This window comes from Poromitra crassiceps, assembly GCF_964638095.1.
Source record: "Poromitra crassiceps genome assembly, chromosome: 13".
Lineage (NCBI taxonomy): Eukaryota > Metazoa > Chordata > Actinopteri > Beryciformes > Melamphaidae > Poromitra > Poromitra crassiceps.
Window position 1 is genome coordinate 9,473,677 of NC_139644.1, and position 72,089 is coordinate 9,545,765.

The 72,089-nt window shown below is 42.5% G+C and overlaps 2 protein-coding genes and 1 pseudogene across 3 annotated transcripts in view; all 3 read right to left on the bottom strand.

Moving 5' to 3' along the window:
* Positions 1 to 237, bottom strand: part of LOC310787921 (heat shock 70 kDa protein 1 pseudogene) — a 1,599-nt pseudogene extending 1,362 nt beyond the window's left edge. Inside the window, exon 1 of the transcript in view lies at positions 1 to 237. This exon is cut by the window's left edge and continues 1,362 nt beyond it. The product of the transcript in view is annotated as a heat shock 70 kDa protein 1 pseudogene (transcript).
* Positions 238 to 25,509: 25,272 nt separating this feature from the next.
* LOC310788015 (caspase-3-like) lies at positions 25,510 to 35,089 on the bottom strand. The gene is made up of 7 exons (XM_083649480.1): positions 35,055 to 35,089; positions 32,192 to 32,492; positions 30,288 to 30,335; positions 29,849 to 29,898; positions 29,619 to 29,733; positions 28,966 to 29,455; positions 25,510 to 27,681 (listed from the first exon to the last, which is right to left on the bottom strand). Exons 2-7 carry the CDS (start codon positions 32,481 to 32,483, stop codon positions 27,504 to 27,506), a joined length of 1,173 nt encoding a protein of 390 aa, XP_083505606.1. The 5' UTR covers positions 32,484 to 32,492; positions 35,055 to 35,089; the 3' UTR covers positions 25,510 to 27,503.
* A 27,075-nt stretch (positions 35,090 to 62,164) lies between these two features.
* caskin2 (CASK interacting protein 2) overlaps positions 62,165 to 72,089 on the bottom strand; it is a 122,188-nt gene continuing 112,263 nt past the window's right edge. Inside the window, exons 16-21 of the mRNA XM_083648707.1 lie at positions 70,750 to 70,860; positions 69,347 to 69,448; positions 69,092 to 69,230; positions 67,025 to 68,725; positions 64,293 to 64,944; positions 62,165 to 63,913 (exon numbers count right to left, since the gene is read on the bottom strand). Coding sequence (XP_083504833.1) covers positions 63,817 to 63,913; positions 64,293 to 64,944; positions 67,025 to 68,725; positions 69,092 to 69,230; positions 69,347 to 69,448; positions 70,750 to 70,860 — 2,802 coding nt within the window. The 3' untranslated portion in view covers positions 62,165 to 63,816. The remainder of the gene's footprint in view (positions 63,914 to 64,292; positions 64,945 to 67,024; positions 68,726 to 69,091; positions 69,231 to 69,346; positions 69,449 to 70,749; positions 70,861 to 72,089) is intronic.

Below are 72,089 nucleotides of genomic sequence, written 5' to 3' on the forward strand. Positions count from 1 at the left end.
CTTTCTTCCGATCAGTCGCTTGGCGTCAAACACGGTGTTGCTGGGGTTCACGTTCACCTGGTTCTTGGCTGCGTCTCCAATGAGTCTCTCTGTGTCTGTGAAGGCCACATAGCTGGGGGTGGTCCTGTTGCCCTGGTCATTGGCAACTATCTCTACTTTTCCATGCTGGAAAACCCCCACACAGGAGTAGGTGGTGCCCAGGTCGATGCCAATCACTACACCTTTAGCTGCACACATCTTTCTGGAGACGGCTGCCTGTGAAAACAGGGAAGAACATTTTAACAACTGAACTAAAACAACAAAATATTACATTACCATGCTACAACAAATGAACACCTACTCACAGTACACATTTCACAGGCTACAGTGTTAGCTATAGCATTTGTTTAAATAGTTTATTTTCATCACAACTAGGCACAAAGTACACTATAGCCTATGTCTCATATCCATGATTAGACTAAATTTGTATAGGCTACATATCTCTTCCAAATTCAGGCTGTAGGCTTAGTTGTGCCTAGTTTCACAACTATAGGCACACAAAGTACACTATATGTCTCATGTGCACAATAGGCAATTTTTTTATATACGGTATATATATTCTCTTCCAAATTATATGCTTAATTCATGGCCATACACTATGATGCGATTTAAATATTCATCTTAAAATTAAAGTATTAACTTCCAAACAGTCTACTGCCCCACAAAAAAGCTCCTAAATCAAAATGCAGCCTGTACTTACTTTGCTCTGTTAGAGGCGTCTGTCCTGTAAACTGGAAGGTTTGTTTTCTTCTTCTCTTGATCTTCTGCGCTGTGAGATCTACTTGCCTTTGATCTCTGACAAGCTGCTTTTATAGCCTACCTCTGTCCATAGGCGGATTATGACATGATGGGCCCCTGGGCCTGGATGCAGGCCCCCCTCACAGCGCACATACGCACGATTAAGGCCAGAATAACATACATTCACCTGCATCTCAACAGGATTTACAGCAGCACAGCCACCTGAACACGAACACTCAAAAGCCAACAGCACAATAACAAGAAATAATATTGATCTGTATCTCAATACAGACTCCAAAATGAACTTTTTTGTCCACCAGCCAAATGGCTAGTCAATGTTCACATTTTACCAGCCACTCAATAGATTACCATTGTTTTTTTCTTGTTGTTTTTTGTTTTGTTTTTTTGCTGGTGAGTGAATCAAGTCAATTAAAGCCAAAAGCACAATAACCCTCCAATTGACCATAAACGTATTGAACATTTTGTAAAAAATAAAGAGTTGGGGGCCTAATGGATCATTTGGTCCCAGGCCTGGGCAAGATATGCATAGAGACAGTTGGCACGTGTGGGAACGCCCACAAAATGTTAAACGGCTGGCACGCGAGTGGGGTAAAACCGCTGATATATCTCATGGGCTGACTCACCAAAAGAAGGTGCTGTGGCTCTAAACTACAGGTTTGGGGTTCTAGAGCAGAACACAACACAAGACATCTGCTCAGATGTGCGTTTACTGTGGTGGTTAAATCCCTGATCGTGTCTGCCTGGGCTGGGCTATCAGCTAAATTCTAACTTTGCTGAATGGATAGAACGGGGGATTTACCCCACCCTGACCACGCCCCCAGCCAGGCTGAGCCAGCTAACCCAGCGTCTATTGTGGGCGTTCCCAGAGCCTGTGTGGGCGTTCCCAGACATGCCGACTGTCTCTATTGGCCCTGTGAAGATGCTGTGGGTTATGGGCCCCCTGAGCTACTGGGCCCCTGGGCCTGGTAATACATCCCTGCCTCATTCTGGATGGTTTCCGGCTTCGCTGTCAAGTCAGCGTCAATAAAAGGTATAACTTCCGTTGTTACTTTCAAAATAAAACCATTACTGACGAACACATACTGCAAGTAGATAGGTGTACATTAACCATTTTATTTTGAAAGCAGACCATTCTTACTTCCAATGTAAATGACGCAGCTGATTCAGCACAGCATTGCTCCCGGTCTGATGACGTAACAGCAATGTTTCAGATCTGGAGGAGCAAAAACCGGAGGCAGAAACCTTTCTGTTTCTATGGTGATTCATTATTACGTAATAATGAGTACAGTACTGTATTCATCCAGAGGCTGTATATGCCCTGCGTTAGTCTGCAGCTTCACAGCAGCTCAGTGTTGATCTGGCTGGCGGAACACAGCATGCTAGTGGTCAAGTTAGAGAAGTGCCAAAGTCACGCCCTCTCCCGTGTTCAGCATACGAAACGATGCGAACCAGTTTTATTTTTTTGTTTTGGTACGAGTGGAACGTTATATGGTAGGCTATCTCCTGATTGTATGCTAAATCGCTTGGTTTGAATGGCGGATGAAATTAAATCCATTGCTTCGTATCAATGGTTCGTATGCTGAGCGCGGACGAGGGTGTGACTTTGGCGCGAGAAACGAGTGACGTGATGACGTTTCCTTCTCACCGGAAGCGGAATACACGCTCGACGTCAATCGCGCGCCAAGGCTAGTTGCTACTGGTTTAGCTGCGAAGCAAGGTGGTAGAGACTTCTATCCTTATTTCCTTTAAAATGTCTAAAGTCCAGATGCTGAGAGCGGTGGTTGACCAGCGACTGACTGCAGCGGTTGAAGAGATATTTGGGCTGATTGAAAAAACGATCGCAGAGTACGAGGAGGAAGTTTCTCGTTCAAAAGAGCAGAACCTCCAACAGCAAAAGCTACTGGACGCTGTGCACAGAGCAGGTTGGTGCATAATGAATCCATACACAGTTCACAACATTCTCAACCCTACAAGCTCCGTCAAGGTGCGACAGTTAACCAGAAATATGCTCTCTTTTCACAGCAACCTTTTACCTTTTGTAAAGCAGGTGTAACCAATAACATGAATGAGGGCCATATCACTGAAACACGTAAGCTGAATGGAATCATAATTAATAGCATTGGTTACACCTGCTTTACTTACTGCTTTTACCACCTCTAAACGGTTGCTGTGAAATGGGAGCTTAGGACCCAAAGATGTTGCCTCCAAAATAAAGTCACTAAAGTATTAAGGTGTCCAGGCAGATAGTAACGATATCAAAATACTCAGTCTAGTCATCTGTCTAGTAGTAGTGAATGACTATAAAAGTAACCTGCTGCACTGCAGCTTATGTGTGTTTTTCATGTCTGTCAACGTGTGAATGTAAATTCAGTCTTAATGCAATGTTTCCAAATAGCTTCAATTTTTAGTCCGCGTAAGTATTGGGAAGAATATAAATCAAAGGTATGTTACAACAATATAAGAGCAGTTTTGTGTTTTAAATTCAAATTCTTTAGTTGTGTCTCGTCTTCACCTCAAAAACTGCTATTCCTATAGTAATCTCCTTGGCATGGTCTCACCAGGCCAGTTCAGCATACTGTAGTCAGTCACTGCTGGACTCCACAGAACCAAATCATAACAATCTGGATCTTCTGCGCGTCTTCTCTGAGGCTCTCAGAGCTGAGTGCTTAGGTCAGCCTGCTCTGTTCTGCTTGGTTGCAGACCATATTGATCATTTTTGCTCTGTGATTGATTGTTGATCTGATAGATCTAGGGAGGCTCGTACTATACACATATATATATATATATATATATATATATATATATATATATACATATATACATACATGTGTATGTATATATATATATGTGTGTATGTAGGTACATATATTTATTTATTTATTTGTAAGTATAAATGCACAATGCAAAAATACAGTAACAGATAAATGATAATCATACACAAGTATGACATAGTAGAAAGTGCGCTATATGAATCGTGCTGTTTATGCAAGATATGCTTTTAACTACATTTTTCAATGTCGACCACATCAGTGATATTTTTGCAGAAAGCAATTCTCCACTCCATGAAAAAACCTTTCAACGCATTACTCTGAGGATAGGGTTAGAAAACGTGGGCTAAATCTCACAATAAAGGTTGTCAAACGTATCTAAGTATCGATACCAAAAATTTGAAACTGATACAATACTCGTTTGCAACAGGTAGGCCTATCGTATCGATAGTATCAAATCAATACAAAAAATTTGAAACGGATACAATACTCGTGCAACGGTACAGTATCAAATAAACCCCGGCATCTGAGTAATGTCTGGATTCTGGAATATCTTCGGGAGTTCAATGCATGTCTGAAAAGGGCTTAATGACACTGGAACAGCTTCAATGTGTCTGTACACTGATACGATATAATCAAGGCTTGTGAATTCAAAAGACAGTCAAAATCACAGTCTGCAAACAGCTGAAGGTGTGTGCCACATAACCACAACTTCCTGTGTTTGAATCCCCTTCTCTCTTACCCTTTCCTTTCCCTCTCCACTCTACTGTCCAATAAAGCAGAAATACCATAAAAAATAAAGTAGAAACAGCCTTCAGTTAACTGGTTCTATTATTTTCTTGTCCGTCCTGTTAGATGTTCCACAGCTGCTGGTGGAGGACTGGAGCCCCAGTCGGGACCAGGAGGCCCCAGAGCCCCCACATATTAAAAAGGACAAGGAGGCCCCAGAGCCCCCACATATTAAAAAGGAACAGGAGGACCCAGAGCCCCTACAGATTAAAATCAGTGAGGTCACGTCACACAATCCTCACTGTGTGGAACATCCAGATCAGGGCCAGACTGCGTCTTCGCTCCTGCGCCAAACCCAGAATAGGGAGGGAAACCCATCTGTGGGCGGCACTTCAGCCCAGCAGAAGAAACCAGGAGCCATTGGAGAGGACTTGGATCCAGCTGGTGATTTACAACCAACTAGTGATGGCAAGACTTCATACTCTCCGGAACCTGAGCCTGATGACGGCGATGACGATTGGACGGAGACTAGGGAACCTCAGTCAGATTTCAACACACAAGTCCTTCAGAGTCGTAAAGGCTCTCGTACCGAGGACAAACAGTTAAGTAGCTTACGTTGTGATGACACATTTCATAAGAAAATTAGAAAAATGTTCAGTGTTCCAAGGACTGCTATTCTTCTGGCAAAGTTTTCTCATGGATTTGTTATCATATTTGGAACTGAATGGAAGGGCCAAATCTTGCAAGAGAAACATAAGACTCTCGGCCGTTAATATTCCAGAATTCCAGCCATATAGAACAACTAGCGGATATATATGCCAGACATAGACATATAATAACCTACATGTAAACAGCAATAAAACAAAAAGCACAAATGTCCCTTTGCATCCTAGCTCATCAAATTAAATATCTTGAAAATATGAGCTAAATGAAGAAGCAGTTCGATCTAAAAAAAAATCCATAGACAAAACAAAACAGCTATAACCGTCCCGTCCAACGCAGGGATACTCAACTTGCTTTGCCCGGAGGCCACTTTTGCAAAATGAGAGGAGGCCAGGAGCCAGTTAATAAACAAACATTAATAATATAAATTTTTACTGTAGCGGATTGTAGGTATTTGGGGTGTCAACCGGAGTTTAGTGCTCAGTGGCCTTGTGGTCTGAGTGTCCGCCCTGAGACTGGGAGATCGTGAGTTCGATCCCCGGCCGAGTCATACCAAAGACTATAAAAATGGGACCCATTTGCCTCCCTGCTTGGCACTCAGCATCAAAGGGTTGGAATTGGGGGGTTAAATCACCATGTGATTCCCGAGCGCGGCGCACGCTGCCGCTCACCGCTCCCCCGGGGGATGGGTCAAATGCGGAGAACAAATTTCACACATTGTGTGACAATCAGTGGGACTTTACCTTTACTTTACCTTTAGTCTGACAATTTTGTGCACACAGGATAGGTTAAGTGAAGTTAGTTTGTACATAAGTACCTGGGTGGTGGAACAGGTGGCGATATTTGAGAATTTAGCTGGAGCTCAGTCAAACTTAATAGTTTTCATTGTCAATTAGAAAATGGCCAGGGGGCCACTTGGCACCCTATCACGGGCTGCATCTGGCCCCGGGGCCGCAAGTTGAGTATCACTGCTATATTCTCTCAAGTTCAAAGCTTTAGAAAGTGCCGCTCTCACTCACGGCTCCGGTGTGAAAAGGCAGTGAAATATGTTAATATTTTGTCAGGATATCCACCAGATGTGCTTCATGGCCTGTTTGAGGGAATAGTGCATCTGGAGTTGCCTTTGTGCCTTAATGTTCTTCTGATAAAGGAAAACATTTCACTTTATTTCAACTTCATGACCTAATCAGACAGTTCCCCTCTTCTAGTGGAATGATCAAGCTGAAGGCCCACCGCCTGTCCCACTGAACCTTGGCAGTTGGCACCCAGAAGAGCGTAGGTGGAAACGCTCATGAAAATTGGTGCTTATTGCGTCTGCTCCTGCTTATCATTGGGTTCAAAGTGCCAGAGAATGAACCAGCATGGCATCTTCTAATGAGCTTAAGACGTTGTTGAACTAGTGGTTTCTCCATTTCACTCAGACGACAATGAGTCCTAAAACCTGGAAATGCGTTTTTTTTCTTTTTTTTTTCTTTTTTGTTAGATGCCTGAAATAAGGTCTGTGGTTAAAAGTGAGATGTTTGTGTTCAGGAAGATCATCTCCACAAATGGCCATCGCCTTGATGATTTTTCAAGTGTTTTCTGGCAAACGCATTTACGCTTCAAAAATCATACAAGTGGTGTTCATTTGATCTCCTCTGTAATATATAATTTGATTCTTTGCATGCCTAAATTCAACATAACCAATGTCCTTTCTTTCCTACTACAGAATCATCAACACATCTGCCACGCTGCGAGTCATGCTGCTAGAAGAAACACAAATTCACAAGCTTCCCTTGCCCTCAGGAATCCCTCAGACCGTGGACCAATTGAAGCGTATTATACAAAAGACATTTGCCATTGAACACGATATTAGTGTGCAGTTCCAGGACCAAGATTTTGATGGTGACTTTTTTACTCTCCATGACACGAACAACATAAAGGACAAAGACACCATCAAGGTGGTTCTTGTTGAACCAGAGGTCGTATCACTACAAGTCATACTGCGAGAAGAAACCGAAAAACACAAGCTTCCCTTGCCCAAAGGAATCCCACAGACCGTGGCGGAATTGAAGCGTATTATACGAGAGACATTTGCAATTGAACAAAATATTAGTGTGCGGTTCCAGGACCAAGATTTTGATGGAGACTTCTTTAGTCTCCATGACACTAGCGACATAAAGGACAGAGACACCATCAAGGTGGATCTGGTTAAATCAGAGGTCATATCACTGCGAGTCATCGTGCTAGAAGAAACGCAAATACACAAGCTTCCCTTGCCCTCAGGAATCCCACAGACCGTGGACCAATTGAAGCGTATTATACAAGAGACATTTGCCATTGAACACGATATTACTGTGCAGTTCCAGGACCAAGATTTTGATGGTGACTTTTTTACTCTCCATGAAACGAACAAGATAAAGAACAGAGACACCATCAAGGCGGTTCTTGTTGAACCAGAGGTCGTATCGACTGAGGATTCTTTGACTGCTGAAGGACTCCAAGAGTTCATTGATCGCAGTTGCGCTGTTGAGTTGTTGGATGACGTTGGTTCCAGTCCCACCACAGCTGCATCTGCCGAGGAACTCCGAGAGTTCATTGATCGCAGTTGTGCTGCCGAGTTGTCGGACGATGTTGGTTCCGGTCCCACCGCTGCATCCAGTGATGCCCCACATCGCTCATCAGGAAGCAGCTCCTTCCTTCGTTCGGTGCCTTGGCCAGCTCAGTTTGAGATACCTACCTTCTCCTTTGAGACTGAGCATATTCTAAACGCTGCAAATCAAGCTTACACAAAGAATGGAACCCTGCTAAGCAATCCTGCAATAAGACATAACATTCTGGACATTCTAGCGGCGAACATCTTTGGCTTCACTGCCTACCCTTCACAAGCACAAAGGGAGCAGGTTACTGAGGCCCTGCTCGCGAAGCACCCGTGTTTGAGGGACCCGGTACCCATGAATGGTTTGTATGGTTGGACTTGGCACAACAGCCTGAAGAACAAGATAAACAATTACAGAACAAAGATGAAACACCTTGGGCTACCAGAGTTAAATGTCAACACTCTGAAGAGAAAAGCCGTTGCAGATAGAACCCCAGCAAAGAACCTGAAAAAGGCGAAGAAATCTGAGGTGAACTACCTCCCACCCCATCCTCATGGTGAAACCGATGCGACCCTTGACAAGTGCAGAGTGGAGCTTCTCTCTGAGCACAAGAAGAGAGACAACCACAAGATCATCAGTGAGAAGATGGCAAAAACCTTCTCACTGCGTCGTACTGATGTAGTCCTCAAGGAAACAACTGTGATTCACTTCAAAACCCGATGGCCTGCCCTATTTGAGCGTTCCCAGGTATGTTGAACATTTTAAGCATGTCTTCTCCGATACAGGGTGTTATTGGCAAAGTTTCAGATTGAATTCCTCTACTTTTAATTCATCATTATTGCCATGTCACTGCTGTAACCTATGCGACACAGGAGGGGGGGGGGGGGGCACACCAAACTGGCTATTTGGGTAGACGGGCCATTACGGCCACACTCTGGGGCATCCATGACTACTCTGGAAATTTGAAAGTTCAAAGTAACAAAGTCTTGAGTGGATTCTGACGGACAAAGAAATTGTATCGCATTCACATAATAGTCTTCCTACATTTCCCAGATCAAAGGAAAAGGCACACGTCTTTAGGTAAAAGTGTTTGTGAGTAAATGTACTTTCTGTCAGAGTGACACCTCTTGCACCTGCACTCTCTGTTCCGGTCTGTCACTTCAATTCCTATGGCAAAGAGCTGTCACTAGGATGAGAGACATGACACTTTTGGTCCGCCTGCAGCTGTCTTGATCAAAGAGGGACTTTCCTGATCAGAGGGGAAACTCCAGCTTGAATTTATTAGCCATATGGTTTTAGCAGTGGACAGTTTAAGCGGTCATACATTTGGCTAGTGTCACTTTAAGTTGTATACTGTATGGCAGATGACATCAGGGAGCACCTACTACTAAGCAATTTGCGAACAACTAATCAATAAGTAATTACTATAAACATGATAAATGCTATGAATTCCTACCACAAATTCATATATCGTGTATCGCCATTCAACCTCAAAATGCGGAGATATAATTTTTGTCCATATCACCCAGCCCTATTATGAAGCCGTGATAAAGTAAATACTATACTCACCCGAGTACCTGTCGCAAAAAAATAGCCGTTTTCTTACCTGCCGATGAAAAAAGCGAATCTGATATCTGTGGAATGTGTTACACTGAATCACTATTCAGCATGGCATATGCAGTGGCTAACTAAACTAAGTGCAAACCATGCGCTTGACTGAAGCGATGCATCCCGTGCAGCATCCTTTAGGAAACGCTGGAGCCAGTGTAGGAAATTTAAAAAAGAAATTTGGGGGCAACTTTTGCCCCCACTCTCTAAAATCTGGGGGCATTTACAAAATTTGGGAGGCATTTAAAAAAATAAAGTAATTAGTGCAATGCTTCTGGCAACCAGCTTGCAGGTGCTGAGTGTGTTAGAGATGGAAATTAAATGGATTGAATGAAAATAAAACAATCAAAAATATTGGGGGCAATTTTTGCCCCATGATCATGGTTTTTAGGGGCATTCTGAGATATCTTGGGGGCATTTTTGCCCTTGCCCCTGGCTAAATTCCTACACTGGCTGGAGCATTTGGATGTCGCTTTCAGTGTAGTTTCAGGGTTAATTTGTCGACCTCTTGACTTGCTCTGTTTCTCTTGCCCGATGTCTCTGATCATTTTCTTTCTGTATCTTGTGACGTTTCTCCATCTCTCTGTTGGTACCTCTCTCAGATCGAGGAGGAGTTCCAGAGGATCACACTGAAGCCACTACAGTCCACATTCCTGGAGAAGTTGGACCACTACACGCCCAAACTGTTGAGCCTGTACAGGAGGAAGGGAGGAGTTGTTGGGAGAAAACTTGATGAGACCCTGGACATGTTAAAGATGGCAAGTACTTACAACAGAGTTGCAGTTACTTGTAGTCAGGGCCCGAAATTGGCAAGCGCCAAGCGCCAATGGGTTTGGCGTGTGCCGCTCAGGTGTCTACCTGCCACCATGTGATGCTCAGGTGTCTACCTGCCACCACGTGGCGGGTCCCAAAATAGTCATCATGTCAAATTAAAACTGTGTTTTTGTGCGCAGCACTAACAATAGTGCTTCCTGAGGCTGTTTCATTCTGGCTCTCCCGTATAGGCTACCAAACGTGACTCTGGCATGAAATGCAGTCGTTTACCTCCGCTAAATTGGCTGACACTGTCGAAGTTATGGTAAATGGACTGCATTTATATAGCGCTTTTATCCAAAGCGCTTTACAATGTGCCTACATTCACCCATTCACACACCAAAGGCGACCAGCTGCCACAGCCATCGGGAGCAATTTGGGTGCCACTTGGAGAGAGCGATGACGATGGTAAAAAGTAGCCTATTTTTTGTATCGCGTTTGAGATGAAATGATCACACACACAACATTCGAGTATAATTGTCACGCATTGTTTATAACTTATGCCGCCGGCATGACTCGCTTCACGTTTCCTCTTGCCAGCTCTCCCTCTCAAGGGAGAGCTCTGTCACACTCAAGGGAGGGGGAATCACATGGATACGTCAAATGCGTCAAACCGCGTCACACACCCGTCCCCAGCAACCAAGGCGAAACATGTGTCACATAAACATTTCAAAGTTTACAGCACTAACGTAGCTATTGTGTGATCTTCTGTGCTAACGTTAGTTATGAGAGGTAACGTGACAGCAGGTAACGTTACAGCACTCGTTATTCCTGTGTGTGTGTGTGTGTGTGTGTGTGTGTGTGAGAGAGAGAGAGAGAGAGAGAGTGTGTGAGTGTGACCACATAAGGGTTCGTTCCATTTGTTTATGCTTTTATCAAGCTAAGCTAAAAATCCACATGGCAACTGTAAAAGTAAATTATTTATTTGATTTTGTGCACATATTTATCATACTTTGATAAATACTGCGGCCAAGCCTCATCTGTCAAGAAACCCCAGGGGCCAGACTCTCTCTCTCTCTCTCTCTGTAGCCGCTCACTGGGCGGGATGGACCGACACAGCTCCCTCAAATACATTCTCTTATTTTTTATTTTTTATTTATTTATTTGGGAAAACAAATACTGTATAATGTGTCTGATGTGTCACTGAGGCAAAAAATAAAAGGCTCAAAAGAGAGTTCTGCTTGAAACGGTGTCCTTCACTAAAAACCTCTTTTTCTCCTATTTCTGTTACAAAGGAGGGCATTTTTAGTGAAAACAAGCTAACTTCCACTGCTTGTAACTAAACAAGGAAACATGGTCGAGTTTCAGTTTTTTACAAGGGGTAAGAAGAGAGTCTCTGCTTTATTGTGAGATATGTTGTGTACGGTAATTTTATTCCTAGCACAGAATATTCTGTGGGTCCTGGAAGATCAGGAAATATGCTCAAAATCCTGGCACTGGGAGCACACAGACCGAAATGACCCTGGCAGAGAATGAGTTAATGACAACACTGGAATAAAGATCGACTATAGAAGATATAAGGAATAGACTATAGAGAAATAAATTGATTCTTTAAACAATTATTTTATAACGTCCTTTGTTTTATAGTAGCCGGTAAATATTTGGGAACGTTACCAGCTGCATTGGCAGTCTGAAAAAATGCCTAGCGGAATCCCTGATGTATATGTGACAAAAATGCGATATATTATTTTGTCCGTTAGAAAATATGCCTGGCGGGGGGATTTTTTCCATCTACCCGCCACCTGGCCGGTAAGTCCAAAGGTTTATTTCGGGCCCTGCTTGTAGTAGCATTCTGATGTCTGTACTTAACATAATCTCATATTGCATATTTTTGCAGGACGACACCATTGAATCCCGAAGAGAAGCTGTGATCAGAGGCCTCACTCTCTACCTTGGTGAAAAGACGGACGATTTCATCAAAGACTACCAGGTAAAGAAAAGAGCCCTCTGCCGTTCGTCTGATTCAAAGCCCTGCCTGTATGAGACACGGTTGTGCAATCTGGGTTAGCTGATGGCTTAAGGCCACTGTTTGCTTTAGTGGTATCATATACATGTTTTTTACATGTATTTACAAAGGTGCTGTAAGCGGTATTCAAATAAAATACAAAATAAAGTGTTAAATAGTAGGGCTGTGCCACAGTGCCGATTCACTTATCTCCCGATTCGATACTATCACGATACTTGGGTGCTGATTCGATATATATTGCGATTCTTAAGTATTGTAATTCTATGATTATTGCGATTTGATATTACGATTTTATTGCGATTTCTGTTTCTTTTTTTTTCTTTTTCTTTTTTTACAGTTTGTTTGCTTTTTACACTAGAACATGGGAAAAGTTGAATCATACACTTCTAGAGACTGTACTGTATATATCATGAGTAGGGCTGGGCGATATAGTTAAAAAGTATATCGATATAACATCTTTCATATCAGTCGATATCGATAATTATTGATAATTTTAATTACCTGTTTTTATTCATTAAAAACATGAGAAGAAAAAGGTTGCATTTAGCCACTTTATTTTGAACCACCTTATTCTCAAGGCACACAGGTAGGCCTAATTTGTCACACACACACACACATACATGCTCTGAGTGCAACTGCAAGCAGTAATTTAGGATGTTTCACACCTATCTCGTTTGGAGGAGTTGTTCCGAAACAGAGAGCATTTTCCCCCTTGGTGCGGTTCGTTTGGGGGAGTGTGAACACAGCAATCGCACTCGGATACGGGACAAAACAAGTGGACCGAGATCGCCAAGAAAGGGTGGTCTCGGTCCGCTTTAAATGAACTCTGGTGCGGTTCGTTTGTGGTGAGAACGTGATCCGACCTCGATCCGCCACAACTGCAGGAAACAGTGCACATTTTTGGATAAACCAGCTGCCGTAGTCAGCTGCGCTGTGCGTAATGGCCTGAAGAACAAGCATTTCTATCGTTTAAAAACATCTTCATTCAGATCCTGTTTTGGCGACTTGTGACTTGCATGGATACACTTTTTTTTTTTTTTGGATCATCACATCAGCAGTTTGAACTCAATCTGGTCTCCATTCAATAAATGAAAACAAGTCGTGCTAATCAGAGCCAGCCTTCTTTGTGACAAGATTGTCTGGTTCAATCAGACAATCAGACTGATTGCATGTCTTCCTCGAAATGTCCGTAGGCTCTTATTAAATTATTTATTAATATTTTATTCCTGACAGGACAAATGTTCATATAGCCTATGTCTCGGCTAATCCTCTGAAGTCTCTGTGATAGTAATAGCAGAAGTTGCGAGGGTCTTTGATCTTCTATCTCCAAATTCCCGATAGCCTAAATAGGCTAAATAAATACATAGGCTTACATAGGCTATATAGCCTACATAAATAAATAAATAAATAACTTCCTCTCTCTCTCTCTCTCTCTCCCGATCCCTCCCTCTTTCTCTCTCTCTCTCTCTCTCTCTCTCCTTGCACGGCGCACACCCGACATAGCCTACAATGTAGGTCTAACAAAACGCATTCTTATAATCATATAGGAAAATCTCTGGGAATTATTTTTTCCATCCCGAGAGGCTATTAGCCTACCAGAGTGTCTCCTTGCCAATCCAGGAGGCTTGGCAATACTATTTGGACCGTTTGATTTGTGGCTGTGTGAACACAAACGAACCAAGGCACAAATGCAACAATTGTATCAATTAAGTACCTGAATCGGAACAAAGCAAACGACCTACAGGTATGAATACACCCTTATTCTCTGTTTTTGGTGTACTTTGTGGCAGCGTTACAGCGCCACTTACCGGCCTGGCATATATACTACAGCGGTTTCAGTGGTTTCATGTGGATACACACATTTCTTGAAACGATTCCTTGTTTATGGAAAACTTTTCTTAAACGAAAAAAAAAAAGATCGGTCCCGTCATCGTGTGGACATGGCCTTAGTGTGTAGATCCGATGAGTTTTGTTGTTGTTTTTTACGGAGCGACCCTATATGTTTAGGGAGGGCACTCATAGTCCGCTTGCTTTGGTCCAAATGATTTAAAAAAAAAGATGATTTCCCCAACAAGAGGTCTTCATTTGACTTAAAAATGGCCATAAATAAACACCACTCAAAAGTAACAAAGCAAGCGCATAATAGCAATCTGATCTTGCGTGCAGAGTGAGCATAGATTCTATAGATATATGAGATACGCATCCTTCACACAACTATACAAGAAGTAGCTTTTATTCTCTGTTGTGTTTCACAGATCTTTGATAACAGTGAAGATGCTGCGGCCGTTAAAAGGGGCCTTCCTACGTTTGACCTCAACATCTTTGTGGTGGGCAGAGTGAGGGATGGAGGTCTCGACAGGCAAGCTGGAATAGCCATCGATGGAGCAGAGGTCCTTTTTGGTATTCCCGATGTGGCACATGCTTGTGCCTACCTGATGGGCCTTGTATATGCCTTGGAACAAAGCTACACTAAGAAACTGAAATACACCTTTGAGGTTTTTCAGAAGATCTTCCTAGAGCTGGAGGATACGAACAAGAAAATGTCCCCCAAGGTCCATGAGCTCAAGATCCGTTTACAAAAAAGCTAAAAGCCATGCAGATGCCATTGAAGGTAGAGTTGTTGGTTTTACACTGCAATTTCTCAGCTTACACTACTCCATTTAATGTTTTTGTGTTGGTCTATGCCTTATTTCGTTATGTTGTTAAAAAAAAAAGTGAAGTAAACGTAATTTTACTCTCCGGAGGCCGGGAGTCAACCGAGTGCAGTTGGGTGGTTGAGCGAGATCAATAATGAGAAAGCGAGTGGCGCAAAACTGTGTCAAACACTCAAAAGTTATTTTTAGATTATTTTTATTTATTATTTTTCTCTCACAGTGGTTATGTTTCAAAAGCACAACTGGAAAAACTCCCACACATCCAAACACCTCGCACAACCCTCTTGTCAGGTCTGCTCGAGTCTGCCCTGCTCTAAACTTACTGGGCCTCTCTCTCCATGTCATGTTTGTGTGTCAAAACGCACACACACCGGGCTAGCAGCACACAGCTAGCCTGGGTAAACCCAGCCTCCACGTGAGCATCAGTTACAGGCATAGTCTGTGATGTCACGTTGAAGGCTGGGTTCACCCAGGCTAGCCTAGCACACTACCTCTCTCTGCATAGCAGAGGAGAGAGAGGGATCGAGAACTGAGTCACATAAAAAAAACACACACACACAGCGATCGTTCTATAAGACGCAGCGACCTTTGAACAAGAGAACAGACTGCGCACTCTGCACGCTTATTGGCTGGAGGCTCCACACTCTGCACGCTTATTGGCTAGAGGCTCCACACCCCCATGTGGATCCACTGCTCAAAAGTTGCAGCCCAGAAACGTCCCGGACTCCAAAACGTGAAAACATGAAAATACAGCCAGAAGGCAGTGTCTCTGCAGATAAACACACAATTTCAGTGGGTCATAAGCATAGATTGTATAATAGAACGTCATAAGTCATGATTAAGGGGCATAACTTTTGTATGAGTGTGTCTTTTTTTCTTTCATGAAAATACAGGGAAACGTTGCATAGTATACCTTTAAGTTGACTTTACTTGCAGCATTAATTTGTTTATGTACAATATTTTTTAGTAGATTTAGTTTACCGTAGGTATACGTCTTGTTTGATCTACATAATAATCTGATCCTAAAAGTTGCCTTAAATTGTTTAAATTGGAGGACTTTGCCACGTTTCAACCAGTTTTGTATGGTTAAAATATTGATAGTATTTTTATGCAGATGAAGAGTGTTTACCTTCTCCCCTTTTCCTGCGCTGAGAAATCCCTGTTCGTCTGCTTGCAGAAACTCCCCACCCCCCGCCAGCTGATAAGGGTCATTAACGCATGTTAAGGCTCTCAGTGTGAAGTGCCTGGAATGAACAGCAGAGCTCTCGGTGCAGTAGATCAAGCAGGATTTTACGAAGTCATTTATAAATTTGCTGATTTAACCATGCAATAGCAGCAGAAAGGCTAAATAACAATATAAGGCTACTAGCTGGTTCAAAACGGACAGGCACACACACACACCTGCCAACATTAGGCTGTGAAAAAGAGGACCCCTTTGAAAATGTTTTTTTCCCTTGCCCAAATTCGGCCTAACTTTGGAGTGTTATTTAGCTACCTTCCTGACAAACTAGCATGACATGGTTGGTACAAATCGATTCCTTAGGTCTTCTAGTTTCATATGATACCAGAAACCTCACTCTGGCTATAAAACTGAGCCTGTTGGAGCCTCTGAAAGTAAATGTTCCAAATTGTGATATTTCCCAAATATCGCGATATTTCCGAAAATGTGTAAAAAAAAAAAAAACGATTCTCTGGCAGACCACAGTTTGGGAACCAAAAACCTTTGTCGCAGAAGCTAAATGTGCTTTTTGCGTATGTTAGTCACCCTGAGAGTGTTGCTCATTTGTTTTGGAAATGCCAAAATGTACAAAACATGGACAATAATAATTTGTTTATTGTTGAGTTACTAATTAGATTTTATTCATAAATTTAAACTGACTGTAATCTGTTTAATTTGTTTTCCCCCAATAAAGGTTATCAACAATGCTATCTAAAATCATGTGCAGCCTGTTTAGTTTAATTTCTGTAAAGATTTGTCAGTTCTACTGTACAGTCGGTACTGCAGGGGTTCTCAACCTTTTTTTGGCTTGTGACCCAACTTTGAAGTCACAAAAATCTAGGGACCTGAGACATTCAAATTCTGGTACACCATCGATAATATCATCAGTGACATCGTCAGTGATGTCACATGTAACAGTATTCTTCTTTTTTCCCTCAGAATTCTGACTTTAATCTCAAAATTCAAACTTTTTTCCTCAAAATTCTGACAGTAACTCGGAATTCTGACTTTAATCTCAGAATTCTGACTTCATTTTCAGAATTCTGACTTTATTCTCAGAATCCTGTTTTAAAGTTATAATCTCAAAGGTTTCCATCTAAATAAAAATAAAAGTCACTATATATATATATATTCACATTATATATATATATATACAGTGCATCCGGAAAGTATTCATAGCGCTTCACTTTTCCCACATTTTCTTATGGTACAGCCTTATTCCAAAATGGATTAAATTCATTTTTTATCTCAAAATTCTACACACAATACCCCATAATGACAAAGTAAAAAAAGTTTGTTTTTGTTTTTGTTTTGCAAATTTATGGGGGGAAAAAACAAAAATATAACATGTACATAAATATTCACAGCCTTTGCTCAATACAGAAATTACAGCCTCAAGTCTTCTTGACTATGATGCTACAAGCTTGGCACACCTATTTTTGGGCAGTTTCTCCCATTCTTCTTTGCAGATCCTCTCAAGCTGCATCAGGTTGGATGGGGAGCGTCGGTGCACAGACATTTTCAGATCTCTCCAGAGATGTTCAATCGGGTTCAAGTCTGGGCTCTGGCTGGGCCACTCAAGAACATTCACAGACGAGTCCCGAAGCCACTCCTTTGTTATCTTTGCTGTGTGCTTAGGGTCATTGTCCTGTTGGAAGGTGAACCGTCGCCCCAGTCTGAGGTCCAGAGCGTTCTGGAGCAGGTTTTCATCAAGCATCTCTTTGTACATTGCTGCATTCATCTTTCCCTCGATTCTGCCTCGTCTCCCAGTTCCTGCTGCTGAAAAACATCCCCACAGCATGATGCCACCACCATGCTTCACTGTAGGGATGGTATTGGCCAGGTGATGAGGGGTGCCTGGTTTCCTCCAGACATAACTCTTGGCATTCAGGCCAAAGAGTTCAATCTTGGTTTCATCAGACCAGAGAATTTAGTTTCTCTTGGTCTGAGAGTCCTTTAGGTGCCTTTTGGCAAACTCCGAGCGGGATGTCATGTGCCTTTTACTGAGGAGTGGCTTCCGTCTGGCCAGTCTACCATAAAGGCCTGATTGGTGGAGTGCTGTAGAGATGGTTGTCCTTCTGGAAGGTTCTCCCATCTATAGTTATGGGCGGATCCAGGCCCCTCCCCCTCCAACTAGGGCCAACTTCTTGAAATGCAAATAAGGAATGTGGGGCAGTAAAATAAGATCATCCTTTATTTGTCCCACAAGGGGAAATGACAGTCCGGGCGGAGGGGGGGGGGGGGGGTGTAGGGGTCGGTAGTGAGTTAATAGCAATCACATAACTGCAATTGCTTCAGCTTCAACCATTTACACATTATTATTGTGGTAGGGGGACACTAGGACTGGTGTGGCATCCAGCCACGGGAGCGGTTGGTGCGTCAAATACAGTTTGAGCAGACGGAAAACTAGAGCCTTCTGTTGTTTCGAGCCAGACACCAGGAGGGGCTGACCTTGGCTCCCAATCAAATTCTGTGTCACCTGGACTGTTAAAGCAGCTGGTTGGCCAATGCTCGATTGTAAACCTGGTAATGAATGGGGTTGATGTTCTATTATTGGACACCGGTTCAAATGTTACAACAATAACAGAAAGTTGCTTCTCAGCCAATTTTGACTCTGACAAACACCAAGTAAACGACTGCAAATGGCTCAATCTCACTGCAGCCAATGGACTGTCTATCCCATATCTGGGGTATGTAGAACTGGATGTGACAGTACTTGGAAGGACTTTGCCAGGATGTGGTGTGCTGGTTGTTCAGGACCCACCCAGTTCTAGAGCACTGTCTAAACAAAAGAAGCAGGTGCCTGGGCTGTTGGGGATGAATGTCATACTCCGCCTTTACACTGACCTCTATGGGGAGTATGGTCCTGCGTTGTTCCACATCCCCCAGGTCACACGGGCGGCACCTGGTTGGAGGGAAGCGTTACAACAGTGCCATCTGCTGGAAACTGAGCATAGTGACGGCAACCGTGGCCAACTGCGGGTGCGAGCAGACGGGCCAGTCCACATTCCCGCAGGCACCACAGTGATGGTCCCAGCCACAGGCCCAAAAGGTAACCAACTGAAATTGTCTGAACACAACAAAAACAAATGGCATGCTACATACGTAGGCTATAGGTACAATGTAAATAGCCTTCCCTGTCTAGTCCGCCCTGGCAAATGTGCCTGGGAAAGGAGCAGCTCAAGGGGACAGACAAGAGCCTGCTAGTGAGCAGAGTCACACCTATCTAGAGACAAAGCTTCATTCAGAACCAAACCCAACTGTTATGTGGGCCAGTGTCCAGTAGGCTAGTAGAGATTAAAATGGGGGAAATTGTGGTCCCATTATTGTTGGATACTGGGTCCATGGTCACAACTATCACTGAGAGTTTTTTCAAAGAACATTTTGGTAACCTCACAAATGCTCAGTTACGTGATTGTGCATGGTTAGATCTTAGGGCAGGAAATGGTCTAGAGCTGCCATACTTAGGCTATTTGGAGTTCAACCAGAGACACATTTAGAATGACAGATGATGTATTAGATTATAAGATACATGAGCCTGTAGGCACATAAGATATAATTTATTTTTGGCGATTGGACTCCATAAACGTTACCTCCCACAAACAGTGACGATAGAAGCGGGAAAAGGGTGATTGATATAATTTTATGAATGAGTGGGCGTGAGAATTAGAGGGTTTCTCTTAAGCGGGAAAGAAGTGAATGACTGAAGAGCTGAATGCACTCTCATTCTCATAGGCACACTCATTCACACAAGTTTCCCCATATCTTTATCCAGAATAAGCTGCTCTGCCCTCTGTTTCCACAAAATCAGCTGCAACTGCTTACCCACGTGAGAGTGTACGAGCACACACGCACGCGCGCACACACACACACACACACACACACACACACACACACACACACACACACACACACACACACACACACACACACACACACACACACAAGATAAGCCAAAAGAGGAATTGAGGCAGAACGTGACACCAGAGGAACACCTCAAGGCGGGCTTTCCTTCCTCTTGTGCTGTGTTGAAACCAGGTTAAGACGATGTAACATTTCCTGAAAACTGATGCAACTATAATGTCCCATAAGCCAAAAGCCAGTTTGCTTCTTTCTGGGATGCACAGTGACAATCTTTTTCCAGGGGTAAAAAAAAGCATTTTAGCAAAGCAGGTTGTTCTGTTGTATAATAGGGTACCGCAGGGATCATAGGCCGCGGAACCGCCCGGGCCACACGGGCCTGGGCCCGGGTACATTTCATTTTTAGAAATGAGTTCCCAATTTATTTATTTTTTATTTATTTTTATTATTATTTTTAAGATTTTTTTTTTTTTTTTTTTTACAATTAAACCTAATTTACTTATTACACTCGACTGGTTGTTTTTCAGATGTGATGTGAATCTAAAGTGAACTAAACAAGTCAGATCCACTATAAATGTTTTTCAGTAGATGCTGTGATGTAGCCACAAGAAAGGTGCAATATTAATGTTTTTCAGGAGATGGCGATGTGATGTAGCTTATCAAGAAAGATGCATTATAAATGGTGTTTCAGGAGATGTGTGATGTTGCTAGCTATAGGTTCTAAACAAGAAATATGGTTCAAATGTTTACGGTAGTTTTCCTTTCTTGCTGCACTACAATGTTACAATGCTGTGAGACGGAGCTAAACACAAAATTAGGCAGCGTTTCCACACACGTTTCGCATTTTCCTTTTATCGGTACACGCGACTTTTCCGCCTCCCTCAAGCGTGAAAACTTTTTTGCGATATTTGGAGGTTTTTGCGAATTAGGCAGCGTTTCCACTCAGTTTTTTTATGTGCAAATTGAAATTTTGCATCAAAACAGGTGGATGACTATTGTCTATTCTGTCTTTTGTGGTGTAGGGTTGCCAACCGTCCCTTAAAATACGGAATCGTCCCGTATTTGTAAATGTAGTGTCTGTAGAAAACTGTAGAACAGACATTAGTTTAGTTGGTTAAGCTAGGTTGAGAAAACAGGTTTGGTTGGTAGCAGTCTCAGACAGGCTGAAGGGAATGTGGTCAGGTGAGAGCCATTTGGCATTTGAGTGGAGAGCACAGCCAATATACACACACACACAGGTAAGCAGGGTACTGCACTCAAGAAGAATATGACAGATATGCACCACACAACCATGTGCATTCACATGTGCACTTTTGGTTCAGATCTAGGAAATAGATAGAGACTGGTTCTGTTTGAAGAGGCCAGGTGGCTCTGGCCCTGAATCTTTATGACTGGGCATATGACATAAGCATTTGTAAAGAGGCTAGGAGCTTCACCCTAGAGGACAGTTATTAAAGAACTTGAAGAGGCAAGTATTGTGCCCTCAGGCCTGAGATAAGGGGGAGATGAGAAGGGGGTTAGTTTCTCCAGAGAGAGGTCAACAAAGGATTTGGGCATCTGGGAGAGGAGAGAAGACTAACTGGTTATCGATCCAGTTTCTGCATTTGCTTAAGAAACACACCGTTCCCACAGCTGAACGGAGTGAGATGATTGGTGGAGGAGAATAGGATGTGAGGTCAGAAGGAAGGCAGGGCTTAGTCTGGACAGAGGTTTTATAAGGAACAACAAAGCAAAACTTAGACAGATGCTATCTCGATTTGTGGACCTGCAGGCACAAATGCGGTCCTACTTTTCAGCGTGCTGGTTCAAACAATAAAACCTTATTGCGAGACCTCACCGCTGGCTTTGGCTTTGAAAAGATGCAATATTAATAGTTTTTCATGAGATACTCAGTATTTAATACTAATACTAATACTAATAATAGAAAAGGAGAAGATACTGAATAATGACATCACAACAGTATAATCATAATGTTAATTTAAAATTAAATATTCTTTTAAATATGGATAAAAGTCCAAAAAACATAAAATTTTCTTCAAGATTCATCAAGATTCCATTCCTTACAGCACCCCCTGCTTAATAATAGTTCCAGCGCGGCTGCGAAAATGTGGTGGCGCATTGTGTCAAGTGTACTGGCTGGGGGAACGGTCCGGCCCCCGGTCTGACAATGTGGCCCCCTGAACAATTTAGTTGAATAGCCCTGCTGTAATTTATAGATTCATTATGCTATAACTTATTTGTACTGATACATATGCTTATATTAACCCAGTGGCACTCATATTCTGGTTTATTTCAAGAAAAACATTTTGGCTAGTTGAAATTAATTGGCTCGTAACTTTAAAATCTAGCAGCCATATTGGCTGGTGATAAAAAAAAAAAGTTTAATCTCAAACCCTGCAGGGAGAGCAGGTGGTGACATAGGAGTGAATGAGAAAAGGAGCAAATATATGATTGTTAAGACTGAATACTGACATCACAACCGTCTAATCCTAATGTTAATTTAAAATTAGATATTATATATGAATCTGGCTTCAAACGACCAAAATGTTTATATGATGATAATAATAATGATCAATGATGGTGGTTCACAGACCTGTGTGTGTGTGTGTGTGTGTGTGCGTGTGTGTGGGAAGGGGGGGGGCATCTGAACAGCCCCCCCAAGTTCAGATGCGTTCCGCTGCCTATGGCAGGGATGACGTATTTTTGTAGGATTAACCAGAAATCACTGCCATTTTGGTTTGTCAGTGGAAAAGTCTATGGGGGTTTAGAATGGGGATTTCACTTAAATGCATCAAATAAGGTCTGTGGTTGACACACGTTTATGGGAGCGCAAATTTGGGTTCAGCAGGATAATCTTCACAAACATTAATCACTTGTATGCCTTTTTTTGCCTTTAAAGTCATAAAAGTGATTAAGGTTTGTGAAGATTATCCTTCTGAACCCAAATTGACGCTCCCATAAACTTTTGTTAACCACAGACCTTATTTGATGCATTTAAGTGAAATCCCCGTTCTAAAACCCCATTCACTTTTCCCCTGGCACATCCATGTGTTTGTAGGCTACTTCGGGTACATGACATTGCTGTGTGACTGCGGAAAATAAGTCGGCAGATGCAAAGTGGCATAACTCCAAATGACAGCGATATTCTCCTCTAACCTTCACCTTTCCAGCCTAGCCCTGCTTGTCACTCTCCTCTCCTGTCACTCTGCTCTCCCCAGGGTGATGGAGTACTCGTCGTGGTTTTCCTAGTCACATGCCTCCCCGCTGAAGCATTAGGAAAATATGCCATCTAGCTATTTTCCAGCGAGGACACCCAAGGCAGGCAGGCAGGCACAACTCCCGTAACACGCTGGGACCAGCTCTGACAGGGCCTGGATTCCACTGCCGACCCTTCAGGGTTGTGACCCTCAACAACACCCTTGGGTCAGGTAAAGGCCAATTTAAAAAAAAGCTAATAGGCAACGAGTAATGGAGTATTTGTGGAATAGATCAATGTTTATAAACAGTATGAGTATGTTGTATATGTGTGCTCGCTAAATGTCTACAGGAATCCTTTGGGTTTATATGGAAGAACACTTAATGAAGAATTCTAATCGAAAATGTTTTGTGTCGTTTTGGAAATGAATCAATTAATCATCATTTAGTAGGCTACCTGCAAAAGATAGAGGATCCAGTTTGTCATTCATTCATTTATTTATTTATTTATTTATTTATTTATTTATTTATTTATTTATTTATTTATTTATTTATTTATTTATTTATTTTTGTCAACCAAGGACTTAAACTCAACCAAGGAAATATAAACGGAATCTATGACCTTATAAATATAAATAAAATCTGTGACTGTATAAATATAAACTAAATGTATTGTTTTTGGGGGGGCATTTTGCCTTTATGTGATAGTGGAGAGACAGGAAACATTGGGAAAGAGAGAGAGGGTTGACGTGATAAAGGTCCTGGCTGGTCAGGTCATTGGTCGACTGGTTAGGGATTCTCCTCGAAGCGGGAAACTGCGGGGTGATTAAGAAGTGAGTTTCTCCTAGGAGAGTGAATACATAAAAAGAGAGTAAATGATGATAATAAAGTCTCTCTTAAAGAATTTTCGCTAAGCTATATTTGGACATCACTATACTGGGAAAATGTGTCACACGCAGGGGGGTCCTGGTAGTGAGAGATGCAGATGACCCTCAAATGCAGTATAAGAAAATGCAAACCCCTGGGGTGCTTGGAATAAATGTGATCAAAGGGTTGAGTTGTTTGTGCAGTCTGGTCCCAGTCCTTTTGATGATCCTATAGGCAGGGATACTCAGCTTGCTTTGTCCGAGGGCCACTTTTGCAAAATGACAGGAGGCCAGGGGCCAGTTAATAAACAAACATTAATATATTTTTTTCTGTAGCCGATTGTAGGTGTTTGGTGTGTCAGTTTGAGACTCACCTGAGCAACAACAAGCGTCAGCTTTGATTGGTAAATATCACTCTGTTTGCAAAGGATGAACCTGATTTAGGTTGTACTAATTCCCAAGCAGGGGCATGTCAAACTGCAGCTGGATGTCACGACTGATGATGTCACAATTTTTATGACCTCATTAGTAGATAGATAGATAGATAGATAGATAGATAGATAGATAGATAGATAGATAGATAGATAGATAGATATTTTATTCAAGTGTCATGCACACAGGGTGCCCAGCCCGCATGGGCTTATAAGACACTAAAAACAACAATCTTGCATGGTGTGTAAACAATTCAACACAAACATACAGTATGTATACATATACACACAGTATGTATGCATATACATATACACACTAGATACATATGCACAAACATACACATTATAGAACTCAAATCAAATATACAGCATATTTTTTCTCTTTTCCCAGGCTTTAGAAATAAAATTGGCTGTATGGAATGCTCCTTTTCTAAAACATAATTCAAGTTTTTTGTAATCATCCAAATAAAATAAATCATTATATAACAAGCTCATTTTCTCGAAAAGCACATGTCTAAATTCATCAGAGGACAGAAGAACCTAAAATGAATCTCATTTTTAATCTGTTCTAGATCACAGAACAGGCAAAGTCTCTGTTCCTCAGGTACACCGCTAAACCTACCTGTCTCTATGGCAAGAGGCAAGGTACCTGAGCGTTGCTGGGCACAGAGAGATCTTTGTGTTTTGGATAGATTTTGTTCAACATATTTTTCTACTTCATAAGTATTTTTTATAAGACAATAAGTTCTTAATTTAGGCTTATTCGATATTTCTATAGTCCATTTTTCTTTATGTAATTGGAAGAAAGCTTTTTTAATTTCTTGAATATTGCAATGTAGTCTATTGTTAAATATGAATGACAAATCAGAAATGGAAAATAAGGATTTCACCTCACTGGCCCAGGGAGATAGTTTTGATGTTTCCCAATTGAAAATCTTTCTCGTCAAACTATCAGGCATATTTACCAGTCTGTTCCATAAGTGAAGCATTTCACATTTATGCCTGACATTTGACGGTTCCCAACCCATGTCTCCACAAATGCTGCTATTGGAGAACGTTTATGAACTCTCAAAAAGGAGCCAATTAGCTCTGTATTGTACTGTGTTAGATTTGGTCTGTTCGTTAAAGCCCCAGACCCCAGCTGCATAGTCTGAAACTGGACATACACAGGACCTATACAATTGGGTAAATGACAATTAGTATTGTGGAGAGTCTTGTGTGATGTGGCATCATCCGTCTGTATGAGTTATCATGTTGTCACAACGGCTCTGTGCATAAGTGATTTATGACAGACAATTGTCTGTTTGTCATAGAGATTGTGACATGATCAATAATGATATCATCAGTGATGATGTCAAGTCAAGTCAAGTCAAGTCAAGTTTATTTGTATAGCACATTTCATACACAGAGGCAATTCAAAGTGCTTCACATAAAATGGATGACAGGAAAATAAAAGAATAAAAGAAGAGAATAAAATGGACATTTAAAAGCATCACAACAAAACTTAAAAAAAGAGTATAAAAAGTGCATTAAGCATCAGGCGCAGCAGTTGCAAAAAGAGCTCAAAACTTATAGAGGACTCATTGGGTTTGCATAATAGAATAAATCAATGTATCTATATTGAGTTCCCCGACTGGATGTCACCACCGATGATGTCACAATGTATATTAACTGATGTCACTTATGTCCCAAACGGTTTCTCATGTGGCCACCCGGGAAAAATAATTGCCTACACAACAACGGGAGACTATAATACACAAGAAGCAAGGGGAAACTAAAAACATAATGCACATGATACACAATAGTAAAAACAATATAAAAGGCCTAATGAAAACAGTCAATAAAATAACGTATTAAACCCAGGATCAGCTGCTCCTGATCCAGCTCTTTACAGAAGTAGGCCGGCTGTTCCACAGCACAGCTGCGTGTCATCCAATCAATCGTCAACATTGTCAAAATTGAACAAATCTCCAATTTTCAGAAGTTATTGGTACTACACACACCCACCCCCAAGGTCGGGAGGTCTTCAGGTGGTGTTTTGGAGAGATTTTAACTGATTAACCTTATTATTTTAGTTAAATTAGTCATAGTGTTTATACATATATTGGGATTTTTGGTATATTTACAGTAGCCTACATTTGTGGACAGTGAACAAACCCTCACTTATTGTTTTCACAGCTTCTGAATATTCACTCAAAGGCCATGTAAAACATCTCAGTGAAACATGGTTACTGCTGTTTTTATGTGACAGATGAGCATTGAACACATTCAATCAATTAATCAATCAAGTTTATTATCAGACATAAGGTCCATAGAAAAAACAGGCATAACATTTAAAAGAACACACACAAAAACTCAGTACAACTATAAAAGGCACTTATACCAAAAATTCCACATCTGTGATTGGTATCTCACAGCACTGATACCAGGATTGGTCCGCAGCATGACAATGAAATTGAATGAGTACAGTTGCTTATTGTTTTAAGGACAGTGTAATCACTTATTTAACCACAGAAGATGAAGAGAGAGTTTATTGTGGATGACATTTTGAACGAGGTAAAGACCCTCCAAAAGTAAATGACCACAATAAGAAAAAGAAATAAAGGCAGACTTTATCAGCACATTTTGAAATATTTTGGGGGCACTTGGTATAAATCAAAGTATCAGACCCACTTTGCTCAAGTTTCCTTCCCCCCCCAAGGCCAACGCGTTTGGGCATGTGCCTTCATCAGAGCATCATACAGAATGATGCTTTTTTTTTTTTTTTTGCTGCAGTCAAACCGGCAAGTTGAGTACGCTTCTTATTTTGAGAGAGATTTAGTTAGTACGGACAAATCATTGAGCATCAAAACAGAGGGAGAAGGGGGTACAGTTATAGACAACAGTGTAGAAAGTTATACGAAAAAGCAAACAGTATGAATGGAAACCGTATGAAAGACGCTTGTTGTCTCTGAGCTGCAGATGCATTACGGCAGTGATACTGAACTTGTGGCCTGCATGGGGGCCAGATGCGGCCCGCGATAGGGTGCAGAGTGGCGCCCCCCTGACCATTTTATAATTCACAATGAAAACTAACATGAAATAAAGTTTGACTGAGCTCCAGCTAAATTGTCAAATACTGCCATCTGCTCGCCACTTATGTACTGTATGTACTTAACTAACTTAACCTAACTAACTATCTTGTGTGCACAAAATTGGCAGACTAAACTCCGGCTGACACCCCAAAAACCTACAATCCGCTGCTGCACAGAAAAAATAATATTATTGTTTGTTTGTTTGTCTGTTTATTAACTGGTGCCTGGCCGCCTATCATTATACAAAAGTGGCCCCAGAGCAAGTTGAGTATCCCTGCATTAGTGAATGGTGGGAGGAGGGGAGTTTGGATTTGGAAAAACCACACGCTTCCTTCCTGAAATCTGCGCCTCAGGCATCTGCTTCGTCCATACATATTTGTCATCTCTGAGGATTACGGCTGTCTTCTCAGCGACAGCAGCATGGGCTTTGATCAGGATATCCAGTAGGCGAGCCTCTCTGGTGAAAATGAAACAGTGAGATAATGAGTTGGAAACTATGAATGTAACATGTAATTATTATTAAGACATTATTTTTAATTCATTTAATTTTTTAACTTTACATAAACTTTACATAAGACCCAAAACAAAATGTTTTCATCAACTGTTGTAAATATCTTAGTTTTGATAATAATGTCATCATATAAATTCACAAGGATAGTACAAATTAGATCTCCTCAAGGGCTTTTACTTGATGTATAAATTAGATCTCCAGATATCCAAAATGTTACGCTCTTCTGGCTCCAGCTTTTGATCTTTTTTGTATAGGCCTATATACATCAGATCTGCAATTAGGCCCGCCCCCTTTTAGGGGGAAAACACAAGCCTCTCCCTGTTGACTTCAATGTAAAATAGCACTACCCCAAAAATGTATAGAAAAATAACAATCAATCTCCGGACATGTGCCGCCAGCAGCCGCCTACAAAATGACGCATCTGGTGTATAACAGTGGCGCCGGAACGAGTTTGCAATAAGGGGGATACAATTTTTTTTATTTTACTTTATTTATTTATTTTATTTTTTTTTACTTTTTTTTTTATTACTTTTTTTAAAGGCGCCCAAAGGGCGCCGCTCTTTCGGCGCCCGCAAGGGCGGCGACGAAAAATTTATGTTTTTATGGACGTTTGGATGATTTTTAGCCATATTTAGATGAATATGTCATTTTAAATTAACATTAGGATTATACTGTAGTGATGTAATTATTCAGTATTTTTCCTTTTCTCACTCACTTGGTGACCTGCTCTTTAGGTCATTTTATAATTACACTACAACAGACAGCAACACAGGCAGAAACACTGAACTTATTATTATTATTATTATTATTATTATTATTATTATTATTATTATCACTTTGAAACACAGTGCAAAACTTGTCATCTCAACACAAAAATAATAACAATAACCGTATACGATTATAGCAGCAGCCAATGACAGTGAGTGCAGTACAGAGTCCAGGTCTGTCTGTCTCTCAGGTGTAATAATCCCACAATGATCACGGCTTTAACAAGTGTCACAGGCTGTGTAAACAGTGTAAAGTGGGCTCTAAGCGTCAGGGGCAGTTGCCCCCTCAGATTAAAAAAAAAAAAAAAAAAAAAAAAATTTAGGGGGACCAAATTTTAAGGGGGACAAAATGTCCCCATGTCCCCCTTGTTCCGGCGCCAGTGGTATACTGCGGATATATTTCACGGCAATAACTGAAATGCACATGATCTTGGCATATCCAGATAGATTTCCTTTCACTAACCTGGGCACGAACTCGACCAGTTGTTTGCACAACGACTGGATGAACAAACTGCCTAGCTCCGGGTCTCTCATGGAGATGTCGCCAGCAACAGTGGCCATGCCTATGAAGAAATCTGCAACTCTCGGATTGGAGTCAGCATCAGCCGGGCCATCAGTGCTGAGTGCAGGGCCGCCGGACCCGATGTGGACCATCTGCTGTACGTTGGGGCCCTGGCAGGCCTGGATGAAGAAAAGCTTGGGTTTTCCATCCAGAGTTCCACACTTCTCTCCACTGAAAGGCGCCTTGAGCTCGCTGATCTTGACGGGGAGGCCATCCACACCAAACACACTTCCCTCCTCGCCGTGGCTGAGAACGATGCAGACCACACAGTCCATCTGACTGTGGTCCATCTCGCCAAGCTTCTTCACCACAGACAGCATCTTAGTACTCTCACAATCATTCTTTATCCGCATCTTAAATCCCAGCCAGGTAAACACTTTCACCAGATTTTCTGAAATACACAAAAACACCCCCCCACCCCCCCGACACACACACACACACACACACACACACACAAACACAAACATTATGCACATGTAGATAAGGAATGGAATATTGGCACAGTTTACATTTGAGAAGGAATTATTTCCAGAATTAATAGAAATTAGCCTCACGTTCATCAATCTGGGTTCCTTCACGAGTTTCCATTTTGCCCTTGAAGTCATAGTTGTTTATGATCAAGCACACACCTCTCACTTTTCCTCGTCCCATATGATACTTTTCCAAAATCTACAGTCAGAGATCAACAAGAAAAGAAGACAGATTACACGTTTTGTTCAGAAGTGTTCATAATAAAGCATAATTTCATAATTGTGTTCATAATTTGCATGAAGAAATCAGCCACCTCTTCCTTTGTGCTTGTAGTTTGTACTTGGCCAGAGCTCCCTTGTTTCTCTATTGGACAGATGATCACAGTAAGGGGAGGGCGGGGGGGGGGGGGGGTGCTGATTAGAAATGTAGACATTGATCACATCATAGAAATGAAAACGAGAGACTGCATGATGAGAGACTGCATGATATTTCTTGGATTGTAGACATACTTCTGTTTCCCTCATGTTGCCACAAGGCTAATCACATGTCAGTTCCCTCTAACTGATCAGAAAAATAGGTACAGGGACACCCCACAGTAGCAGGCTGGATTTTATGACAGGTCTAGGCCTATATGTCCATAATTTCCAGGCAGGAATGGTCAAATTATGAATAATTTCAAATTAAAAAACACTGCAACTGCTACAACAATTGATCTGCAGTGTTCAATGTTCACAAAAAAGAAATCCACTCACCGGCGCCGGAATCAGGTGCAGTTAGGCCCAATTCAATGGTCGCTTTGGCTGCAGAAATACAGACAGAGAAATGTTGAATAGCCCTGAAATAATTTGATGACAGACTTCTTATTTCTACACTATAACCTCATCAGGAACATCTACTTCCTTCTCTATCCCAGAGGACTGACCAAGATTTCAAATTCAAATTGGTTCTCATATTGATAGAAGTAGCCTTGAGGACCACAGAAAGAGAAAGAGGGGGTGGGGGGCAGAGAGGGAGTGCAGCGCAGAAAGGGAAGTTGATGGGGTACTACATCACCCAAATATGTCATATTAATCAGATTAGTAATGTTGCATGTGTGCATAGTTTTTTACAATAGTGTTAGCTCAAATGGTAACGTTAAACAGTAAGTGGATGGACAATGCTAACGCCATTAGCACCATGTTGTGGGGTGTACAGTCAAATAAAAACAAAAATTTCGGTGGGCTAACCTAACCTAACCAAAAACGTCCGCCTTGTAAAAAAAAAAAAAAAAAATTATATATATGTGTGTACTGCATGGTATCCACCAAGATACCATCACGTCGGAATGTTTGGAGCGGGGGAGTCTGGTGCAGCGCACAGGTCGTAGACCTGGTGAGACGAGGGAGGAGCCCGGCCGGGTGGCAACCCACAGAGCCCGGTCCCTCTACGTACCAGAGCCCTTCCTCCCCCGGTCCCGGCAGAGTAGTTCCGGAGCAGCGGATTGAGTGGCCCTGACCACGTGACCACCTTCGACCCTTCCTAGAGGGCTGACCGTGGGTAGCTACTGGGACGTAAGTTGGGGCTTGGCCAGCCCCGGCTGGGTCACCTGGGCGAGGGTGTATGATGTTGCGAGACCCGAAACCTCCTATGACCCCAGGGTACATCACTGAGAATACGTCTTAGTTGCATCCATGCGATGTTTTCTCTTTATGTGTATGTATATACTGTGTATATATATATATATAGAGAGAGAGATTTCTTTATTATTATTATACATTTTTTGACCCAGGGGCCACACTGAGTGAGGTCAGGGGCCACAAATATTTGGCCCAAGTAGATCTTAAAGGGATAGTTCGGATTTTTTGATGTGGGGTTGTATGACGTACTTGCGGACAGTCAGTGTACTGGCTGCAACGCTCTGGACCCCCTCGCACTCCAATTTAGGAGAAGTGCAGTCCAGCCGTGTCAGGCACAGAGAGCTGTGTAAGCGCTCTTTGGGGACCATGAGCAAAAAGTGTAATGTCAGGAAAAATAGAGCAGAAATTGTTTTTTTAGTGAAAACTTAGCTAATTAATTTAAAATATATATATATTTTTTTTTTCTCAAGTGAATGCAATAGGCTTCCTTCCGTACACTCGTGACTCCTTCTTTGTCACCTCTTACCACCAGTCAAATGCTGGTTAATCTCAGCTGTGGCTGGTAAAGTACTGAGCACTTTTTCAGGTCAGTAGCTTGTTTTCAACCAATCCATTCTGTTCTGAAACAATAACAATAACAATAATTTTGATGGTCTGAATTTGTGTCATATTTTGGTGGCAGTTGGCTGGTGGTTAAGAGGATGTTCAGCCTCTAACTGGACCCCCCATGCGCTTGTGCCGGAAAACAATTTTCACACATGAAAGGCATAGACCACTTTCTGGTCATTTCCCGGTATAAAGCGCACGTGTGAAAACGGCTCAGATCTACTGAAGTGTCTCACAAAGAGCTTCACAAAAGCTTGCCTGTCTGTTTTCACACATCTATTATCTATGTAGGATAACAACAGAGTACGAGTCAAAATGATACAGCCCACACTTTAAATAAGTTGTTGATGCAAAGTGTTATATTATAACTACATTAATGTGAAGATGTCTCTAAATAATGTGGCAGTTCTATATTTCCACTTCTCATCACTTACCTTTAGCCAACTGGTCCACTAGGTCATTCCTGGGGACCCTGCTTAAAACCTGCTTGGTCACCTCATACCAAGCAGAGTCTTGGATATATTTCTGCACGATCAAATCAACTGTTTCACGCATCTTTGCGTTCTGCAGATCACACCAAGGGATGGGTTGGATGGGGCCTTTGGGCCCTTGGATTGTAGTGATCTTCAGGCGCCACTTGAAGTCACTAAACTGTTCACATCCCAAATTCTTCAGTATTTCCAAGAGGAGTTTTGATACCTCATCTTCATCCACTGCCGCTGCCATTGTTGCTTCCTGATCAAATTAAAGGATATTGTATTATTTTAAGGTTAGGGGGATTATGCAGTTATTAAAGATTCCTCTCTTTGCATTTTATAATGCCACTGTTTTAGATATTTGGGTCTTATCATTAGCTAATCAGCCCAGACAACACAAGGTGGTAAAAAAAAAGTTCTATTGTTTGATCATATGCTACAGCCTACATTTCTTCAGCTAGGTCTTTAATAATGGCCCTCTGCCTCTCCCATCAAATAGACTATTTCTCCCCCATAGGGTTTAGAGACCTTTGCTTCCTCATTTATTTCATGATGTCCCACCCCAACATCCATGTTTCAAGAAGAAATATCAAATTAAGGAAGTAAAGATGCCATTTCTGGGTCTTAAAGGTAAGAAAGTCTCCAAAATGACATAGGGAAAATAGCCAAATGCCCTATCCTTTTATGTCTGTTTGTGTTTTCCCACATCTAGCCTGCACACAAACACACACAAAAACTAAAACAATAATAGTTCCCTAAAATTCACTATAAACAAATTAACCGCGCAGTTTAATGATGTATCTTAAGTTCAGCCCAAGAAAAAGATTGTTTCCAGAATAGGTAGTGAAATTAATATTAGCCAAATATGATTAACTTCTACTTTGTTTTAGAAATGTGTAATAGGTTAGCCTTTTATGCCTGCCATGGGCTAATATTTCCCTGCTGATTCTAAGCGTAGGCTATTATAGCATTATGCATCTATAGGTTAGCATCTCGTGCGCTATGCACGCTCGATTCCTAGAGCCCGCCCTGCAGCTCAGCTGTTTTGCATCTGCTGATAGGATTATGAACTAAATTAGATGACCCACAGACAATTCAATTGCCCCCCGACCTCCAAAGTCATCATCATCAGCGATTGCTCCTCCTCTGTCCCTTTGAAATATGTTCTGAATCTGCACTGCACCACATGTTGCACATAATTTCATTTTTCTCGTTTGAGATGGCTCTGGCAGGCTCGCAGTCGCCTGGAAAGCAGACGAGAGCAGATGTGGAGCAGCCAGTTGAGTGAATGAGCCGACTGCAGTCACTGTGCAGTCAGCCAATCAGAGGCAGAGATGGGCGGGTCATGCCTTCGGCCATCATGGGGGGAAAATATCGCGGAATGGATGCAGACTGGAAGTTATTTCCTCAAAGAGGAGCGCAAAGAACGGTAACGCTTTAGAATACAGCCCACAAATAAGCATGTAGTTATAGTATAACTATGGGGTACCAGGAGTGTAGTTATAGTATATCTACGGGGTACAAGGAGTGAATTTAGACTTTAACTAGAGGGTAACAAGATCTGTAGGCTACTTATAGTATAACTACGGAGTACCACACTGTACTTACAGGGTAACTACGGGTCGCGGTCTGTATTCTGAAGCAGGGGACCAATTCTGTAGGCAGTAGGCTACTTATAGGCTAATTACGGGGTAGCACACTGTAGGGTACCTACGGGGTCGCGGGCTGTATTCTAAAGCAGGGGACCAATTCTGTACTTATAGGCTAGTTACGGGGTACCACACTGTACTTGTTCTCTGTAGCCTGACATGATCCAGAGTCCATGTTTAAAAGGCACTTATAACTATAGCCTACTCCTTGTACCCCGTAGTTATACTATAACTACACTCCTTGTACCCCTTTGTTATGCTATAACTACACTCCTTGTACCCCGTAGTTATACTATAACTACGTGCTTATTTGCGGGCTGTAGTCTAAAAAGCGTTACCCAAAGAACTTACGTTGATAAGAACCGAAGGCTAATCGCTTGTTCCATTGCAACATCAGCGCACAGCAAATCCGCCATTTTGCCCTGAAGACTATGATTGGCTGTCATGGTTCTGTGCTGTTGTCCCATTGGCTCAAGGCGGCGGTTTTTAGGCCAAAATGGCGGCGTCTGTGTTATTTAAAAAGGCAGCAGCCTCCTCCTCTTGTGTTCAATACTCTTTGACGCGAGTAAAATGAAGCGGGCTCCTACCAAGATTGCGACTTTCTCATCTCCATAATAACAACACGCAGCGTCTCTCCCTTAATGTGAGTCAGATAAGAGCGTTTACCGCCCACCCTGAAGTCCCGAGCTGCTGCAAAGTTAACTAATATCCCCCCTTTCTTTTCCTTTTTATTTGTATGGTGCCATCTGACTGAAAGACGCGACTAATCAGCATGCGTCTTTCGCCTTGTGTGAAGTAGCATGTAGTAGGCACTAACTCTCTTTGTTTTTCTGCAACATTAAAGTAGTAGTAGTATTTATTTGTCCTTTCGGAAAGTTGTCAGATAGGCCTACAATACAGTACAGTAGGCTACAACACAATGCGACGACAATACGTCAAACAATAACGGATATGATCACAAAGTGCTTCGCACCAACCCCACCCCAGTGGAAAAAAGTAAATAAATAAATTACAAGAGCTCTGGTCATGTGTTCAGAGCTTATTAAGCAGGCCAATGCTGGATGGTATGAAAGATCTCTGGGCACGGGAGGTCCGCAAAGGCGGTAGGCCTACCCTGTAGGCTACCTCCGTCCCGATTAAAGACTCCGACAGTAATCTTGTATGACACTCACCCTGCCTCAGCCGTTTCCCTTCTGCTCTCTGCCTTCAGTGAATGGAGTATGCATGTCTTTTACTTTCACTTAAGGTCACTGACTTTACTCCGCCTATAGAGAGCCAAAGTGAAGGTCGCTTCCTGCTTCCAAATGCGTATAGCCTACCAGAGATTTTGGAAAATGCTTAAAGTCGAGCTGAACCCAAGAATGACTTTTCTTTTCTTTTAGTTCAAATAGGCCTACTGGGTATGCAGTGCACCTATTTAATAATGTATGCAAAACAAGTCACAACAATCTAATTTCTTTAGTTTTTCACACTTTTTCACATCCAAAGTTCGTTTTTCAAGATTTCATTGATAACAGTAATTTACAGTTTGCTGACGTCACCTAGTACTATCAAATTTCTACCCCATTTCAACCAATCATATCACGACATGCAGCTGTCAATCAAATCTTAATTTCAGGATAATTTTCTCTTCCAAATGAAGGAGAAAATGGCGCCTAGTGCCTGTCATCTGGCAGAGTTTCTAGCCCATAACTAACTTGAGCAATTATGCAAACTAAATCAAACGGTAATGTTTAAGAATGCAAAGAAATGTAACTGGCTCATTAAAACACGCATTCCAGGAATATTATTTACATTTATAACGATAATGGCGCGCGCCTCCGAGCCTGACACCCTCCCTGGCTGTCAGGGGTCGTCTCTCGGAGATTCCAGGCGGGCGGGCAGCACCTATGGATCGGATTGTCCGCTCGCTCCGCACGAAGCAGGTGGCTCCCTGGTATTCTGCGGATTCCACTCGCGTAGCATGACAACAGGCTGAATCCCATTCGATTTGGGGGTGGAACATGCCAGGATTGGCCAATGCGAAAGCCAGTCCTCAGAATTGTAAAATCAAATCATCGACACGTATATGGTCCGCCTCTCAATTCGTTTTCAGTGTCCGATGCTCTGGTGCATTCCGTTCCGGTTCACTTCGACTTTAAAGTCCCTGGAAACCAGAAATATTTTTTTTTATTTTAGCATTTTGAGTTCATCACATCACAGGAACCTATGTTAATAAGCCACCAGCCAAATTTGAACGTTGCAAAGTAGGCTATATAAATTTAGGTTTGACAGTCATGACAAAAGTCATGAGAATAAATTACATTTTAGTCTTTTCTCCCGCTGACTGTGTGGGCGTGTCCCGTGTGTGTGTGTGTGCAGGACTGCAGGTCTCCTCCGAGAGAGAGAGAGAGAGAGAGAGAGAGAGAGAGAGAGAGAGAGAGAGAGAGAGAGAGAGAAAGTGAGAGAGAGAGGGAGGGAAACGGAGAGAGAGAGAGAGGAGAGAGAGAGAGAAGGAAAGAGAGATGGAGTGTGTGTGTGTCTGTGTTCGCTCGTTGCTCGGCGCATACTGACAGAGAGGAAGAGAGACTCTGCCGCTGCGAGTGCACAGCGCTACTGTGTGTGTGTGTGTGTGTGTGCGCACGTGCATGCGTGCGTGTCTGTGTGTGATTCGATTAAATGTTATGACGTGATAAGATCATTCATTTTAGCACCGCGCGCACTGCTCTCTTCAATGAGGAAGTCCAGACCTTGTAGAAAAGTGGCGATTTTGGGGGTTTGGGTTGAAACTAATGTCTCCTACTTTCTGAGGCACACAATTACTCACATACGACCCTACATTTAATAGTTAGAAGGTTTTTGTGGATTTTGGTTTCCAGGGACTTTAATAAAAATAGTTGTAGGCCTAGGCATATTTGTTCAAACCAAACGATTCAGCTATAGAGAGATTCAGCGGTAACGCTTTAGAATACAGCCCGCAAATAAGCATGTAGTTATAGTATAACGACGGGGTTTAGGGCTGTAGTTATAGTCTAACTACGGGGTTTGAGGAGTGAATTATAAGATCTGTACTTATAGTCTAACTACGGGGTTTAAGGAGTGTAGTTATAGTATAACAACGGGGTTTAAGGAGTGTAGTTATGGTATAACAACGGGGTTTAAGGAGTGTAGTTATGGTATAACAACGGGGTTTAAGGAGTGTAGTTAGAGTATAACAACGGGGTTTAAGGAGTGTAGTTATAGTCTAACTACGGGATTTAAGGAGTGTAGTTAGAGTATAACAACAGGGTTTAAGGAGTCTAGTTAGAGTATAACAACAGGGTTTAAGGAGTGTAGTTAGAGTATAACAACGGGGTTTAAGGAGTGTAGTTAGAGTATAACAACGGGGTTAAACCCCGTTGTTATACTCTAACTACACTCCTTAAACCCTGTTGTTATACTCTAACTACACTCCTTAATCCCCGTTGTTATACTCTAACTATACACTCCTTAAACCCCGTTGTTATACTCTAACTACACTCCACCTGTAGTTACCCTGTAAGTACAGTGTGGTACCCCGTAATTAGCCTATAAGTACAAACATTTGTCCCCTGCTTCATAATACAGCCCGCGGCCCCGTAGTTAGACTATAAGTACAGATCTTGTTACCCTCTAGTTAAAGTATTTTTTCACTCCTTAAACCCCGTAGTTAGACTATAACTACACTCCTTAAACCCTGTTGTTATACTCTAACTACACTCCTTAAACCCCGTTGTTATAGTCTAACTACACTCCTTAAACCCCGTTGTTATACTCTAACTACACTCCTTAAACCCCGTTGTTATACTCTAACTACACTCCTTAAACCCCGTTGTTATACTATAACTACACTCCTTAAACCCCGTAGTTAGACTATAAGTACAGATCTTATAATTCACTCCTTAAACCCCGTAGTTAGACTATAACTACAGCCCTAAACCCCGTTGTTATACTATAACTACATGCTTATTTGCGGGCTGTATTCTAAAGCGTTACCGATTCAGCTTTAGACCACAGAACATTTCACTCGGACCAAAACGTAAAAGAATTGCGGATTTAAAGAAAATATTTGTCAAAGAGAAAAAATTAGCTGCTTAGAGTTTAAAGATAAATACATTTAATAAGAAGTAATTTGTACCTGTGTACTTCACAGAGTTAACATAGTGGCCCCTATCGTTGCATCGGCGCAGTTTCTAGGCCGAGCGGCAGGCGCAGATCAAAGCAGTGGGCGTGGAAAGGCGCACTTGATATCGTCGTGCTGGCGCTAGATGCAGCCCAAAGCATTACAACCACGCCTTTTAGGCGTAAAATTATGCACCGTCATGCTCATTGGATAAGTGCAATAAACGAATCGCACGCTTGCCTTTTTAGCTCCAATTCCAGTGATCCCGCAAAACCAGACGAAAGCCAAACGCTCTGCCCCCCCCCCCCCTCCCTTCATCCAGCCTGTCTGTCTGCATTATAGGCTATTATTCCATATTATTATGCTTCTCAAACCAATCTAACTGCAGTTTCAATACTGCAAGCATGTAAATACGCTACACTATAGCAAGATCAAAGTGAAAATAATGTTCTATGCATCAGCTAGAAAAATATAGCCTATTAGATTGGTGAAAGTTTGTCCAGAAAGATATCATTTTCTCTCGCCTGCTGCAGGAAGGATGATGCACATAAATATACCCTACATTATGTCAAGTCATTTCATAAATGTGTTTTTATTGTAAAACTAAATGTGAAATAGGGCCAAGTTATTGGAGGGACATCACAGTATAGCAGATGCCATTAGAAGCGCGTTCCGAAATCACGTTAACTCGACAAGGGGTATATATAGGCCCAGGAGGACATATATGTTTCACATAGGGTGGTGTTTTCATTTCGAGGTTTTATTTGGTCCAATATTGAAATGTTGACAATGGCAGGCTGTGTTACCATTACACATTAATTTAGAACTACCTTTTATATCTATTTTGGCTCATTTGGTGGCTATTTAGTAGCGAAATGAAGAAACACAATGCATGCTGGGAACTCAGAGAGAGAGAGAGAGAAGGGTGACAGAGAAGAAGCAGTGAAGGCACAGAATAGGCCTGCTTTACAAAAGCGCAAAGCGCTAAATGTAGGCCAGGTCCCAAGATATCACTAGGCTGGTATTTAGCGCCGACACGCCCACTTTGGGACTGCGCCACGCCCATTCGGCCTAAAGCGCATTTGGCAGCCTAAAGCCTATTGCTATCTTGCCGAAACAGGCGCAAGGCACGTTTTTTTGCGGTTAAGGCCCGTAATAGCGCCGATGGCCTGTGGGAGAATAGAGCCCACAGTGTACATCTTCACAAGTCATTGATACGGGCAACAACAAGAAAATATTTGTTCAATGTTTTTTTGTTTTTTTTGTCCGAATGAAATGTTCTATGTTCTCTCCGAATTATAAATATAGCTGAATCGCTTGGTTTGAAAGTAAAACTATTTTTATACGCATTTTACGAAAAGTCTATGGAAAATAAAATAGCCGATGAAATCCCTTGGTACACATGCTGAAGCAGGAAGTGACGTTCACTTTGGCTCTCTCCTGTAAAGTTTAGGACTAGGCTACTCCAGGAAGGCAGCATGAGGCGGAGCTCCGCAAAGTGGGAGCACATTCCTTTTCCACTGCTGCTGCCATTGCTTCCTGATCAAATCAAGGGATATTTCATCATTTCAAGGTTAGGGCAATTATGCAATTATTAAAGATCCCTTTCATTGCATTTTATAATGCCACTGTTTTAGATATGTTGGTCTTACACTGGTTCACAGCTGACTCAAGAGGCTGAGACCATTGAGCTATTAAATATGGAGAGATGGTGGCTATCTCCGCCCAGTAGGGTCGAGTGAAGCCGAAATCCTGCCAGATCAGTGAACCAGATTCTGCGCAGTAGCTCCATTGAGTTAGAACCTCTGAGAGCTCCCCGCCCCTCTGAACTTTCTTATAGAGCTGTTATTTCTAGATTTGCGCACAGTGCGTTGTGTAGGCCTATATAGCTACAGTCTAGCTCTGTAAATATTGCACTTTAAGTTGTAATATTTTTTGTCTCGGCAAAAGTAACCAGGAAGATTCCCACTATGAGATCAGTTTATCAAAATGACGCCTGTACGAAAATCTGATTTTCGTTGTCGGAGATTGAGCTCGTATCAGCCAGACAAAGTGGTAACACTTCATAATACTGTAACACAAAAAATGGGTAGTTACTGAGGAACGAGTAAGGAACGAACCATTAGTTCATGAATAGTTAATAATTAGTTAATGAGTAGTTGATAGGTAGTTCCTTAATGGTAGTTACTTAAGAACTGACCATTAGTTACCATGTTAACGAACCAGTAAGTAATGATTACTTCCCTAAAAAAAACTTTTTTTCATTTGTTTTCATTAACTAGTTCATTAATAGTTAATCGGTAGTTCCTTAAAGATCCTTAATGGTAGTTACTTAAGAACTGACCATTAGTTCCCATGGTAGTTACTTAAGAACTGACCATTAGTTACCATGTTAACGAACCAGTAAGTAATGATTACTTCCTTAATTTTTTTTTTATATTTCACTAGTTGTTAAGTAATGGTAAAGTAAGCAGGAAGTAATGGTGTATTCCTTAGTAACTACTCAGTAAGATGTACTGCTTTACTTGAGGGGGCACAAACATGTTAAGTAATGGTAAAGTTTATATAAATTTATATATAGTTTTAATAGTTAATAGTTAATAGTTAATAGTTAATAGTTAATAATAATAATAGTTAATAGTTAATAGTTATAATTTATATATAGTTTATATAGCAGGAAGTAATGGTGCATTCATATAGTATATACCGAGTTGTTAGTAAGGAATGCACCATTCAGTCAGTTTAAGAGCTGACTTTTGGCTGCAGAGGCCTTGGGTTCGAATCCCACTGTCTGTTGCATGTCCTTATAACAGTTTGTCTACTTACTTGAAAGGCCATGCATTGTTTAGTCTATTGATTGATTGATTGATCTATCTATCTATCTTACTAACACCTATTTTTACAGTCCATCCTTTGGCAAGAGATGAAATGTTGGTACTCCAATTAATTCACAACCTAAATATAGGCTACATTTGGAAACCTTTCCCTTTAAATGGGTTGCACATAGAAACGATTTAACTAATGCAAAACACACCAATTACCATCAATGGTCTCTGTGGTGGAGTGGGTTAAGGGCTGACTTCTGGTCCATGTTGCAGATTAGGAAGGCATGAGTTCAAATCCCAATTGTATTGTGTTTTGCATGTCCTTATTATAACAGAGTATGTCTACAGCACTTATAGCCTACTTGTCAAGTCATGATTTTGTTTTTTTGTTGTTTAGTTTGTTTTTCTTTCTTAATTACAAAGACCCGTTTTTACAATCCATCTTTAGACAGTTTTAACTTGACAATTGACATTAAATTGTCCCTAGCTTACTTCAAGTTGCAGTGTTTGCTAATACAATAACTGACAGGAATTAAGCTAGGTTTCAAACTGTTCCCTAGCAACATCGTTCGAAAACTGTCTATATTTAGGGAGATTTGAAGATCTGAGGTAACCTACTGCCTGCCTGTAAATGTAGCAGTTTTTATGTCCAGATGACACCTGGCGGCTAAAATGCGGTACTACGGGAGGCAGGTCTGTCCAACGCGTTTGTTTACAAACGCGCGCATGTACAGGGGGGTTGATTTGCACGTAACAGAGGCTCCTGACAGGCAAGGCAGTGGGCCCTGATGTCCTAAGGCAGGGGTGGGCAATTCTTTGTCATGGGGGGCCACATGAGAAACCCAGATTGTTGCCAGGGGCCGAACAAATATTGTCATGCCGTAACCCATGGATGGGTAACTTTGATGATAGAGAGGGCCACAAAAAATGTATTCGCTACTAGGTTTTGCTGAGGGCCGAACGGGGCCAGCGTGAAAATTTTGGTGCATTTGAAGCCACGTTTAGAGGAATAACTCATTTTAAATTAACAGTTGTGATGTCATTATTCAGTCTTAACCACCAATATTTCATCCTTTTCTCATTCACTCCTATGTCACCACCTGCTCTCAGGGCTTGAAATTAAGTTTTTTGACCACCTGCCAATATGGCTGCTAGATTTTAAAGTTACCAGCCAATTAGAATTTCCACTAGCCAAAATGTTTTTCTTGAAATAAATCAGAATATGAGTGGGTTAATTTAAGCATAAGTATCAGTAAGTGGCCCGGCATAATCAAAGCCTGTGTTGAGGGTCACACGAACAAAAATGCAGTCTTGAAGCTAAATAAATCCAAAACCAATGAGTTAATTATTTAAATTTCTAATTCAATGTAGCCTTTTAGTCATAAAGATTATTGAAAGATATTCCATATTCCAGACTGAAATGCTATAACAGAAGTGGAGTATTGGCCAGAATGACATGAACATTTGGACATTTATTCAGCGGGTATCTTGCATGTTGCGTTCAGGTGCACTGTGTAAAAAAAAAAAAAAAAAAAAAAAAAAAATTTTTTTTTTTTTTTTTTTTGCAATTCCATGGCGGGCCACACAGGTGGCGCCCGCGGGCCGCATCCGGCCCACGGGCCGTAATTTGCCCATGTATGTCCTAAGGGCATGCGCTGATCAGCTGTGCGGAGTTCTCCAGCACATCTTCAACTTGAGCCTGACTGGAAAGAGTTCCAGTGAAGACATCTTGCCTGGTCCCTGTACCAAAGTATGACTACAGGCAGATTGTAGCTCCTTTCACAACAATACAGACACAGGTCGGTTCTTTAGAACGGGCGCTTTTATTTATTTTTGGCATCTCTTGATTGTGTCCACTCCTTTCTCTCTCTTTTATGCCTTTTACGCCATGCGCCTTGCGCCGTACGATAACTATATTTATGAATGAAAAAAATACAGAAATATATCAGCAAACTGCACAGTATACATACAGCATGAAACAATGTCAATTTACATGTAACATAAAATATGTTGGCCGCTTGTAGTGAAACGAGGTCCTGGAATCCTTGAAGTCTTTTGACAGTCTGCTTAGACTTCAGGGATGTCAACTCTACAGAGAACATAATGGTCCGTCAACAAACTCCGTCGTAGCAGCACCAAAACAAAAATTAGTTCCGCCTTGGAAGTGAGAGTAAAACACGAAGGAACATTAGTTCCTGAACAGAAACAAATAGCCTACATTTTAACTCTTTTAACCATACTTCAAATCAATTATTATTTATTTATCTATTGAAACTATTTCTCTATTTATTAAATTAAATTATTATCCACCACTAATTATGCAGCATGAATGTAGGCCTATAGCATCTGACGTTTTCAGCATTTTAATATAGCATTTTTAGCAGCATTTACACAGATGATGGCGTTGACCTCACACATCATGAAGACACTGGAAAGGCTCGTCCTGGCTCACCTCAGAGCACTGGTGGAGGAAGAACTTGATCAGGATCAGGATAAAGTGGGAATGGAAGATGCAATAATATAGGCTACCTGCTGCATAAGGCCTACTCCCATCTGTACAGGGCAGGAAGCATTTTGAGGATCATGTTTTTTAAACCCACTTATTAGTATTATTTACTTGTGTATGCTACTGTGTCTATTACTGTTTGTATTGTATTTATTACATATAACATGTAAATTTGCTACATGAATATGTATATTTGTCAGATACATTTATGGATGTATATTGCATAGTGAGAAATATTTTTTGGGAACACTTTATTTTTCTTTTGAAAGCAGACCAGCTTACTTCCGGTGTCTGATGACGTAACAGCAATGTTCCAGATCTATCTGGCGTAATCTATAGCAAAACCCGGAGAGATCCAGACAAAAACCTTCATTTCTCTGTGTTTCTATGGTGATTCATTGTATCACTCTATTCATTCAGAGGCTGTTATTGATCTGCAGCTTCACAACAGCTTGCTAGCTGACGCAGAGAGCTGTCAAAACCAAGGGGTCCAGGCAGCGTTACTGGTTTTAGCTGCGAAGCTAGGTGGCAGAACTTATGTCCTCATTGCTTTTAAAATGTCTAAAGTCCAGATGCTGAGAGCGGTGGTCGACCAGCGACTGACTGAAGCGGTTGAAGAGATATTTGGGCTGATTGAAAGAACGATCACAGAGTACGAGGAGGAAGTTTCTCGTTCAAAAGAGCGGAATGTCCGACAGCAAAAGCTACTGGACGCAGTTTTACATCCTGCAGTGCGGTTACACCATGGGTTACACAGAGCAGGTTGGTGCAAATGTATACAGGTCACGTCACACAACTGTTCACAAAATTCTCAACCTTACGAGATGCGTCAAGGTGCGACAGTTAGCCGGAACCGGAAGCCGTTACCTTCAAAGTAAAGGCGTAAATGTGTCACTCCTGCTAGAAAAATGATTGTTATGACAAAATACTCAGAGTAGTGGATCGAAACTATCTGTTACATTGACGTTTAAAAAATATATCATATATTCATGACAATGAATCATTCATTGCTATTTTCACAGCATAGGCAACCATTTGAAATCAATATTGAAGAGCTAACCTAAGCTCCAACCTTCATTGACCAGAGCCCTGTACTACGAAGCTAGTTTAATGCCTTATCCGAGTAAGTTTGAGTTTAAACCTGGTTTAGCCGTACTACAAAGCAAGTTAACTTTCAATCACCATGGCAACTGACGCTGCAAAGCTAACCTGGTCGCGACCAGGTTAGCTTCAGAGGATAAGATCAAAATCCATGACAGACCCATATAATCGGCTCTCTGGAGTCACTCACCGTTCATATAAGATCGCCATATGAAAAATAGATTGCAGTCAACTGAGAATATAACAAGAAAAACATTTGTGGCTCTGTAGGCTACATAATTAAATTAAGCCTACTTACCACTTTATGTCTTAACAGCTCAACGATGCGTGGAGAAATATGATCACTATTAATCACCGCGGCGCATATCATGAATGGACCCTCAAATGGAGTGAGGGTGATATTCTCCTACATGCCAGAAAAGCCTATACGTCTCAATTCAGTTCAGCAGTTTTCTCTTTTATAGTAGGCTATTAGGCTTTATACTAGGCTATTTTATATATGAATTATTCGATCAGTGCAACCACACACATGAGTGATAGAGATCATTATTCATTGAGCATGCGTTTCTAAATCTATGGTCTAAATAGGCTTACAGATTGTGGAAATGTATAGACTGAGATTACACATTTAGATTTGTTGCTGCTGCCTGTATCAATGCAGCTGTATCAATCGCTGATCAAAGTAAATCAAATGACTGATGTGAGTACAAGCTGCTGCTTTAGACAGCCCTTCAGCAGACTATCCAACGCGGATTTTCATTCTGACATTAAATCGCGGATACATTAAATATCCGCTAAAACTCTGATCATGCACTGCGCTTCATTGAACGAGGAAATGGGTGTGGAAATGGGTGTGGGCGTGGATAAACTCAGCTGTTCATAATGTGATTGGCTGGCGCACCTCTTTCGCGTGGACGCGCGCCTGTGCACGAGCGAAAAACGTGCGCGTGCACAGGCAGATCCCAGGTCCACTTACCTAGTAAAAAACCAGCGTCGTAGTATCAGTTAACTAGATAGCTTTGATCCTGTTCAGTCAAACCAGATCAAAGGGACTTATCGCGGATCTGTTAAACTAGTTTCGTAGTACAGGGCTCTGCAGTGTGCAGTGTGCAGTGTGCATGTCATTTACAGTCTTCTTGCAATGTTTCCAAATTGCTTCAAATTTTGGTGTCCACATTAGTGTGGGTAGAATATAAATAAAACATACCGGTATGATGCAATAATAAGAGCAGTTTTTCGTTTAAATTCCAATTCTTTTGCTGTCCCAAAAACAAGTAGGCCGAATCCTTGAAGTAGCCTAATCCAGTAGTGTGCTTTGGCGTTCCAAAAAGTTGAGATGTTGTTGTTGTTGTTGTTGTTGTTTTTATCTCAGTGCACCATGGTCGTGGTTACGTTATGAATATATGTTATTCGGGACAGCTTTAGTAAACTGGTTCTATTATTTTGTCCTTCCTGTTAGATGTTCCACAGCTGCTGGTCAATGAAGAAGAGGTTTCCCCTGAGCAGCAGGACTGGAGCCCCAGTCTGGACCAGGACGACCCAGAGCCCCCACACATTAAAGATGAACAGGAGGAACCCTGGACCAGGCAGGAGGGAGAGCAGCTTCAGGACGACCCAGAGCCCCCACACATAAAAGACGAGCAGGAGGAACTCTGGACTAGTCAGGAGGGAGAGCAGCTTCAAGAGCTGGAGGAGGCTGATATCACCGAGTTCACTTACAATCCTCGCTGTGTGGAAAGTCGAGATCAGGACCTGCGCCAAATCCAGAAAAGGGAGGGAGACCGAGCAGTGGCTGGCACTTCAGCCCAGCATATGAAACGAGAAGCTGATGGAGAGGACTTAGATCCAGTTGGTGATTTACAACCAACTAGTGATGGCAAGACTTTAGGATGTCCTGAACCTGACGACAGTGATGATCATTGGAAGGCGACGCGGGAACCTCAGGCAGGTTTCAACACACTGAAAAACAACAAAGTCCTTCTGAGTCATAAAATAGCTCATCCTGGGCAAAGACGTTTTAGTTGCCGAGTTTGCGGTAAAAGATTTGTCCGTGAGGAACATCTGCAGTCACACATGACCATTCATACTGGAGAGAAGCCATTTAGATGCTCATTGTGTGATAAAAGATTTTGTCACAAGAGAAGTTTGCTGAGACACGTGCCCATTCATACAGAGGAGAAACCGTTTGAGTGTACAGTTTGTCATAGAAGTTACTGTGAAAAAGGATATCTGAAGGCACACATGAGACTCCACACAGGAGAGAAGCCTTACAGTTGCAGTGTTTGTGGGAAACGATTTAACCAGCTCTCCAACATTAAAAGACATAAGTGTCATGGTGAGAACAGCAGCAGTTCTTCAAAACATGGTTCTGTCTGTACATATTAGTTTACACTGTGGTCCTCAAACTTTTTGGGCTTCAGTACCCCCTTTCTTTAATTTCTCAGTACCTCCTTTACCCAACTACAATATTTTGCTTAGAAAACTGCAAGAGAAAATGATAGCATATTCAATTCAATTTATTGTTGTCCACAATGTGGAAATTTGTCTTTGGCTTCACAGGTTTGCTTGCACACATGAAAGGCACAATGCAACAAACACCAGAATACACACAGTACACAACACAGGAAACGACAGGATACATAATACAACAAAGAACAAGATGCACAATACAGGCAGCAATAACAGACATGGTTCTGATGTGGATGATGTTTATGAATTTAGCAAATTTATTGCATTTGGTATGAAGGTTTTTTGTAGAGGTTGTTGGTTGCTGCAGGAACTCTGTAGCGTCTTCGCGAGGGCCGTTTTGTGAACTCATTAAAAAGGGGATGTAGCTGGGTCAGACACACTTTGTCTGGCTTTTCGTGCCACCCGTGTTTTATAGATACATCCCAGTTGTTCTTGTTCTTTCCCAATAATTTTACTCGCCATGTTTGTAATTCGGGACAGTCTAATTCTGTTCTTAGCTCCCATACCATGTACACATGTCAAAGGTCAAAACACTTTAAATAAGACTCCTGTAGACAGTCTATAGAATAGCTTTGCTTATTTTGTATGAGTCCAATTTCCTGATTAGATACAAACGTTGCATTGCTTTTTTAAAGATGTATTCTGTGTTGGCTGTGAAACTTAAATTACAGTCAAAAAAAGTTCCTGAGTATTTAAACTCCTCTACTGTTTCAACAGGCTGGTTATGAATCAAAACAGGTGTAAAATCATGACCTGCATTGTGGTATATGATGCAATGAATGAATGATAACCCACCTTTTGAAGAATGTAGCATTACAAAATAGGAAATTGAGTGAAATAGTTGCAATTAGTGCCTCCCGAGCGTATTTATTTTAACGGTTCATTTATTTCCATGATGCATTCTTACATTTTTCCATTTTCCCCTTTTCCCTCCACGTACCGCTAGGGGTATGGTGTATGCATAGTGCGTACACCAGTTTGGGAATCACTGGTCTGGAGGAATAAACCATATTGTTTAAGAAGATACATTCTGTGTAGCAGACAAGCATAGTTTGCAAAAATCTGGCAATTTGTTCAACAGCTTAATGACCTGATGGAGTTTTTACTCTGTGTTTTTGATTTTGGGAAAATCCCTGTGAAGCTTTCAACTTTAATATCTCAACTTTAATATTTCCTCTTGAATTGGAGTCTTTTTTTATGAGCACACCTTCACATAGATACACTATGTGGAATATATACCATACAGAATAAGTCACTTTATTTCCAAAATTGACCCCATAAAAACATTATTTGCGTAAAACAATGGTATCACTTTATTTTGTGGATCTGCAAATTCCAAATGTTCTAGAAAGGAACTGTTCATTTCTTTTGAAGTTTACTGGAAACAGACATGAAATTATGAAGTATTCCTAGAAACTGTCAGCAGTCTGGAGAGTCGATCAGACGCTGAACATTTCTAAAAGAATTTCCTTGGGAAAACTGCAAAGCTTTCAATTGGAAAAATAATAGAAAGAGGTCCATTTCTAATTTTCTACACAAATGCCTCATAATTTCATGGTTCTATCTTGGAAATAGGAGAAATTGTAGGAACTTGCCAACAACCATTCAATATTTCTCTATTTTCAGAATAATTTTACATAGAGGTGTAACAATACGCATATTTGTATTGAAATGTTTAGGTACAAGGCTATAGGTACAATATGCATTGCAAACCGAACAAATCTTCCACTGCTGACACAAAAGGACAAACTGTTTTATTTCAAACCAATCAGCAAGAATAATTTCTTTGTTAATTTACTTCTTAGATTTTATTCATAAAATGATTCAATCTGGAAACAAGTCTCTATTTTAATTTGTTTAACATGGAGGTAAAAATGCCATGGACATTATTTCCAAATGTAAAAACGAAACAAAAAAAGCAGTATGATAGCAGTTAATACAGTGTGTTTGATACAGATGTCGTTTCAATTGTTCTAAGAAATCCCTGTATATGTATTCAACATCGACAGTAAATAATATGGACGAAGCCATTGGTTTTACTTTTTGGACTCCTGTTTGGAAGCATAATAGTGTAGCCTGTGGCCATCTTGGGGTCCTGGCACAGCTCGTGCGAGACGGCACGAGACGAGGGGTTTCCCAGAGCCGCAGCTCCACCTGCTATTGGTCCGTGATTGGCAAACTGCACGATCACTGGACAGGCTACCTGTCAATCACCCCCAAAACATAATATTTTCTATCGTCTATTTTACTCTAAACATGGGAGTTATATAAAAAAATCACCTCTCATACAGTTGTTATGAAAGGTGAAATTAGCTATAGGCCAAACCTGTGTTTCGGACCAGACTGTAAACATGCTTAATCCTGTTACAAAGTGGGGTATTTTAACATGGGAGTGAACGGGAACGACTTCCTTTTGGGTCCAGCCTCAAGTGGCCATTCGAGGTATTACAGCTTTTACTTCTGCGGCTTCCTCGTCCAAAGCCTGACCTAGCCCATTGGTATTCACATGCTCTTTACCTTGTATGAGTATTTGCAGTCTGCTTTTGGTATTGCAGAGTCATGGTTGTTGTGATATAAAATGTGTTGAATGTTACACAAATTAAATTGATGGTCTTTTCGAATGCCAGGTAGACATTAGCTTCTCCTCCATTTATGTGACACTAAATCAATCTGACTGCCCTGCAAGGTTACAAGTTGTAACCTTGCAGGGTAGTCAGATTGATTTAGTGTCACATAAATTGAAGCTTATAGGGTTTTAATTGATAAATAAATCCTATTTTTCCTATGTTGCCAGGGGAAAAAATGGTTGAGGCTATGTTCCTTCCCTTGCTTGACTATGCTGATCTGCTGTACATGCCCGCCTCTGACCAATACTAGTTGCATCGGCTGGATACTGTCTACCACAGTGCTCTGAGTGTTGTCACAGGCTGCAAAGCTCTCACTCATCATTGCATGCCAGAGTCCATTGGCCTCGTGCAGACTCACTCATGGCTACATGTTTATTTATAAGTCCATCCTTGGGCTGCTCCCCTCCTTTGTGGGTATATCTCTCTCAATTATATCTCTCTCAATTATTGTGCTCAAATGACACCCTCTTATTAAGGTTCAAACTGAATTTAGCAAACAGGCCTTTATGTTTTCCACCCCTGCAGCCGGAACCTCTTGCAGACAGATTTGCAGCTAGATGAGCTGATCCCAATTAGGGCATTACAAAAATGTGAAGGGTTTGGAGGCAAACTCGATTGGAGTTTGTCATTGCTTCCGTAGATAGGCCCGTTTCCTCCTGTCTTTATTTTATGCATATGATTCTGTGAGTTGCTATTTTTATGAGCTTTTAATGTTGTAGGCCTATGTTGTTTGAAACTGTATTGCTGCTATCTTGGCTCCCTCAAAAAAGAGATATTGTAATCTAATGGGACTCGCCTGGTTAAATAAAGGTTTGATAACGATTTTAAAAAGTATTTTGTTTTATCTTCTCTTTTTGTTCACTATTGTCGTTTTTTCTTAATTATCTTACTCTAGTTCTACTCTGACCTATGACCTTCCATTCTCCTCTGACCTCACTCCTCCACAAGGTGTCCCCCCCAGGACTGGATGTGTAGGCTACTGGAATATGTGTAAAATAAATGTTATGCGGGAAGTAGCCTACTTAAAAAGACCTTTGCATAAATAAATAAATGTTAACATTCTGGAAGAACTTAAAACCGCACATGTGAATGTGAACCTGTGATTTAAAACACTAATCGTTAAAATGCAGAAAGGTTTCTTGCTTCGGATTTTTTTTTATAAGTTTTATTTACACAATAAGAAAATATAATGTTCTTTCCTGCTTCAGATTTTTTTTTATTCATTCCAAAGCATACAAGTCAACAAGCATACAGTACATTAAACATCAGTACAGAGAGTATGCCACTTCGATAGATTTCTTGCTTCTGATGAGCAGAACAGTGCAACGAAAGATGACGTCACATTCGTGCGACTGAGCTCAGCTCGCTGTCTGTAAAAAAATATCTTCTATCGAAGTGAAGTAGCAGAGACTTATCATCATCATCACTGCTGTGTAAAAATGTCCAGAGTTCATCAGCTGAGAGCTGTGGTGAAGCAGCGACTAACTGCGGCGGTTGAAGAGATATTCGGCCTGTTTGACAGAACGATAGAAGAGTACGAAGAAGAGATTGATCGCCAACGCAGGCTGCTGGAAGGTGTTCTGAAGCCTGTCTACATCCACATCAACAAAGCAGGTTTGTAGAAGGTTTTTTCTAGACTCCTCTTCTTTTCTTCACATTTAGTTCTCCCTCAAGTCAAAGTCCGAACGGCTGCAGCACCTAGCTAACGACGTTATCGTTAACCAGCTATCCTATAGCATAATACCCCGGCCATCTGGCTAGGCTAAGCTAGGCTACATGTTAGCATGCTAAAACCAGTGGGTTACCCTAATGCTTACAAATAACACATTGTACAGCATCTCTCATTCATTCAGCTATCTTGAGTGTTACTCGAGTTGTTCATCAATTAATCCCTTTGCATTTTATGAATATTTCCCAAGTTTTAGTTGACCCACCTGGGAACAATGACAAGGAAGTCACACTTGACTTGTTAGCATGATGTGACTAGAATCTTCAGCTTCCTCAATCCTCCCCTTCTGCTGGTCAATTGGCTGCAACGGTCCATACAGTCTGAGTGAAACAAAACTTGCTCTCTACTACAAGTAACTTGTATTTGTTTTTGTGGATAATGGCTGATCAAGCAGTTTGTCCTTGGAGGACAGGACAAATTAACTAAAAATATGTTTATTGCGATTTTGTCCTGAAGTCCCATACATATACAAATGTATATGTATGGGACATGCCAATAGGCATGAACACAAACACACACTTGACCTCCATGCCAATTTTCAGCCTCTAGTGTGAAAACTGTGCCCGATCTAAAGCAGGGTGAACTTTTTGTCGACCGACCGACCAATATACTGACTTAAAGAGCTGCTGGTCGCAGCTAATAAATCAATCAAATAAAAGTATTGTACGTACATATAGGCTTAGAGGTAACAGTGAAACTATAATTAAAGTAGCCATTCTTCTACATTCTTTAATTGTGTTAGCTTCTTGTAAATGAAATAATGGTGAAGTTTTCGTAGATAGGGTTGCCAAGTCCTTGAATTGGAAATAAGGGGCAGTGGTGGTGGTCCGGGGGGAAGGGGGGGGGGGGGGGGGTATATCCTTCACAAGTAGAACAGGTCTTACACCTGCTCAGTAGTGGACTTAAAGATATAACAACCACATAACTGCAATGGCTTCAGCTTCAACCATTTTCCCCATTATTATTATTAACACAAGCAAGCTCACAATCCTTTGGTCAGTTTTTGAATATTTGTGCAATAGGAATAATAAGCGTGTAATACATTATCATTCAAGAATTTTATTTTGGCATTACAAAACAAAGTTTCTCATTCTTTAGAATAAAACAGTGGTATCTTAAGAAAAAACAAACAGTAGTGCAAATGGCAAGCCAGGGTTATAGTAAATACATTTGGTTAAGTTATGCAAGTAAAACAACTTGGTTCGGAAAGTAAAAACATCCTGTTTAAGGTTAGGCAAGTAAAACAACTTGGTAAAGGTTAGGCAAGTAACTCAATGTGCAAAACAGAACACACTCATTGGCTGAGTCACGACGTGGTGTCGTCAGTCTATTGAATCTATAGCAACGCTGACAGCGCTTCTCATTGGTCGTGACTCACAAGAATGAGAAGCGCATTCTATGGTAGTTGAACGTAACATGACACCACAGCACAGACAGGCCAAGCTGAGGGGCAGAACAGCAGCGGGCGGCGGAGTCGTCTCGCTCACAAATAGCGCTTCACTCTTTTCACTGCAATGTTTCTCCAATACGGGACAAAGCGCGTCCCGTATCAGTTCAATATGGAACACGTCTTTTTGTTTAGAAATACGGGACGATTCCGTATTTTAAGGGATGGTTGGCAACCCTACCCGTAGAAGCCCTTCAAAGACCCAGCGGTCACCGGAGCCCATGTTGAGAACCACCCCACTCGTAATATCCTCTCCCACTTAAAGTATAAAATTCCCCTCAAAGTCTAAACCCCCCACCCCCACCCCATGTGAAGCATATCCACCTTATGTTTGTGAGGCTCCCGCTGTAAAATAATTCTGGGAGCAATATCCGGTCTAGAACGTGAGCAGCTGTGTTTATGCTGGCTTGACGCTGCCTGGATAGTACTCTGCACTGCAGTCCATGACTGCAGCGCATGCCTCCTCCTCGCATCGCATTTCCTTGTTGAACTCCAACGTTAAAAGTTTGCTCGTCACAAAATAACACTCGTTTTGGGAATGTAGCCTAATGATGTTATCTATCACATCCACTAACCTGTTGCTCGTTGAACAAGTCGGCATTTATCAGCTCAGCTGCACCGTTTACAGACGGGTACATTAGACGGGCTGTGTTGTGTCAAGCTAGACGTAACGGGGGAAGAGGACAGCAGAAGGAAGCAGCACCCATGGTGCATCATGGCCGCCAAAAAGAAGGTGGATAAGGGGGGATAGTCTTATTAACACATACAAATGTTAATGAGCACCTTTATAAGGGCATTATTACATATTAATTCACTCTTATTACAAGGACCTTAACATAACATGTCTCAGAATGCCATTATTAAGTTGCTCACTGATCCTGGGCTAAGCACTGTGAGATACCAGTCACATATGTGGAAACTCTGGTATGACTCTCTTTTATAATGTACTTTTGTTCTTTTATTGTGCTCTTATGTGCTTTTTGTAGTTGTGTATGTGACATCTATGGACCAAGTGTCTGTCAATAAAGGTTTGATTGATAAAGCATTACCAATTTCTGGTCAACCCGCTAGGATGAAGTATGAAGCATGTTATTTCCTGTTTCCAGTAGGTGGTGCTATGCATGTGTCCAAACGGCACCAAATTCGAATCGATACTGCGCTTAATTCCCAGCAACACACTCGCGTGTGAACGGACAAACGGTTCTCAAGCTATGCGTTAAACAGAGATGCACACAGACGGTCTAGAGCCCTCCCCTAGACAGTTTTTTTTATCCTGCTCCTGCCGGATTTCTGATCAATACCGCCTGGCGCCCGATCCCACGACAGGGCCGCAACGTGTGTCACTGACCGCCCGCAGCCACGTTATGACCGCCCGCCCCCGACCGCTATCAAAAATGTGGGGTCCCGCGGACCGCGGCTCTCTCAATAATCACATCATGTTTTCCTATGTAGTGCTGTTGAAACGCTGCTGCTTTAACAGCCTCATATTTTTTATTATCATCTCTGCCTGAGTCATGGTTAAACTGCTAAAACATCGTCAGTTGCATCTCCCATCCCCTTTACACAATAAGAGTGAGTTCACCTGATCTTCCTGTTGTTTTTCATTGAGTCATGAAGCGATCCAAAAGGTGTCAAATCTTCGTATCCAGCGTGGCCATTCTGCTGGGTTTGGAAAAAAGGGCACCTGCTGTTTTGGGTGACTGCCCGTTGACTGCCAAGGTAACATGAAAAGCACATGGCTACTTAATATGTATGTTATCAGGAGCTTTCCCAGGGACTTTCCCGACCACTGGCTGTCGACCTCTCGCCTGTCGGTAGGATATTTACTATTGTGTTGGTGTTACAAGCCACAAGTAACGAGTGCGCGACAGCCACATGTCCTGGATCCACATGTCCTGGATCTTTTGTCGCCAGCCCTTGAAGGTGCTATTCTGCTTATTCACCAACTGACCCTCATGTCGCGAAGGGGGTCCGTGGCTTCATCTCCGGGCTTCTGCAATCTGAATGTAGCACCATTTGCCTCTGTGCATGAGAGTGAGCTGCCTGTAACTCCCGCTGGTGTGCACAGATTAGAGACCGCCCGATATATCGGTCCACCGATACTATCGGCCAATATATCGGTATCGGCTGATATATTGGCCGATATAGCAGATATTTTTATATTTTGTATTTTTTAAGTTCTAGACAGCATGTTGTGTATATTTGATGTTTTTTCTTAATTCAAGTCATATTTTATATTTGTTCTATTTGTGTTTTTGTATTTCTAGTTATTTATAATTATTAAATTCCATTGTCATTTTGGACAATAAAGTTGATTGATAAACTGTAAAATCTCCTGCCTACATTACATATCTCTAGTCATGTCAATTCATATCTTTGTCAAGTGTTTGATATTTGAGGGATCATTGAAAAACATTGTGTAATATAATGTGTATATATGATATAAGAATATCGGCCGATATATCGATATCGGAATTTTTTTACTCCCTAATATCGGCATCAGCCTCAAAAATCCAGTATCGGTCAGGCTCTAGCACAGATCCAATCTTCCGCCGTCCCATCAAACCCCTCGTGCCCCAAACAGAATGTCCACTGGCAGATTGGGCGAATGGCCAAACATAAAAAAAAGGCTGTATAGCCGGTGCTGGAATGTTCTGCTGTATTTTACGCAATCACAGCTGCAGCACCTTACGCTTTCCAGTCAAGTATGGTCCATTTAAAAGTTTATATTCTTCCAAAATCTTTATCTAATGTGGTTTGGCCCGCCCAACTTCAAGTAAAGGGAAACACTGGTTTGCTCGTTACCACAGCTGTGGCTCATGCCCAGTAGGTATCATCTCCAAGCAGGGCATGACGTCATACCGCTGGAATCATGGCACTTGGGAGTCCTTTTAGCTCCCCAATTCACCCTTCGCTAAGTCCTGCCCCCCTTGGTTACTGTTGCTATGGAAGGCAAGCCACGCGTAAAAATGTCGTTCACAACGATATGAGTGAGAGACATTCCCTAGTAAATAACGACCAATTTCTGGTGTAACAGCTCCCAAATATCTGACTAATCAGCTCCACAAAGAAGAAGAGAAAGGAGGGGGGAATAAAGACGTGGCCATAAGAATAGTGTGAGATCACACCTCTTATTTTCAATAATGTAAAAGTAGCAAGCACCTTCAGTTAACGGTTTCTATTATTTTTGTCCTCCTTGTTAGATGATCCACAGCTGTTGGTCAGTGAAGAAGAAGTAACCCCTGAGCAGCAGGAGTGGAGCCCCAGTCCGGACCAGGAGGACCCAGAGCCCCCACACATTAAAGAGGAACACGAGGAACTCTGGAACAGTCAGGAGGCAGAGCAGCTTCAAGGGCTGGAGGAGGCCGATATCATCGAGTTCCCATCCACTGCTGCCCCCGTGAAGAGTGAAGATGATGAAGAGGAACCTCAGTCCTCACAGCTTCATCAAAGCCAAACTGTGGAGAACAGAGAGGCAGAGCCTCTAGCAAGCAGCTCAACTGAACAGAGGAAAACAAAAGGTGATGCAGAGAACTGTCGAGTATCAGAACCAGCCAGGAACTTAGATCCAGCTCATCATTTACAACCAACTAGTGCTGGCAAGACTTCACACTCTTCTGAACCTGAGCCTGAAGACAGTGATGATGATTGGATGGAAACTAGAGAACCTCAGTCAGGTTTAGACTCACTGAAAAACAATGAAGTCCTTATACGTCATAAAACATCTTCTATTGGGGAGGAGCATTTTAGTTCAGCCTATGGTAAAGCATTTCTTCAGAAGAGTCATATGCAGAAACACGTGCGAGGCCACGCAGGAAACAAACCATTCGCTTGTCCAGTTTGTGGTAAAATATTCATTCAGAGTGAAACATTACGTTCACACATGATAATTCATACAGGGGAAAGACCTTTCAGCTGTTCAGTTTGTAAAGAAAAATTTAAACAAAGATCAACACTGAAAAAACATATGAGAGTGCATACTGGAGAGAAACCCTTTAGTTGCTCGACCTGTGGGAGACGTTTTGGTGATAAAGGAAGTTTGAAGAGACATCTGATGATCCACACGGGAGAGAAACCATACAGTTGCAGTGTTTGTGGGAAAATATTTCGGTATCGTTCACAGGTCAAAAGACACAAGTGCCTGGGGCCCCCCGGTGGTGCAGCAGTAGATTCCCTCGCTACCAACACAAGGGCCACAGGTTCGCGCCCCGTGTTACCCCCGGCTTGGTCGGGCATGCATACAGGCACAATTGGCCGTGCATGGGAAGTGGGACAAGGGTATGTGCCCTGGTCGCTGCACTAGTGCCTCCTCTAGTCGGTCGGGCACCTGGTTAGCGGTGAGGGGAACTGGGGGATTCTCCCAAGCGCAAAGTCCTCTGGGTGAAATTCCTCGCTGTCAGGTTAAAAGAAGTGGCTGGCGACTGCACATGTATCGGAGGAGGCATGTGAGAGTACGCTATACCCTCCCCAGATCGACAGAGGAGGGTGGAGCAATGGCCAGGACAGCTTGTCAGGGGGAATAGGCCAAGTACAATTTGGGCAAAAACGGAAACCGAAATCTTATACGCCTCAAAAAGTTTGAGACCATTACTTTCAACCCAAATCCTAAATATCGCCATTTCAATATTTACAAATTTTCTTGAGGCAGCTTTGAATTGGGCGGTGCCGAACTGCTTCAAACTCCCCCGCCTGTTATCACTAGGTGGAGCCAATCAGTGATGTGGCTTGCAGTTGTCCATTCAACAAAACCTTGGTGCCCCCGCAGCCCGCTGGGACTCTGTCTGAATGGGGCCGGCCGTGTCAGAGTGAAGAAATGACTCGGGGACGGTCCTCACCACCTTCAGGGAAACACATTGCTAATTGCTGATTCGTATTGGGTAATCAACAATTGATTGGAATAATCTATAATCAATATAATGGAATAATTTGATTGTGGTGATGTGGATATACCTCTTACTATTTTCTTTTAACCATTATAAATAATTTTATCTGTATAATCCTTTATCATTTCTATATGATGTTTACGTATCAAACTGCTTCTGTATTTGGCTAGGCATCCAGGCTATGTTTTGTGTTTGTTCTACTACAGAAACTTTGGGTACAATATATGTATATGCAGTATTCTTATTTAGGCATGTATGCAACTGCCTATTGGTGTGTATGGATGGCGTAAGTCTATGCATAGTATAGCATAGCATCTGTTAACTGTGCCTTACATTACATAGATTTTTCTGTATGACCTACTGCAGATTTTGTATTTTTGAAAAACTCCAATAAACAAAGTTGTAAAAAAAAAAAGCCTCCCAGCTTATCTGGAGTCAGCCCCAGAACTGCTGCTTACAGCTGCATTATGGATCCTGATAAATATCCAGGGTTCCTACGCAACTATGGAAAAGTACAACATTTGAATCGACCATTTTCCAGGTCTGGAAAAGTATGGAAAAAGAAGAGCATGGAAAAATATTAGTTTCTCCAGACTTCGTTTTTCTCAATAATAAAAATTACGAATTTAGAAAGAATTAAATGGAAATGCAAGTGAGTGTTCTATCATGGCATCAGAATGTAACATACATGTTAACAGTTGGATTTTAAAACCATTTAGTTAGATAATAAACATGTAGCTGTATTCCCAACCTAACCCAGTATCACTTCTGTGGCGTCAACTCCCTTAACCCTTGTACCCTGCTAACCCGCTAACCCTTAAACGTCTGCTGGTCCATGTACATGCACCTTGATATTAATTCTTATTTTTGATAGTCTTAATTAATTATTTTTTTATTTTTTATTGATTCTTATCCATTGGTAACTTCATCTCTCATACCTCATATCAACATTTCATGCTCACTGAATTTTAACCCCTCAAATGCCAGTTTACTGTATTTTCTGTACAATAAAATTTTCAGTAGAAAACACAAAATATTATTTTTTTCCCTTCCCATGAATGCCACCTGGTGGCGCTGTGGTGGGATTATCATAGCTATGGATTGATGACATTTTTGGCGGAGGAATTACTTTATCCCAGCTTCCATCTTTTGAGAATTGCAAATTTGCATTTTTTTAACTTTCATGGATCTTGATATTAGTACTTGTTTTTTATATTTATAAGTAAGTATTTTCTTATTTTTTATCGATCCATATCCGTTCCTGATTCCATTCCTCCCACCTCATATGCGTAGTTGAACATCCTGCTCAAAACACACGCTTGAGCGACACCATTTAGGCCATGAGTGAGGGAGCACAGAACTGGCCTCCATGGATGACGCTCTGACCGCCTCCGCCGCCCAAGGCGCTCCTTCGTGGGCATCGGATGTTACTGTGGCCCGCTGCGCCTCGCAGCTTTTGCCTGTCTCAACGCGGAAGTCATTGAAACCTCTTAGAACGGCAATGATCGCGACAAGATTACACATCTAGAGTCACTTTTTGATGCCGATTCCGAAAATGCTCGTCATGAGTCTCTACAACGAACGGGCGCGGAGATACGATGTAGTTTCAACTAAGGTAAGTTTTACAAAAAAAAACATGAAACTGCCCATTTTCGACTTCGAGCTAGTTTTCACAAGAAACGCAAATGAGCTTCATCCTATGGAATCAAATAAGGGCCAAGCTTCAAATAATTAGTTTGCACCGGAAAATCCGCGTTCGCAGGTCATATGACCATTTTTCCATGATTGATAACTGCAGGGTACTTTTCATGTAAATCTCCATGTAATTGGTTGCTGTGCTGTGCTGTGTGATGTGCTGGGGAAATAGCGGGGGGGGGGCAAACACAATAGAAACTACAAATTTGATGTCTTGAGTCGAACTGAGAGGTGTAAGATCAGAAAAATAATTATTTTTGGGGAAAGTGGCTGGGAGTCGATTTTTTTTTTTTTTTTTTTTGCAAAATTAACATTGAAGTCAATGGGAAAACTATGCAATGGAATTGAAGCCTTGTAACTCAACCAAATGTTCAATCAACCCGAAGGTTAGATATTAAGGTCAAATTTCAAGGTATTTGGTACAGGATGCCCGCTGAAAAAAATTAAATACATTAATTTTGTAAGAATTTCCTGGAGGTCTCAAAAAGGCGGTTTTAATGGGAGTCAATGGGCGTGCCGGTGACCTTAGCAGGCGTTTAAGGAGTATTTGAGTTTCTGGGTGCCAGGACGATGTTTTTCTATTTTTTTCAACGTGAATTACCATAATAAACCATAAAAACAACCTGTGCTTAATCTTACACTTTTCGCTCCAGGATTTTCCAAATTACACTTACGCGATTATTGCTTCGCACCGGCTGGGTGGACCAGCAGGGTATATTAGTATCTCAGTAGTTTTACGGTAACACGATACTGTATGTCTGTATTTTCTACAAGTAGGCTAAATGTTCAGTTCTAAGTCAAAGCCATATGTGAGATGTAGGAGATATGGAAAATTAGCTTTCCTCATCAATTTAGACATCAGAAATGTACCATGAGATTAAAATATCTTCATATCATCACAATATGATTCCACTTAAAGATGATAAACATCAATATTGAATTATTGCCCAGCCATAGGTTTAGGTAGGGTACCTGTAAGTAAAAGAACAGTTACATGTAGGTTTAGGCAACAAAGCAACTTGGATGTGGTAATATGAGACTAGATAATGGTCTTAGATGTTGATATGAGACTATTATGGTCTTAGATGTTGATATGGTGATATGAGACTAGATAATGGTCTTAGTTGATATGAGACTAGATATGGTCTTTGATGTTGATATGGTGATATGAGACTATTATGGTCTTAGATGTTAGATTATGGTTATACGGCATAAACGTTATCTTATCCTGGTTTTAAAGGCTGCATTTCTAGTCAAGTGATGTCATTTTCTGAACTTACCAGACTGTTCTTTTTGTCTACCCACTATATCCACATTACTGATATCAATAAGCTGATGAAGGAGACTGGACAGTCCCTGGCTCTAGTGTGTAGTTGTTCACTGGTTCAAATCCCACCTTTAACGCTTTTAAATCAGATGCCAAAGCCCAAACTGACAGATATTTTTCAAAAGTGCATTTTATGCCTGCTCTGGCCTCTGTCACAAAATAATGGCAATGTGAGTCAAAGTTCAACTGTCTGTGATTTCCTCTCTCATAATCCCCTGCTCATATGATTGTGATCATGTGACAGGAGCAGTCAGCAGGGTCAGAGGTCATGTGACAGGAGCAGTCAGCAGGGTCAGAGGGCAAATATTTAATGGTTAACTGTAAACAAATGATACAGCTGATAAGGACAGGAGATTACATACACACATACACACATACAGGGTTAAACCGATATGGTTGGGGCTAATATTGGGCTTTTGTTAAAAATGTGATATTTACTATTGAATTGATCAATACAACACTGGTCGGCTTTAGGAAGCCCTTAACCTGAAATTACTCTGAGTGATTTTGACTGTATGCCACACACACACACACACACACGCACACACACACACACACACACACACACACACACAATGTTGTATTACTATTCTTAACAGTGGAGATTTGTAGTGTGCCATGATGGTCTAAAATGCTGTTTCAGAAAATACGAAAACTCTGACAAGGACACATTGAATACTCAGGATTTCTTTGGGGGGGGGGTGATGGAAAATGGAAATGGTCAAAACATCTGGAATATTGGCACAAAATGATGAATATCAGCCTTCAAAGACCCATATCAGTCAAACCCTGATCCACACATCATCATTCATCTCCAAGGTGTCACTACTTAATGGCAAATTGAGATGTCAGTCTGTTTCAGCTCAGACAAACAGCTGTCAGTCTGTTTCAGCTCAGAAAAATAGTTGTCAGTCTGTTTCAGCTCAGACAAACAGCTGTCAGTCTGTTTCAGCTCAGACAAATAGTTGTCAGTCTGTTTCAGATCAGACAAATAGTTGTCAGTCTGTTTCAGATCAGACAAACAGCTGTCAGTCTGTTTCAGCTCAGACAAATAGTTGTCAGTCTGTTTCAGATCAGACAAATAGTTGTCAGTCTGTTTCAGATCAGACAAATAGTTGTCAGTCTGTTTCAGATCAGACAAATAGTTGTCAGTCTGTTTCAGATCAGACGAACAGCTGTCAGTCTGTTTCAGCTCAGACAAACAGCTGTCAGTCTGTTTCAGCTCAGACAAACAGCTGTCAGTCTGTTTCAGCTCAGACAAACAGCTGTCAGTCTGTTTCAGCTCAGACAAACAGCTGTCAGTCTGTTTCAGATTAGCCAAACAGCTGTCAGTCTGTTTCAGCTCAGACAAACAGCTGTCAGTCTGTTTCAGCTCAGACAAACAGCTGTCAGTCTGTTTCAGCTCAGACAAACAGCTGTCAGTCTGTGTCTTTTCAGCCAAACAGCTGTCAGTCTGTGTCAGATCAGACAAACAGCTGTCAGTCTGTTTCAGCTCAGACAAACAGCTGTCAGTCTGTTTCAGATCAGCCAAACAGCTGTCAGTCTGTTTCAGATCAGCCAAACAGCTGTCAGTCTGTTTCAGATCAGACAAACAGCTGTCAGTCTGTTTCAGCTCAGACAAACAGCTGTCAGTCTGTTTCAGCTCAGACAAACAGCTGTCAGTCTGTTTCAGCTCAGACAAACAGCTGTCAGTCTGTTTCAGCTCAGACAAACAGCTGTCAGTCTGTTTCAGCTCGGACAAACAGTCACAGAGAAGAGGATGTTTGGAGGCGGGATTTTCCTGAGCTTCACAGAGAAAGGAAATCCCATTCACACATTCACAGGACAAACCAAACACATCAGGGTTAATAGGCAAGATTACAAAATGAAGAATGTAATAGGAGAGACTAAAAATACAGCACTACAACGTTCTCTTTGCTTGACATATCACAGCGATTGCATGCCAAATATGGAAACCAAATCCATACAACGCAGGCTGGACACGAAAACGGAAACCTCTCACAATTCATGATAACCAGGTAAAATAACATTTCAGAAACATTTTCATTCATTTTACAATAACAAGAAAAGATGGCGACTCAGGATTCTGCATTTTCTTTTTTAAGGAAGTATTTGCGGAAAAATGTTTTGAAAATATCTGAGGGGAAGAAAAAAAAACTGTACAAAGAACTTTGGTTGAATATCCACTCCTGTATATACCTCTAGTATACAATATACATATTTAGATAACTATAATTTAAATACTAGTCTGGCTAAATTAAAATGAATACTTTCCCAAAAAATAGTATGTATATTACTGACATCTGGCATGCCATCTTCCACTGTACAAACTACTAACTCCATATAGACAGTGTTAAATGACAACATGCTTTGTAAGGGAAGGCGTTCTTCCCTTTGTATAAACAATATCATTGAGCACTTTTACATGTTTTACATAGCTTCATAAACCCAGAGGTTATAAATGTTCATGTATAAAAGTATATATCTTTTTTTTAAGAGCACAAACATACTGGCACCGAGCCGTGTGGAAGACACAGACTGAAGATGGTCGACATCACTTGATATAAAATGGATCTTTTTCTTTTTTCTTATGCAAAATATTACAAAGGTCAAATTTGAAATGGTCAGACATATGTCAAAAGACAGATAGAGCTTCAAAGTACAATATTAGTGTATAATAATAATAATTATAACTGCCTAGCAATAGTTCCTCACAGTGGGCTGTTTTTTTGTTTTGAGTCTACCCGGTTCATATTTGACAAGTCGGGAAATGGAACGAAGGCACAACAACATGAGGAAGGAATAAAATCTTGGAGGGAGATACGAGTCACGGGGCGACTCGAGATACATCCGAAAACGTAGTGTTTGATCGGCCTGTAATGTCGCCTGTGTTGGAAACGTCCCGTAGAAGACCCTGTTTTTGAAGAAGTAGAAGAAGCACAGTGGAGCAGTGTTAAGTGCTGGTGTGTTCAGAGAGAGAGGGAACGAGACGGCAGTGGTAAATAGTGCGGGTCGATTGTGTCAGGTCCCTCCATCAACTGACCAACACACTCGTCTGCACTGTCCAGTTCAGAGGGGTGGTCCGCTCCAGCACCCCTCTGTCTGTCTCGGTCTGCGCTGGACTTCCTGAGGTGAGGGTGGATGGGATGGGTTTTGTTTTTATTTGGGGTTTTGTTTGTGGGGAATTAGGAACATAAGAGAGGCTTCAGTCCAACATGGCGTCCAACTGGTCCGCTAGGTCATCAAACATGTTGCCGATGTCGTCCAGAATGGTCCCTGCAGACTTCACTGTGTTCGCTCCGCTGGAGGGGAAAAAATAAAAATCTGGGTTTTAATAGCTAGTAAGGCCAAATCTTACTTTCTTTGATCTAATACATGTTTTATATGTTAGAATGTTAATACTAATGTGAAAGATACTGTATCCTGATACGCCTCTTTGGTTGATAGAGAGAAATAAGGTCAGATGAAACTTGAATGACAGTTTGAGGGTAATACAGTAAAACTGTCATACTGTAACATGATACAGCAAAGAAAAACAGAATATAGGTCAGAATATAGACAAATGTGGGGTACTTAAACAATGCTAATGAAGATTTCGACAAATAAAAGTGAGTCTGTGCAAAAAAAACAGCAGAAGAACATACTGAGACAATGAAAGAATTGTCCAGACTGCTCTCTTACCCGTCAGAGCCGTCCTCCAGGGTCAGCTTCCTCTCCACGGCCTTCAGAGCGGCTTCCAACGATGTGCTGGTCTGATCCAGCCTCTGCTGTCCGGGTGAGGTGGTCTGATCCAGCCTCTGCTGTCCGGGTGAGGTGGTCTGATCCAGCCTCTGCTGTCCGAGTGAGGTGGTCTGATCCAGCCTCTGCTGTCCGAGTGAGGTGGTCTGATCCAGCCTCTGCTGTCCGGGTGAGGCCTCGGGGGCCAGGCCCGGGCCCACCATGCACACCTGGGGCTTTGCTGCTGCTGGCGGGTGGCTCTGAGGGGCGGGCGGGTGGCTCTGAGGGGCGGGCGGGTGGCTCTGAGGGGCAGGCGGGTGGCTCTGAGGGGTGGGCGGGTGGTTCTGAGGGGTGGGCGGGTGGCTCTGAGGGGCAGGCGGGTGGCTCTGAGGGCCAGGCGGGTGGTTCTGAGGGGTGGGCGGGTGGCTCTGAGGGGCAGGCAGGTGGCTCTGAGGGGGGGGCGGGTGGCTCTGAGGGCCAGGCGGGTGGCTCTGAGGGGCAGGCGGGTGGCTCTGAGGGGCAGGCGGAGGGGGTGGGGGAGCGTGGGCGGGGGGCGAGCAGAAGGCCACACTCTGCACCACACTGACGGTCACCCCTGCGGATGAGGCTGCTGCTGCTGGAGACCGAAATAAAACAAGTTGAAATGCAGAATATTGCATTATATTATATAGCTACAGTTTGAATTTTGAGTGGGAAAAAATGAATTTAAGTCTGTGAACTAATGAACTGCTGTTTAGGACAATGGGCCTTTTTTCACAGCAGCCATTTTGCGTCTAAAAGGCAGGAAGTAACACAGGTGCAACCAAACATTAATTAGGGTTTCCAATTTCCAATCCATGTAGGTGTTCCAGTGCTGGGCCCCTAATTAATGATTTGGTTGCACCTGTGTTTATCCTGCCATTTAGACACAAAATGGGGGCTGTGAAAAAGGCCCATGGACCTCAACGTGGGGCCCGGGGACCACCAGAGGTCCTTGAGCTGGTTCCACTGGGTCCCCAGCAAATCAGTTAATTTACAAGAAGTTAACACAATTATAGAATGTAGAAGAATGACTGGTGATAATAGTTTCACTGTTATCTTTCTAACTACAATACACACAGTCATGGAATTATTCATATCTAACAATAAGAATATTTGGAGGATGAGGTTCCACCCAAACAGCCCAGCAGGCTGGTCCGGTCCGGTGCTCTCAGAAGAGAACAATCTTTGATAAGAATATGGGTTTGAGAGACTACAGTAAAATCTCATCCCATGTGGGTCTGTGGCCTTAAAGTCGAGCTGAACCCAAAAAGGACTTTTCTTTTCTTTTAGTTCAAATAGCTGGGTATGCAGTGCACCTATTTAATAATGTATGCAAAAAAATCACAAAAATCTAATTTCTTTAGTTTTTCACACTTTTTCACATCAAAAGTTCATTTTTCAAGATTTCATTGATAACAGTAATCTACAGTTTGCTGATGTCACCTAGTACTAGGGATGTCACAATATATCGTCCCACAATATATCGTGATATTAAAACATGACAATATGTATCGTTGAGATGAAATCTCATATCGCGAGAAAAAGAAGCTGAACATGGTGGCACTGATCTGCATCTGATTGCATGCTCGCTCTCCTTTTCATTGCTTTGTTTGAACAGACGAGGGACGTTACAGACACGGAGGATGAAAATGGTGAAATTACAGAAATTAGCGTGGAGGATGCCCCCTCAACTTACAAATCGATCGCAAAAAAGTATCGTTAAAATATCGTATCGTATCGTTATCGTGTACCCAATATCGTGTATCGTATCGTATTTTGAACTGAGTGTATCATGACACCCCTAACTAGTACTATCAAATTTCTACCCCATTTCAACCAATCATATCACGACATGCAGCTGTCAATCAAATCTTCATTTCAGGATAATTTTATCTTCCAAAAGAAAGAGAAAATGGCGCCTAGTGCCCGTCATCTGGCAGAATTCCTATCCCATAAACTAACTACTAACTTGGCCAATTGCATGAAACATGAACAAAAAACAAAAACGGTAATGTCTAAGAATGCAAAGAAATGTAACTGTCTCGTTAAAACGCGCATTCCAGGAATATCGTATTTACAGCAATAGCGATAAAGGCGCGCGCTTGAGAGCGTGGTTGTCAGGGGTCGCCCCTCGGAGATTCCAGGCGGGCGGGCAGCACCGATCATGCATCGGATTGTCCGCTCGCTCCGCACGAAGCAGCTGGCTGCCTGGTACTCCGCGGATCCCACTCGCGTAGCATGACAACATGCTGAATCCGACTCGATTTGGCGGTGGAACACGCCATGATTGGCCAATGCCAAAGCCAGTCCCCAGAATTGTCAAATCAAATCATCGACACCCGGCATTGTGCGGCTTGTGGTCCGCCTCTCAACCCTGTCATCTCAGACAAGATTTGTTTGAGTCTCCGACGCTCGTGCTATTGCATTCGCCTCCGGTTCACTTCGACTTTAATGTAAATTTGGGTCCTTGATATGAAAAAGGGGTTCAGAAGATCTCCTGCCAGTGACCGTACTGACAGCACAATTGAATTTGGGCCAATAGGGCAAATCTACAGTATCTCAGTAAGATGGAATGGGACACTGTTCTCCGTTGCAGCCTGTCGGGTGTGTTTTTGACCTAAAGACCTTGCACAGTCCAGCTTTAAATACAGAAAGTACATATGTGTATATCTTACCCTGTGCTGCCAGCAGGCTGTGGCGGACAGGTTTGGGGGCGGTGGTGGGGGGTTTGGGGGAGACCGGCGGTTTGACGGGGGATCCTGAAGCAGGTGTGTCCAACCGCTCCAGGCCGGCCTCGCTGATCCTCAGACTGACCTCCTCCTGGCTCTGGGACAGAGGCTCCGACTTGCCTCCCTCCCCGGTGGGGGAGCCGCCCCCCTGCTCTTTGTCTTTGGGCTTGTGTCTGCGCTTCACTGTGTCCGATTCTTTCAGGTTGAACTCCGGCACGTCCGGGTTCTTGGCTGCCTGCTTCTCCGGAGGCTCCAGCACAGCCTCGGCCCTGGGTGGCCCTCCCACCTTGGGCCTCTGTTTGATCGTCAGGTTGCCCTCCTCCGCAAATGGGATGCACTCACTGGAGCTGTTCTGAGGTGAGGACGAGCCTTCCAGCCCCGGACCTTTTGACTCGTCCTCCTCTGAGTCAGATTTCACCCCCCGCTCCGGGTCGGCGCTGCTGCTCTGGACGGGAATGCACTCGCTCTGCACTCTCCTTCTCACGCCTAAGGCCTCTTTGGGTTCCTGGACTGCAGGGGGGAGGGAGGGGGGAGGAGGCACCTCCTGCTGGAGGAGGTCTAGTTTGGAGGAGAGGGGCTTCCTCCCCTCAGCCGAGGTCTCCAGAGAGGCTGTGATGCTCCTCACACTCCCTGGGCTGTCTGTCACCACCCCGCCAGCAGATGGCGCTGTGTTGCTCTCAAGCAGCTCAATGCTGGTGTTGCTGCTCACTGAGCTCAGTCTCTTGGGTGGGGGAGGAGGCGGACCCTTTTTTCGAGCACGCACCGCAAACGACTGACTGCGGCCCACGTTGCCATTCTTCTCCGGGCTGGACTGTAACCGAGCCGGGTGGTTGCGGCCGGGTCGGCGGCTCAGGGTGGCGTAGGAGGGCAGATTTCCAGAAGGAGCGGAGTCGTCCTCATCTTCCTCGTCAGGCTCTCCGTCCGACAGCGCGTAGCGGGTCAGGCTGTGCGTGCGCTTCTTGGGCGCGCTCAGGGTGAGGGAGTAGTCGTGGTGCCTGGCAGGTGCCCTGCGCTCCAGGTCGGTGGAGCCGCAGTGAGAGTGCAGGTAGCTGAAGGCCTTCAGCGGGGAGCCGTGGGGGGAGGAGCCCAGAGAGCCCGGGGCTTTGGGCTTGGCTGGGATGGCTGGGTATTTGAACACTGTGGCCGTGCCCAGAGGCACCTGCTTGGGCAGCTGCGGCAGCGGCAGCGGGCGCTGGTCCCAGCCCTCTGGAATGTTCCTCTCCTTGGCGGGGCTGCCCTCCAGGCTGGCGCTGCCCAGGCTCTCCTGGGACCGGCTGTGGGGTGTAACCGAGGCTGTGGGGGGTTCCTGGGAGCGTCCGGAGCCTCGGGATCGGGCGTCGATGCTCTCCTGGCTCTGGGACATTCCCACAGCGTTCTTGATAGCCAGGCCTTCCTGGCAGCCTCCGTAGTGCCTGGACATGGCGGTCTGCAGCTCGGCGCTCAGCTCGCTGTCCTGGAAGGTCAGCATCTTCGGGGTACGAGGCGAAGGGCACTCGCCCCCAGACGAGTCGGGCGGCTCGATGGTGACGAGGTGGAGCGCTCCGGGGGGTTTGCGCCGCAGCGTTCCTTGGCCCGTTTCAGCCTGAAGGATCGCCCGCTGGATATCACACAGCTTCTTCACCGCCAGCATCAGCTTCTTCTGGTGGCCTGGGAGGAGGGAATTAAAGAAAAGAAATGAAAGAAATGTATTGAACCATTGGTATTGGTCCAATATTGTTTTGCTGATGTTTGGCCAATTGTGGAATTTGAATGTTTCTGTGATTTTTTTCTAGGAGTGTGTCACTGTCTGAAAAGCTGACACTTTTCACACTCACATTTGAATGTTGACACATTTGAGTTGACTAAAATGTGGAGAGAAATGCATATCGAGAGTATCATATCACACACACACCGGTGCATCCCCAATAATTACCACAGACATATTTATTTGAATGATCTTGTTGTTTGTACTGTAAAACAATTAAGAACACCAATGCAAACTGTTGGATCCAGTCATAGTAGATCTGTCCGTACCGAGCTTGGTGATGCCGATCTCCTGCAGGTCCTCCCAGGTGAGGTCTCTGACGATACTGATGGAGTCGTAGCCGTTCTCCGACAGCTTCTTATGGTACTGCGGGAGGCCGATGGCGCTCAGCCACTCAACCAGATCAGACTGTGAGAGAGGGGAAATAACCCGTGAGATTCCGGCAGTTGACCTATCACAATATCAAGAGGTGAAGCTGATGTGTAGGCATGCTATATATGTACACAAACATTGAAGAGCCTCACTGGGATGTATTCGGGCAGCCACTCGGGGATGTTCAGGTTGCTTATCTCCATGGAGATTTTCTTGCGGTGTCCTGGTTTGGTGACTCCAATGGCAGTCAGGTCCTGCAGCCACATGACACAAGACATCAGTGGGGACAGTCAGAGACAGAGCTACTGACTCACATTATTAGTGCGTGCAGACGTAGCCCCATATGTTCCGCTGTTCACCTTTCCTCTGTGATCCACTCTGAACTGGCGTCACACAGCGTAGCATAAGGAAATCGTTTCAAAACGCTCTCCTACCCGTCTCCGACGTCCGATCGCCGATCCAAAGATATAATAATATCCCTACGGAAGCCAGTAGTTTAGGTGGCGGAGTTAAAATGATATTCCTGCGTGAAACAGCCGTTTAAAAGCAGTCTTTCCACAGCCCGTGGTGAATTTACAGCAGGGTGTGTTTGATCTCGCTATCATGGTGCACCGCTTGCACACGACGAGCAGACAACATTGCAGTCACACGGAGACGGCAGCACAGTGATCACATCATCAAATCCAGCGCACCTGGGAAGCAAAACACGTCATGAAATACTCAAACTCCCCAAGGTTCCTGTCGGCACTAGGAAGCTTCTCCTCTCCTAAATTCGGCACAGGCCGTGGAAAGACTCCTTTTACATGGTTGTTTCACACAGGAATGTCATTTTAACTCCGCCGCCTTAACTACTGGCTTCCGTTGGGATATTATTATATCTTTGGATCTGCGATCAGACGTCGGACACGGGGTAGGAAAGCGTTTTGAAGGGAGCTACATTTCCTGCTGGGAGCTACCAGGATTTTCCACAGCTCTTTATAGTGAAAGATAGATGGACTTAACAAAAGGACACTTATTATTACTTCCCTATTCTTTCTGTCTTATGTAATTTTACGAGTTGATAATGTAATTTTACATTACATTACATTACGTCATTTGGCAGACGCTTTTATCCAAAGCGACTTACAATAACACACTTTTTGTCAGCAATAGAGCAATCGACTATGGAGCACAGTCTATGACAACTACAAATCCTGAAGGAACAGTGGTACGAGTTTAGTTTAGGATTTTTTTTTTTTTTTTTAATAGAAAGAGAGAGAAAGAAGTTAGATCAAGAAGGGCCCAGATAGAGCAGACAATTTTACCCGACAAATCGTGTATTTTTGTGTTTTATGTGAAGCACACTGAATCTGCCTTGTGTGTGACATTTTGTTTTCCTTGTTAGCCAGCAGTGTTGCACCGCGAGTTCCAAGTACACTTCAATACACAATAACATTATGGAAATGAATGTGACTGTGATTGGTCTTGGCTAGACACACACAGAGTGAATGGTTTGTGTGTCTGTGCAGCACCTCAGACACACACAGAGTGAATGGTTTGTGTATCTGTGCAGCACCTCGGGGGTCATTCTGCTGATGGTGGGCACATCATAACCAGCGGTGATGAAGTTGGCCGTGTACTGCTCCAGCTGGAACTCACTCAGCCACTGGTAGATGGCTTCTGCATCCTGCAACACAAACAAGACAATGCATCACTCAGCCACTGGTAGATGGCTTCTGCATCCTGCAACACAAACAAGACAATGCAATTGCTGTAATGCTCATTCTGTACTTGCATGGAAACATGCCTCATACACAACAAGGGCTACATTGTGTGTTAGGCACAGGCCCAGTGTACTGAGAGTCTTTGGTATTGTAGGTCACAGGACTGGTTAGATTTAGGTTGTGCACTTGGTGAGACTGTAAAGCACTTCAAAATTAAATTACAATTTCTTAACCTTCTCAGTTACGGTATGGTGGCACGGTGGCTCAGTGCTTAGCACTGTCGCCTCACAGCAAGAAGGTTGTGGGTTCGAATCTCCACCCCGGTACTTTCTGTGTGGAGTTTGCATGTTCTCCCTGTGCTTGCCTGGGTTTCCGCCGGGTGCTCCAGTTTCCTCCCACAGTCTAACGATACGTGTAGTAGTATGTATGTAATCTATGTTGTGTGTGGATATGGGATGTGTGGTATATGACTGCGATGATGCTTGTGATAAGGGGGTATAAACATAACTGAACTATTTCTTAATGTTTGTCATTGCTTTTCATAATGTACGTTGTTGTCTGTAACTGAATTGCATCATGTATTTTCTTTGTCAAATTTTGTGAATGGTATGTATATATACCAGTCAAAAGCCACTTTTTTCTTTCATTTTTAGCATTTTCCACCTTTTAGAATAATAGTAAAGACATAAAAACTAAGAAATGACACATGGAATTATTAAAAAAGTGTTAAGCAAATCAAAACTATCTTATATTTTAGATTCATTAAAGTAGCCGACCTTTGCTTTGATAGAAAGACACAAAGACTTTGGAAATAAATTCAACTGCACTGTTTATATTTGTCTAACAAACACATTTCAAAATTTGAGCAGAAGCATTTAGATCAAAAGTGCTTTTATATCCCTCATTTGTGTGTGTTTCCCTTTAAGACCGCAAACCGGGTCAACGCGGTATCGCGAGGGATACACACACAAATGCTGCATCAGGTATCAATGGGTTAAGATCATGAAGTACCGGTACATAGAAAAAGTAGAGCGCGCACATCCACTCAAAATGCAGGTGCAGGACAAAAGCAATGAAACATATAAGAAGAAATAGAGTCCACACACTGCTCAACTTGCTCAAAGCAAGTCGAGCAGTGTGCGGACTCTATTTCTTCTTTTTAAGATCATGAGGAACATGGTTGATTCAGTGA

Bases quoted from the DNA above. Each gene is read 5' to 3' on its own strand.
- LOC310788015 (XM_083649480.1), bottom strand. From the start codon at position 32,483: ATGGCAGCGGCAGTGGATGAAGATGAGGTATCAAAACTCCTCTTGGAA. The intron at 30,336-32,191 runs GTAAGTGATGAG...GTATTTCTGCAG, and splicing joins AGTGGACCAGTTGGCTAAAG to CCAAAGCGACCATTGAATTG. The intron at 29,734-29,848 runs GTGGCTGATTTC...CTCTGACTGTAG, and splicing joins CTACAAGCACAAAGGAAGAG to ATTTTGGAAAAGTATCATAT.